General features: G+C 35.3%; 3 protein-coding genes across 7 annotated transcripts; 2 read left to right on the top strand and 1 right to left on the bottom strand.

Moving 5' to 3' along the window:
* Positions 1 to 44,521: 44,521 nt before the first annotated feature.
* Positions 44,522 to 54,411, top strand: LOC131146465 (probable protein phosphatase 2C 75). 2 transcript variants are annotated; one of them, XM_058096088.1, is made up of 5 exons: positions 44,522 to 45,149; positions 45,354 to 45,710; positions 48,165 to 48,270; positions 53,424 to 53,783; positions 54,045 to 54,411. In XM_058096088.1, exons 1-4 carry the CDS (start codon positions 44,694 to 44,696, stop codon positions 53,741 to 53,743), a joined length of 1,239 nt encoding a protein of 412 aa, XP_057952071.1. In that variant the 5' UTR covers positions 44,522 to 44,693; the 3' UTR covers positions 53,744 to 53,783; positions 54,045 to 54,411. The 2 variants fall into 2 exon arrangements, with proteins under 2 accessions (XP_057952071.1, XP_057952072.1); XM_058096089.1 differs by lacking the exons at positions 53,424 to 53,783; positions 54,045 to 54,411 and adding an exon at positions 49,813 to 50,128 and having other exon boundaries at positions 44,547 to 45,149.
* A 524-nt stretch (positions 54,412 to 54,935) lies between these two features.
* Positions 54,936 to 61,125, bottom strand: LOC131146466 (uncharacterized). 3 transcript variants are annotated; one of them, XR_009134373.1, is made up of 4 exons: positions 60,763 to 61,111; positions 60,356 to 60,484; positions 55,393 to 58,151; positions 54,936 to 55,315 (listed from the first exon to the last, which is right to left on the bottom strand). XR_009134373.1 is itself a non-coding variant. In XM_058096091.1 (2 exons), exon 2 carries the CDS (start codon positions 59,303 to 59,305, stop codon positions 58,790 to 58,792), a length of 516 nt encoding a protein of 171 aa, XP_057952074.1. In that variant the 5' UTR covers positions 59,306 to 60,484; positions 60,763 to 61,111; the 3' UTR covers positions 57,914 to 58,789. The 3 variants fall into 3 exon arrangements, 1 of the variants encoding a protein (XP_057952074.1); XR_009134374.1 differs by having other exon boundaries at positions 55,393 to 60,484; positions 60,763 to 61,125; XM_058096091.1 differs by lacking the exon at positions 54,936 to 55,315 and having other exon boundaries at positions 57,914 to 60,484.
* A 365-nt stretch (positions 61,126 to 61,490) lies between these two features.
* Positions 61,491 to 71,655, top strand: LOC131145980 (probable protein phosphatase 2C 75). Of its 2 annotated transcripts, none has more exons than XM_058095184.1 (4): positions 61,491 to 62,350; positions 69,063 to 69,512; positions 69,953 to 70,058; positions 71,036 to 71,655. In XM_058095184.1, the coding sequence occupies exons 1-4, from the start codon at positions 61,838 to 61,840 to the stop codon at positions 71,380 to 71,382; spliced, it is 1,416 nt and encodes a 471-aa protein (XP_057951167.1). In that variant the 5' UTR covers positions 61,491 to 61,837; the 3' UTR covers positions 71,383 to 71,655. The 2 variants fall into 2 exon arrangements, with proteins under 2 accessions (XP_057951167.1, XP_057951166.1); XM_058095183.1 differs by having other exon boundaries at positions 71,033 to 71,655.
* Positions 71,656 to 72,089: the final 434 nt, after the last annotated feature.

Genomic DNA, 72,089 nt, shown 5'->3' with positions numbered 1-72,089 from the left:
AATGAATAACAAATAAAGAAGTTTAAGGGCAAGCAAACCCAAAGTCAAAAGTGATCCTCAAAAGGCTGAAGGAGGCTGAAGGATTTAAGAAGACCATAATTAGAAGAACTGTTGTAAGTACTTCAAAACCAAATGTCATTTAGATATGTGAAACTCTTATAAAATCAAAAGAAACTAAAAAACACTTTATTTTAAAGAGTTTAAAACATGTTTTTGAAATTAAAGTAACAAAGGTCTTAAAGGAAGGAAAGTGTTCAAAATAAAAGGTGAGTTTCTGATAGGCAGTGCACCTGACAGATGACTGTCTGTCTATGGACAAACGACTGGCAAGTTAAAGGGTTTAATAAAAGTATTCTGAGTTTAAATTTTAACTATGACAGATGACTACCATGTCATGGCAGACGACTGCCACATGGAGCAAATTTTAGATCTCAAAGGGAAGCTTCTTTTAAAATTTTGAATTTCAAAATTTAATTAATAATTTAATATTTTTTCAAAGTTTACCTAATTTGATATGGACAACATCTTTCAAAATTTTGAATTTCAAAATTTAATCAACAATTTAATGTTTTTTCAAAGTTTACCTAATTTGATATGGACAACATCTTTCAAAATTTTGAATTTCAAAATTTTGTCAACAATTTTAATGTTTTTTCAAAGTTTACCTAATTTGATGTGAATGTTGATCTTTCAAAATTTTGAAATTCAAAATTTAGTCAACAAATTAAATGTTTTTTCAAAGTTTACTTAATTTGATGTGAAAGTTGATCTTTTAAATTGCCTATAAATACCTCTTTGGGTAATGAAAAAACACAATACTTGAAAACACAAGAAAAGAGAGAAATCAGACAAAATTTGAAATTCATCTTGTGCTGAAATTCTTCTGAAATTCTTCTTTGCTCACATCTTTTGTTGGAGAGGAATTCTACAATTCTGGTAGATTGAAAATATCAAAGTTCGGTTCCGGGTTACAATTCCATTTCTCTTTTAAACGAACCATTGGTGACTTCTAAAAACTTTAGAGCTTCATATATTCTATTTTGCTTTGGTTTTTTGAAGTACAATTTACATTTCAATTTGTACAACCTGCTCTAAATTTTGGGAGTATTTTTTTGTATGCAGAATTTATATTATATTCTTGTAGGTTGTGACGATTCCAGGTTTGCTGGATCGTTGGCTAGGCGAGGGATTATCGCTTAGAGAGGTGCTGCTCTGGCCTTCTGAAGGAGTGTATAAAGGTATTGTTCCACCCGATAAAGGAATAGGTTTAGTGAATCCTTTGGTGGTTTCTCCAAAGGCGAGGACGTAGGCTGTGTTGAAGCCGAACCTCGTAAAATCCTGTGTCTCACTCTCTCTTTCCCTTACTCTTTATTTTCAGCATATTTATATTGCGTGGATGGTTTAAATTTGAAATCATATACACTACGTTTATTTGGAAATCAAACAAACTTAAAGTTTAATTTTGATTTGGGTTACGGAAACCGAAAGGGAGTGTGTTGGTTAAACCATACTTTGCGAAAACCATACGGGAGTACGTTACTTGGTTAAAACACCTAAAGAAAATTAACTAAGAGTTTATTTGAATTTTGAATTTTGGGAAGAGTGTGGATGTGTGGTTGTAAATCATATAAAAGAAGCAAATTTATTTTAACAAACATATCATTCAACTACAAGGCTTGATTCATATTTGTAAGACATACATAAACAAACAACCATCCTAATTTCTTACTACTGTATATCTTAATTTTGGTTTGGTTGTTTGCCTTCAAATTGTGTTTGGTTAGTTTGGATAGTGTGGTTAATTGAAAGGTTGATTGGTGATTTAGTTGTTTAAGTGCTTGTGTTGTTGTTTGTATAAAAGAAACCAAGTTATTGTGTGTTTGACAAATTAAACAAACAAGTAAAAGAATTAGATAAACAATAAAAGAAGTTAAGTATTCTTAAAAAGAATTAAAAAGAAAGTTTTTAAATTCCCAATTCACCCCCCTCTTGGGAAGCTATCCTAATTTCATAGGACTTGGAGCCTCTTGTGGAGAAGATTAGAAAGAAAATTGTAGGATAGAAATCTAAGTTGCTCTCACAAAGTAGAAGATTGATTTTATTAAGACATGTGTTGTTTAGTATGCCTATTCATTTGATGTCTGTTATTAAGATTTCGCAGGTCATATATTCTCGCATTAACTCTCTTCATTCAAATTTTTTAAGGGGAGAGTTGAAAGATAAAAAGAAGATTCAATGGCATTCTTGGGGAAAAATTTGTAAACCTACCTCAGAAGGGGGTCTGGGCCTGAGAGATCTTAAGAAAGTTCAAAAATCTCTTCTCATGAAATTTGCCTTCAGATTGCTCACTTCTAACAATCTATGGAAAGATTTTTTCAAAGCTAAATATTGCAGAAATGATCATTTATTAATAAGGAAGGGGAGACCAAATGACTCTTAGTTTTGGAAATCAATTATGGCCACCATTCCAGAAGTTATGGATAATGTTAAAATTTTGGTAAGAGGTGGGAACTCTTCTTTTTGGTTCGACAGGTGATTGTCATCAGGCCCGTTATCTGTGAGCACTGAGAATATTTTGAACAAGAAATTGTGTCTTAAGGATTGCTGGCTAAATAATATTTGGAACTCTGATTTAGTACGGGAATTGGTTGGTGCTGATAAAACAAGAGAAATTTTGCAACAGGTGCCGGCGAGTAAAAGTGGGTAGGACATTTTTGTTTGGAAGCCTGCCTCGGACGTTAATTTTTCTACAAAAACGACTTGGGAGGCAATGAGGAGCAGAAGTGATAATTTTTTGTGGAATGACTGGTTTTGACATTCTTTATTGCCTAGAAGAATTTCAATGTGTTTATGAAGAGCCTGATTTAGATGCTTGGCTGTAGATGATAGAATTTAGACCAAAAGAATATCGATGGCTTCGACTTGTGATTGTTGCGTTCAGAGAAGTCAAGAAAACATTGATCGTATTCTTTCTTTAGGAGAGGTGGCTTCAGAGGTTTGGCATCAGGCTAGTGTGGCATTGGGGATTCCTTTCCAACGATCTCTTCCTTGGAAAAATAAAATGGCAAATTGGTTCCACTATGTAAAAAAATTGTCTATTAAAGGTATTTTAATAGGGCTGATTCCATGTTTGATTACGTGGTGCCTTTGGAATCGAAGATGTAAAGCGAAAATGGAAGGAGTTTATCAAAGTGCAGATCAGATGTGGAGAAGTGTTCGATTTTAGGTTAGTTTTATTGCTGAGAGCACCATTTCTTTTCAAAAGTTGAAGAAGTCTGACATTAAGATTTTGAATAAGTTTCAAATTAAGTATTAGGGAGTTTGTGATAGGCTTAGAAAAATTATTTCATGGGTTAAACCTCCAGTATGGTAGATAAAACTTAATTGTGATGGGAGTTGTAGGGGCAATCCGGGTACTTCAGGAGGTGGAGGAATTATTCGGGATTGCCATGGCCTGGTAAAAGCAGTTTTTTCAAGTTATTTTGGCAATGGTACGAATAATAGTGCAGAATTAAAAGCAATTAGGGAAGAAATTCGTTTGTGTAAATGTTTGCATTATGTTAATGTGATTATTGAAAATAACTCGCGAATTATAGTTGATTGGCTTCGGAAAGATAGATGTACTTTGTGGTATCTTTGAGAATTTTGAGAGGAGCTCGTGATAGAATTAGAAAGAGTGAATGTCATGGTGATGCTTCAATATAGGGAAGGCAATAGTGCAACTGATTTTCTTGTTAAAGAATGAGAAATGAGAAATAATGTAATTTACGAAAAACAACACCTTCTATCACGTTGTCTGAAAGGTATCATTCGGATGGATAGGTAAGGTCTTGTTTCCATTCATTATTAGTTCATCTCTAGAGTTTCGTTTGGTGTATTTTTCGTTTTGTTTTTGGATGTTTTTATGTTTTTATCTCCTTTGTTAGTTATGTTTAATTTTGTTTGTCCTAATTTGGTTGGTTGGTTGGTTTTAACTTGTAACCACGGTATTCTTTCGCCAAAAGTGAGGGTTTATTAATAAATAAATTGAGGTGCCACCCTCTTTTAGCAAAAAAAAAATCCTCAAATGGGGTGTTAATTTTTTTTTTTCTTTCAAGCTCCATTTAGAACATAAAAGGAAAAAAAAAAGGAAAATATTTAAATTATTTTTTAATTAAAATAAGAATACGAATACGATATCCAGTAAATTTAGAATGAATATATATATACTGCATATCATTAACCTTTGATTTTACTTACTTTACATTTATGTTTAAATAAAATTTCAAGCAGATAAGAGAACCACACACATTTTGCTTTCTTTATAATGGGGGATTTGTAAATTGTTCTATGAACTTCGAGACATGGAGCCAACATAAGGCATTATTTAGAAGTCCGAGAAAAAGTAAGGAAAGAAAAATGAAGTGGAAATTATTTTCTTATTTAAATATTAAAAAAAAAAGGAGAAAGTAATACTTGGAAAGGTCTTAAATTCTAATTTGTATTGGATTCGAGTAAATTGTAATATAAAATTGTATTAAAATTTATTCAAATTCATTCAAATCTAATATAAGGTCCAAAATCTATACTATCAAACACAACTTTAGTATAAACCGAAACTAATTCCAAATTGTTTTTGAATAGAAAGTAGAAACACAGATCCCATCTCTATTAAAAAGTCAAAGATGAGATTTGCCATTGCCGGCTGGATCATTCATGATAGACGTGGTTAAAAATATATATCAATTTGCAATCTTCTTAGATTGGGCCTGGGCTCGCAAATGGGCCCATACAAGAAAATGCCAATTTTAGGGCCAGGTGCAAACTCTACACTCTTAGAGGTTCAAGATTTCAGCCCAGGGTGTTCTTTTGAGTGACAACGTCGAAGTGGGGCCTACACCTGGGTTGAGTTTGGGCTGAAATTGGATGGGCCATAATTTAGTTAAAATTGAATTACTCGAATTAATAGCGTAAATTCAATCAGTTCGGTTTAATTAAAAATTTATTTAGTTCGATTTAATTTTTATTTTCATTGAATTTTAATTTTTGATTTTTGGTTCAATTTTGGGATTTAGTTAATTTGGTTATCTATTAAATATATATATATATATATATATATATATTAAAATAGTCAATTAGTTAATTGATCTAACCAAAATTCTCAAAATTTGATTCGATTAGTTTTGAATTTAGTTATAGTGAAATTTGAGTTGATTTAGTTCAGTTAAGGAAATTTTTAATCGATGTTTTTTTATTAAATTTGATTAATTAATTAAATTAATTGAACTGAATTGAATGTTCACCCCTAGTCCTCCTTCGCAGTGTCATTTTGTATCATGAATAAATAAAACTACTTCTAAAAAGTATAAAAGAAAGAAAATGCCAAATTTATCCTTCATAAAAATTAAAATTCCACATATGTGCCTACCTTTCCATCTCCACCCCCATATCTGTACGATCCCCACCTGTTCAGATTCATCCATGCTTCTTCTTTCCTCCAATCTTCTTCTAATTCTTGAAAACTTTTTATGAAAAACTTAAAATCCCTCCCTCCTTTCTTGTCTTCCAATGCACAACCACCCCTAGGGCTTTCCCCTTCCGCACACCCTGCTGCCAACCGCCAATCGCCACCGCCACGCTGTGCATTGCCATGCTGCTATTCTCGCTTGGTGAGTTCATTCTCTTTCTTCCATTTGGTTTCGACAGAGAAGGCTGCATAAAAAAAAAAAAAATGAAATTATGGCTTGACAATATGGGATCATTATTGAATTTAACTGCAAATTGGAGTGCCAAGATGATCGGATCTTTAGTGATTGAACTTATCACTGCACTTTGGGTGCCAAGATGATTGGACCATATTGGATCTTTTGTCCTTTTATTTATTTTTTTTTTTCTTTTTCATAAAATGCTCAATTTGAGTGCCAAGATGATTGATAGATATTTTTAATATCTTTTTAATTACATTCACTGATTGGGTACCAGCTTGGCTGTTTGCATCCAATGTGCTATAGGACCTGTGGGGCATAGGCAGGTCTGTTAATCTTTTTGAAGTTAGGGTAGCTGTACTATCCGTGCATTTTTTATTTTATTTTATTTTAAATTTTTTGTTGTTTTGTTTTGTTTTGTTTTGTATTTGGGTGCAATAAAAGATTTTCTATTTGTTGCATACACAAGTACTAATGTTAATATTGATCTAATTATGCTGCTTTGTAATTTGTGAGTACTCCGAAAAACATCTGTGCTACCATCATAGCAATTTTTTTTTAGAAAGGTAAGTCAATCATTTCTGCTATGTTTCTTAATTCTTTTCGTATTTGCTTTCTCAAATTAGTTGTCTATGCTTTTCTATTATAATGGGTTTGAATACATACTTTTGTTTAACCAGGAGCTTGCCATTTTGATTTTTCGTGTGCAACAATATAAACCTGAACTGGCTGACAAACATAGGAGACAATGGTAGAGATCACTTAAAACTGGATAAATGAATACAATATATTAGATGAGCATAAAATTATATTGAGTAATTCACACAACCTAAAAAGAAATAATTTATCTAGATGTTTTTAGGGTATATAATTTTTGTAATAATCATTTTTGATAAAATGTCCACAAGTTGATGTATCCAACTGTTCTCCAAACTACACTGCAACTATTATCTATGTCTGTGTCAAGGATTTGAGGGGTAGCCTCACTTGCTAACAGTATAATGTTGCTGTTAGCCAAACTCATGTGCAGATATGCTGAGCATTAATAATTATAACTTCTCTAATGCTGGTGAGGATGGAATTTAAGCAAAGATACATATGCACATAGAGAACATGCAAGGCCCCATGGTGAGATTTGATTTATTTTATTTATTTTAATCTTGAAGCGATAAGGTTATGTATTGATTATTGAGAATTGTTGTGAATGTATTTTCTATTTGCTCTAAATTTTTTGACAGAAAAGTGACACTTGTAGTTTTAGGAATCTTATCTATGTTGCAAGATTTGACCTTATGCTCCATTATTTATGCAATCACTTGTTATGCTCCATTATTCCATTATTTATACAATCAAACTGCAAGACATTTCTTTTATATGATTATTATGTCTTTTTTTACTCTAAACTGCTGTTAGGACTTTGGACCTACTCATTTACGGAAACTTAGATTGGTATGTTTTTTATTCTATAAATTTTTTTTTCTCTGAAAGAAACCATTTGATGAAATTTCTTTGCGTATTTGGTCATTCTTTTCTCCAGGTATCATAAAGAAGGTACTAATAACACTACATTTATAAAATCTAATGGAGCTATGCTTTGTTTAAACATGATTAGAAAACATCTGACTGTTTGGTGCGTTTAAGGACATGTAAGTTCTTTTCTTTTAGTTGTCTCCTTTATTGTGTTACTATTGTCACCACTGATGTTTGATATATTGAATTGTTGGTTAAATATTTATATTTAGAACTATATTTTAAATGTAACTTTCTTAGTATGCTATATAGTTTTATTTATTTTTCTTTCTTTAAATCATATTTAAAACATAAAATTTAAAAGGCTATCAGTTCAACTTTTCATTTGTTGTACTTGGAAAGAAGAGTGAGAATGTTGGAATTGCTTTTTAGTTTTGTTAAATACTGGAGATTTTTTATATGGTTGAACTTGAATGATATGAAATGGTACAATAGTTTCAATGAGAACATATGGTCACAATGTTTAATGTTGAGTTGCTCCTGATCATGTGGTGCAGCCTATCTGGTTTTAAATTCAAGAAAAAAGAAAGTCTTGAAAAATGAAGAAACCTACAATCATTCAACGTAACTCATAATTATATTATATTATATTATTTTGTATTGAATTTCTCTTCTCTATTATATTAAACTACTTCTAAAGGCATAAAAGGGGGATATTTGGTAGTCCTTGAGTGATGACATTTGAATTTCCAAAATTACTTTTCATCTGCTATTCATACAAAATTAATTGCCTTTTATCCTCAAAAGCGAAAATTGGATTGGCCATTCTGTTCGCTATTGTGTGATCCATCCCCTTGGTTTCCTCTTCAATTTTCCGCTTTTGTTCATCCATTATGCGATCTATCTCCTTGGCTGCCCCTTTAGCTTTCACCTTCCGTTATGCACATGTTGTTGGGAAGTGATCTACGAGCAACAATCGCACAAGAAAAATTACACAAGACCAAATTTACGTGGTTCGGTCCACTATGACCTACGTCCACGGAAGCACTCACAATCTACTATAACCGAGAGAATTACAAGGAGGAGGAGGCTACTGCCCTCAACTCCACGTTCTCTCTCTCTCTCAACAAAGATTTACTCTGTCTCACACAACACTCTGTTCCTCGCACAACACACCACACCTCACTAAACTGCACACCTCTCTACAACAACACAACTCTCAAAACACACACACACAGAGCTCTCTGCTGCACACACACACAGCCACACAACTCACCCACTTGCCACACACAATTACACACACACACACACATATATATATACACACACACATATATATATATACACACACACACATATGGGATGGGGAAAGTCAAACACAGTAGCTGCAAATTCAACATGGCAAGCAGCTATTTGGTGGCCGTCGATTTCCATCGTCAACTATTACTGCTGGGTGGTGCGGCTGTCGACTCCAACACAAGCCACACCCTAACAATCTCCACCTTGGCAAGTATTAACTCTCAAGTTCACAGCTCCATCTTGATATGAACTCGATCAAGGCAAATCTTCATAGCTTGGTTCAAATGTCTGAACCATGCAAAGAGTACCGCCTTCTTCATTGGCAACCCGAACTCGTTTGTTCATTTCTGATGACGTGCAGTTGTCATCATCCGAGGTCAACCCACCAACCATTGTGGTTCCCATCAACTGATACAACCCACAAGACTCCTTCCTAGTAAATATCATTGAGTTACGTCGGGTCACCTCCATAGCTCCACATGTAGTAGAGATTTAGCAACCCTTAGAATCCAACCGACCAAGGAAGATCAAATTTCTTTGCATCCTTGGAACAAAGTTTATGTCATCCAAAATACGAATCGCTCCAATAGGCGTCTTCATCTTTACATATCCAATTCCTCTGACATCGCATAAAGACCCATCATCAAGTGATACCGTACCGCGAACTTCTTTGAAAGAATGGAAAAATTCTTTCTTAAAACAAACATGAACTGAACTCCCAGAATTCAAAACCCATCCATCATCGTTTGAACTGTTATGAGCATTCATGTTCTTTCTCATCAATTTTCGACACTCCTTCTTCATATGGCTGTACTTCTTGCAATATCGATACTGCACATTACTTTGATTGATTTGTCGATGTAAGATGCTCGCCATTACAAGGACCTCATCATTACCATGTCATGTGGCATGTTCCGATACATTGACACCATCCCATGTCTTCTTTTCTTCTTCGTATAGTTTTTGATCTTCACAGTCCCTTTTGAAGTGCCCCTTTTTATCACACCAGTAGCATACAACCTCGCTCATATCTCGTCCTCTTGATTTTGAACGTCATTGTTTACTTTCGAGCTTTCGATCTTTGCTTCTTCCTTGTCTCTCACTATTAGCCACCAAAGTTTGCTCATGAGAAGTCACAATCGGATTTCTTAACGTTTTAGAGTCTCGAAGTGATGCCATCACATCATCCAACTTCAAGGTATCGTTCCTCACGAGTAATGCAGTTACTAGACCATCAAATGAAGCTGGTAGAGACGACAAAAGTATAAGCGCCTTATCCTCTTCATCAATTTTTATGTTGAGGCTCAATAACTGGGTCAAAATCTTGTTGTAATCATTTATGTGATCAAAAAGACTACTTTCCTTGTTCATTCGGAGTTGATAAAGTTTCTTCTTCAGAAAAAAACTTATTGGTATGGGACTTGGACATATATCTTTGCTCCAATTTCTTCCAGAGTTCCATCGGTGAAGTTTCGTCTAACTTCGAATAATTGACTTCATTTTCCAGACACAATCGGATTGTGCTGACCATCTTCATCTCTAATTCAATCCAATCATCATCTTTGATATAATCTGGCTTCTTCCCGATCAATGGCATAATCAAGCCTTGTTGAACCAAAATATCCTTCATCGTGCTCTACCACAAACAGAAGTTGTTTCGCCCATCAAACTTTTCCACCTCAAATTTTAAAGTGCCAACACCTACCATTCTTCTCCGAATCTCACAAAACGGACAACGCCAATGGCTCCAAAATGGCCAAAAACCTTAGAAATGGTTCAAACCGATCGAAAAATTGACCCGAAATGGCTCCGAAAAGCCCGGTCAAACCAGTCAAACACAGTCAACTCTCCATCAAAACTAACAAAATATTCCCTCCTTTAACGGAATATTCCTGACGCCGTTAATGGTCACTAACGCCATTTGCTTACGTGGCCCACCTCCTGTGGGGCCCACTTGCTAACGTGGTACTGGGCCCACTTGCTGATGTGGCACTAGGCCCACCTAGTGACGTGTCCTGTGTGACCCCACCTCCTGATGTGGAAGATGACGTGGCATAGTCCCGACTGCTGAAGTGGCATGGGTCCCTTGCTGACGTGGCTGCTGATTGTGTAGCTGACTTAGCGCTGAGGTGGCGCTACGTGGCCGTGGACCCGTTGACTTAGTGCTGACGTGGCGCTAACGTCAGCGTCTTCAACCTCCGAATGCTCTCTGTACGTGCGTCGTCGCGTGGGAGCGGGTGATCCCACCCTTCGATATCCTTCCAATGCGTGAGGGCGCATGAGAATGCGTGGCGACGCGGTCTTTCCGTTGTTGGCGCGTGCAGCTTTGTCTGAGCTGCGTTCGAACTCTGGTGACCGCTGTTGGCTTCGTATCGACAAGAAGAACGTTGTGGTTGTCTCAAAAAAGACTTTGGAGCTACTGGGCAGAGGCGCCAATCCGGGAATTTCACTCTGATCTGACGATTTTGCTCCAACCTCACTTTGATGCCATTTGTGGGGAGTGATCTACGAGTAGCAATCGCAAAAGCAAAAGCAAAATTACGCAAACACAATACAAGACCAGATTTACGTGGTTCGGTCCATTGTGACCTACGTCCACGGAAGCACTCGGAATCTACTATAACTGGGAGAATTACAAGGAGGAGGAGGAGACTATTGCCCTCAACTGCACTCTCTCTCTCTCTCAACAAAGATTCACTCAGCCTCACACAACACTCTGTTCCTCGCACAACACACCACACCTCACTACACTACACACCTCTCTACAACACAACTCTCAGCACGCGCACACACAGCTCTTTGCTGCACACACACAAAGCTACGCAACTCACCCACTTGCCACACACAATTACACACATATATATACACATAAGGGAGGGGGAAAGTCAAACACGGTGGCTGCAAATTCAACATGGTAGGCAGTTGTTTGGTGGCCGTCGGTTTCCAGCGTCAACTATGCTGCTGGGTGGTGCAGCTGCCGACTCCAATACGAGTTGCACCCTAACACATGTTGTGTCTTTGCCAGAGCCGTAGCGTTGGAATCCTCTGTTATGGCCAACATCCTTTGGTTGACAATCCTTATTCTCTATATTTCCCTATAAATCCACTTAGATGAATCAATATTTAGAATCTGATAATATTTGGTTCTGGCTTGTGGCAAGTTGCATTCCTCTTACTTTTTGTGTTTGTGTGTGTGTGTGTGTGCGTGTGTGTTTTTTTTTTTTTTAATGATAATGTGGCAGGGAGTGCTCATGATCTGTTTGATGCATTCCGTCATTGGTTTTCTTATCCAATGGTTAATTGTTTCATTCCTCACAGACTATTTTGGTGGATTTCATTGTGTTTAATTATTTAAGATTCATTTTCCCCCAACATAGTCAAGTTTTTCTTGGATCTGCCACTTTCAAATTTCAATATTATTACCATTGATAATATCTTTTAAAGAAGTGACTTAGGGCCAATTAGCATCTCATAGTCGAATTAGACCTAAAGTAAATTTGGATGACATACATACAGGCACAAAAAGAGGTACAAGCAAGTAGAAATTGAAGCTGGAAAAAAAAAAGGCTTTGATAGATCCTACATGGTCTAGCTTGCCTGCATAGTCGTGACGTACCCCCAAATTATACACGAGACCTCAAGTGTGGTAACATAATTGTCAATGGCCATTTTCATCAAGTCCAAATTGGTGATCTGGGTTCAGCCAATCCTGTTCTTCTCAAGGTCTTAAATTTCGATTTCGACGCAAATTTCAAAACTCCAAAAGTACGGAAATTTCGACGGAAATTTCAATTTCGATTTCGATTTGAAAAAATAACGGAAACTAGTAGTAAAGCATGGAATTTTTGTGAAACTTTAGAAATGGTTAAAAACATAAAAATATAAGTTTTAAGACTAATATATTACAAATTAAATACATCTATGTTTTGTATGAGGTGGAAAAGTTGTAAAATAGTAAGTTTATCAAACATGTTTGTAAGATAATGTACATTAAGCATATTCAGTTAATGCAAAAGAAATTCATAAATCATTTAAATATTATTGATTATACAAATATTGATAATTTAGACATGAATGGTTAAATAAAATATTACTATAAGTTTATTTTTTCATATAATTTCAAAAGCACTTGTGATAACCTTTTGTTTTAATAAAATAAATTAAAAGAGAAATTTTACTTCACTCTCAAGGTTTCATTAAATTTCGACAAATTTTGCTAAAATTTCGAGGTTTTGATAAATTTTGAATGATTCGTTGTGATTTCGACAGAAATTATGCAAGACGGAAATCAACTGCCATTTCGGTTTCGAAGGTGACGGAAATTGAAAATTTCGACAATTTCGTGGAAATTTAAGACCATGGTTCTTCTAGCCTCTTAACATGCCCACAACATCATAGGTGTGTTCGTCTTTTAAAATATTAACTCTTTATCTTTTAGAAGTTTGAAGTTTTGAACAAATAGTTAAAATTAAAGTTAGTTTTTAAAATTTCAAAATCTCATTTACCAAATACATAGCATTCAATTATTTTATTTTATTTTATTTTTTCAAATCTCATTTTCCATAACTCATATGCATGATTGCACACTTAATGGTTGAAAACTTTTGACTTTAGGATGCTGGTACTCAATCATTATAGCTATGTATAATGTACTCCATATTCATTACAATGGAAGATCTTTGATTCTCAAGTTATATATGCTACATGCTCTTGATATATATATATATATATATATATATATATCTTTGTCCGTGTAATTAAAAGTATAATCCCTACTATTATATTTTTTTACATGTAAAGGTACACTAGAGTTCATGGCACCTGAAATGTATGAAGAAAAATACAATGAATGGTTATTGAATATTTCTTTTTATATTTTTTGCTGTCGAAGCTAATTCCATTCAAATCCTACTTTTTCCCCTCATGTTTAAAGTGATGATCATTTTTGCTTTTCTAGTCTCTTCTTTGACAAAGCTTAACCACTAAATTCTGCTGTATACTCATATAGATATGAATGTTAGCAAAAAATATTATGCTCATTGATCATTTTTTCTTTTGCTCCATTGATTATGGATTGATTCTTTTGCTCCTGAGAAGAGCCCATAAAATGGTAAGAAAAGCTAAAACCTAGAATGCCTTAATTCCACTTTGACCATGGTATTAATTTGGCACGAAGTACTTTGGTTATTTTCCAATATATATATATCCCTTTTGGAGAGGCACTTCATGACCATGTCATAATAAAAGAAAATATATTTACATGATGATGAGTGAGGAAAAATAAAATTACACCTGATCAGTTAAAAAATATAAGATAAAGTTCATATAATACTGTCAATTTGCTATTCCTTGGAATAAATAACTTTTCTACAGGCTACTAACCATCAAAATCGCAACTTGAATGAACAATGAACATTTTATTCTTCTAGATCTTTATTTTATTAAATTACTTTTAAAAGCATAAAAGGAAATTTTTTGATAGTCCTCAGTTGACAAAGATTAAAATATCAAATTTACCTCTCGTGTGTCGTTGGAACTCATATTTAATTACTTCCATATCCTAAAACCCAATATCCTCTTCTTCCTTTCCTGTTCAGCGACCTATTTTCTTGCTGGGTGTTCCATGTTCCCCCAATGTTCCATCATCCGGCCATTCAGGAGGAAGTATATATTTGGAACATATCTTTCACTAGGAATGTCCCGAACATATCTTTCACCAGGAATATCCCAGAGGCTATGAACAGACCTGCACTCTCAATCTTCTTAACAACATTAACTTCAGTCGAGTAAATCTGACCAACATGTACAGATGTCATTTATAGTGATAGCCCCAGTAAGGCTTCCAACATAACCCAAGGAAGATTTAGAGGAGAGAGGCTAAAAGACCAAATTGATTGAGCAGATGGGCAATGCATGAAGAGTTGGTTGGGAGTTTCCTCATTTGAAAGGCAAATGGGCATCCATTAGCCAACAACCAGCCTATTCTTTTCAAATTGCCATGAGTAAGTTTCTTACTAAGTGTGCTCGCCCCCAAATTAGAAAGCTAACTTTGGTAGGAAGAAAGAAGACTTAAATGGTTTTAAGTAGAAAATTGTGTCTAATAAGTCCTTGAATACAACCCTCGATCATATAAATAAGAATTAATAAAAGCCATTTATAGTAAAGAATTCATAATTAAAGAATGTGTTTCTTTTAGCACCATTAATTTACATTTTGATTTATAGTGGTTAAGAAGTCATTAGACCAAAATAGAAAGCTGATGAAAATTTTTCAGTGCATGTAGGAAATATATTCATGTCTTCCTTGAGGATATGAACTTTCTGTCTGTAAGGATCTTTTTAACTTCACATCTATTAGGTTGCACTATCTTCAACTCTACTCTGTTAGACTGACTTCTGCTCAGGTCATTGGTGTCGGTGTTGAATGGCTTGAGGTAGCTGACATGAAACTGCGGTCTTCTCCCCTAATCCGCCCACTTCTTCATCTGCTTAGAAGCTTTCTTGAGATAGGCTTGGGAAACTCTGCGTTCTTTCTCCATTCTCTGGTGAAGATGTACGCCCTGGGACTCTTTCATCTGTATGACTCGTCCACTGTATGAGGTAACGACGGCTGCTGGCTTGTAACAAGCTCAAAAGGGCTCTTTTTGGTTGTCGAGCTCTTTTGACCATTGCCACAAAATGGAGCCACATCAAGTAGTTGCACCTCATTCTTCTAGTTGTCATTGACAAAATGACGCAAGTACTCATCTAGCAGCTCTCTGAAACTTTTTATCTGTCTGTTTGTCTGTCAGTGGTAACTTGAAGAGATGTCAAGGTGTGACCTGAATATCCTGAAAAATTTTGTCAAGAAGTTGTCAGTGAACATTAAGTCTCGGTCACAAACAATAACTTGGGGAACAACCCAATATTTCATAATAGTCACTAGAAACAATTGTGTCGTCTCCTTTGTCAAATAGTACTTTGGTTCGTCTATGAACATACCAAACTTCCCCCTCTCCCCCTTGTCTTGTTGGCAAATGAGACAAGTCTAGGTATAATCAACCACATCATCATGCATGTGTGGCCAATAATGCCTCCCCAGTAGACCTGCCATTGGAGTCATTCTCCGCGAATACCCCTCAACAAATTTCCTGTAATATCTAGTAAGGCCAAGAAAGGAACGTAACTCCTTCATTATCGTGGGGATCTTCTGTTCTTAAATCATCCTTACCTTCTCCATACCCCTTCGGATATGACCTTGTTCAACCATATGACCAAGGAATTTGTTGTTCTGCTGAGCGAAAGAGAACTTCCCTTTCTTCACATACATACTGTTTCCTCTCAGCCCGTCGAACACCTTCTGTAGATGCTCTTCATGTTTCCTCTGAATCAAGACCAATGCTCCCAACAATGCTTTGGAAGGGCGAATACATCCCCTTTCCAATTCATCAAGTTGTTTCCTCAACTCTACTATCTCTAGAGGCGCCATCTAACATTATCTTTTAGCAAGTGGTTTCACTCTTGATAACAACTCGATCTCATGCTTGACAGTCCGTCGTGAAGGCAAATTGTGAGGCAGTTTATCTGGCAACACCTCCTTGTACTCATCCAACACCACTTGGATGGTCGTAGGCTCCAGCTCTTGGCCTACTTCTTTGTCTACCACTACCGTGACTAGACGTATTCGCTCACCCTGACCTAATCTCTCATTGAGTTTTATGGCTAAAAGTGACTTCCCCTCCTCTCCTTTCATCGCAACGACCTGTACCATGCACGAGTGATCTCCCGTCAGACATAGGGAACTAGCCGAAGGCATCAACACTGCCCTCGTCCCCCTTAGGAACTTCATTCCTAGAATGACTAGAAAGTCATTCAATGGCACCGCTGTGAAATTCGCATGACCTTCCTACTGTGCAAGCTTCACAAACAATTGTTTGGCTACTCCCAGAATAGGCTGGGCTACAAAATTAATTGCTTTCATGCGTCTTGTATCCTTCTCTAAGGATAAGTTGAGTCTCCATGCTTCCAACTGCGAAACAAAATTATGAATAGCCTCCACCACAGCGCGGGTACTCTTCCCATTGATCCTCAAGTCCACAAACATTAACCTTGCTTGTGTAACTTTCAGTGCTTTTGCCTGCTTTTCCAATGCGCTTACTAGCCTCACTGAACCTACCCTCGGGGCATCATCCTCCTCGCTTTCCATCACTTGTCCCGAAGTGGAAGCTTGTAAGGCATTGAGTAATCCCTTGTGTTAACACTCACTCACTCTGTGAGATCCTCCACACAAGTAACACGGAATTTTATTCTTCCCCTTTCCATTGGGTGTGTTGATTCCTTGAGACGACGAAGCTTCCTTTGAGGTTGATGATTTAGAGTCGGCTCCCCCACTCTTGGGTTTTCCTTTCTTAAAAGACTTTCACTATTTCCCTCTTTGCCAAACCGTTTGAACGCAACGGTATCGTCACCAGCATAGTCAGTCAAGCGTTCCGCAGTAGCTTGTGTGGTAGACAAGTCTTGAACTCTTTGCCTATGAAGTTCAGTTCTTGCCCATGGTTTCATCCCCTCTAGAAAATAGAACAACTTGTCTTTTTCCGACATATCCTGAATATCCAACATCAAAGTAGAAAATTGTTTCACATATTCCCTTATCGACCCCGTATGCTTGAGATCTCTCAGTTTTCTCCTTGCATTATACTGAACATTCTCAGGAAAGAATTGGACCTCGACCTTTCTCTTCAAGTCTACCCAGCTATCGATTACACAACTTCCATTTTCAATATGTTTGTACTTGGTACGCCACCACAGTTTGGCATCACCAACCAAGTAGATGGTCGCAGTATCCACCTTTGCCTGCTCTGAGGCCATCCTCACAGCGTGAACGTACTGCTCCACATCAAACATGAAGTTTTCTAACTCCTTGGCATTCCGGGCACCCCCATACATCCTGGATTCTGGTACCTTGGTCTTGCTAACTTCTAAAGTGTTGGAGTTCCCCATAGTAAGAACCATCAGATTCAACTTTGCATCTAGATCCACCATCCGAGATTGCAAAGTTTCCAATGTATCAGGAAAGTCCTCTGACATCTCACCTAGCAAACTTGCTTGATGCTTTTGTGATCTCATCACTTCATTAACAAGTTCTCTCATCTGGGCCACCTCCGCGGCCACAGTATTGGTTGTTGCCTCAACCTGTGTTTCCAGCACGCTGATCCTCTCAGCATTATTTGGTGCCATGGTCACTTACCAAAGCTATCCAAATCCCACAACGAAGGCAATTGAATTCTCATAGCAATTGAGCCTTGGCTCTGATACCAAGTGTCATGGTCCGACTATTTTCACACCATTGTGAAAGGGCCGTGCGGCGCTAGCTAAAGCACTCTTGTTTAACTAGCCAGCCTATCGTTTACCAACATTCATCCACGAAACACTTTCATTAGCATTCAATCAAATGGCATCGGAAATAGTAAACATTCATGAAAGCAGTGACAAGTAAGCAGTAAACATTGAATCTATGCAATTTATTAACAACACCTCCATTGACATTGTGTGTTTAGCAAGGGAGGCAAGTAGGCTAAACACGTTGACAATAGCTAGCGAGTTTTACAATGACTGATAAACACTCATCCTCCCCTAAAGAGCTTTCTAGGTCATTACTACTCTAGTAATAGGAAACATCAAAGTGACCAATGAGTCATACTGTCTTATTTGGTATACAAAGATACTACTAACAGAAAATAACTCTACACTAGTATTTACATGATGAAAACTCATCTCAAGCACACGAGACAAGCGGTCACAGGCAAGCATAATGCCCTGAACAAGTTTAGCTCGTGACACATGTGCATCACACTTGTTTTATAAAAAAAAAAAAAAAAATTATAAGGAAAAGTAAAAAGAAAACTATGTACATGGATGAAGTCTCTAGTCTTAACATAATAGTATTACTAAAAAATTTTAAATGATGCTAGATAAATATGGCATGCATGTGTCATTTGACATTAATTAAATAAAAATATGATTTTAGTGAAAATAAAGGGAATTAGATTCTATAAGACAATGATTTTTTATCTTTGTCTTTTACTTAACTTAAAGGCACATGCATTGCATATGGACTTATATTTTATTTGCTAGAAAAAATAATAATACGAATAATTTAAAATTTAATTACTCTAGATTGTACCTCACTCCCTATAGAGTCTTAACCTAGTGAGTATATGTAGGTATGTATAAAAAGAACATATTTCATTTAGCCCCCTTATGCCTACTATAATTAGTTATTTCGGTTTTCTACTAGCGGCTTTAATTATAACTTCAATTCTATTTATTGGTCTGAGCAAGATACGACTTATTTGAAATGGGCAATTCATAAAAAATAAATCTTTCGGTGGGATTCTGTGTATTCTATAGTTCCTTATCCTGTCAATTGCCAATTCTTGGTCATTGAGATTTATGGGCAATTCAGATTAATATTTAGGGATAGATATTACCTCACCTAATATCTGAGTGGATCAAGGATCCTCACACAATTAATTTTATTCAAATGAAGTTTGACATCTTTGGTTTCCTTGCCAATAAAGGAGTATTTCCAATAGAAACTGCAAAATTCAAATCCATCTTATTGGATTTCGCAAGTAGGCCTATAACAAAAGTTATAATCCTCTTTCTGTGACTCAATAAGGGAAACTCATTGTTGACTTTTTGAGTTCAATTTCTGTTTTGATGCTTATGAAACATAGTGAATTTATGTGTATATTTAGCATGTGAACAGGTCCATAATTAAGATCACACATAAGAGATATGGAAAATAGAGACCAAGATGAATAATACACATACACTTGGCATACTCCATAAAGTGAACAACAATGAGACTGAAGACATTTGGTTTAATTGTAATTGCTTTTAGTTTCTGGGTCTATAATATTTGCATGTCATGCATGATAGGGTGTATATGCTCAAGAGGCCTTAGAATGACCATAAGAATCATCACCTATATAACCTAAAATGTCTTATGCTTAATTACACTGGGTTGATGAAATATTGAGACCAAAACAGGACTTAAATGCACATTTTAAGTGGTCTCGGTCGACCAAACTTATCAGAGTCACCATTTTAACTTCACGGTCGACCGTTATGAAATGAACGTGCCTGCCACGGTCGATCAAACTGACACGTGGCTAACCCCCAACTACTTGGTCGACCGAACCTAGTAGTTCAAATTGACCTTGGTCAACCAAACCTCATGAATGGTCAACCAAACCCTGCCTTGGTCAGCCGAACCTAGAAGAATGGTCAACCGACCTTGTCTTGGTTGATCGAACCCATGAAGGGGTTCAAAATGGCCTTGAGACGGTCGACCAAATTTTTAGTTCAAATGTGCCATGGTCAACCGAACTCAACAATACGGTTGACCGAACCTTTAATACGGTCGACTGAACCTCTCGGGTTGGTCAGATTTTTACCACAGTTAAATAGGATTATTTCTCATTAAACATGATTAAATATTTTCAAAAATACCTAGTGTGTCCCCAACGGTCATATTTTCACCCAACTCTATATATACCCCCTCATAACTCCTGATTAGGAAGTTGATTAGCCCAAAAAACTCTCTCAAATTTTATTCTCAATTTTTACTCTCTTTATTATTTCTTTGATAAATCTTTCAAAGAGAGCATAGTTTTAAACATCCTTTGGGCATTTGTTTTTTACAAATCTAAATCATTTTTTTTTTTTTCACTCTCATCTTGCATATATTTTCATATCTTATTTTGAGAGTATTACTTTGGTTTCTCCCACATATTTCATTTGATAAATATTCTTGGGAGCTAATATTATTTGCTTGTGAATTTTGCACATCAATTACAAGATTCAAAGGCTCATTGGCTGGTGATTGCGAAAATATTTTTTGAGTTATAAACCCTAGATTCTCCGGCACTTTATTTTGAGAAATATTTTTGGATAAATTTCTTATTTGGGCATAAAATCTTTGAGCACTCATCATACACATATTTATTCAAAGATTACTTTTGTGAAAATCACATTCTCACATTGAGTTTATTTGCATATCATACGTGAGTGTATTTGCACTAATTATTGTACACATCTAGTTGTAATAAACGTATTTCCTTGTACACAAAATTATTTGAATATATGTTGCTTTCCCAACGAGTTGTCGGAAGAGGGAGACTAGCCCTGTGAATAGTCCCAAACTTGCTCAGACTCGATTAGGAGAGCACCGGACTAGTTCAAAGCCAGTTAAGAGAACTAGGTGCACCATCTTGGTAAGGTGTTATATTAGGTGTCGCTCCACCCGTTAAGCGAGCCATAGTGGAATCCTCTTACTTGTGAACTTGAGGCGGGGATGTAGACAGTATTGGCCGAACCCTGATAACATATTTTGTGTCGGCCCTCTATTTTATTTCCGCACTTTAAATTTTAGCACATGTATGTTTTATGTTTGATTCAATATATGGTGTACATGTGTTTAATTATTTGATTATTTGATTGAGTTTATGATTACATAGAAAGAACCTAGATTTGTGTAATACTGTTTGTGGAATTTGATCTGATCTAAGAGAAAATTTTTAAATACCCAATTCACCCCCCCTCATGGGAATACACTAATTCCAACACTCATAAACTCATAATTTTTTTCTTTAGATTTTTTTTTTAAAAAAAAATATGGTTGCAATAATTGAGTGCAATAAATAAAAAATCACACAAAATTATTTTGATAAGACAATACATATGAGTTTACCAAAAGTGGTGAGGGGTAATATCACATATTCTCACATTTGTTATTTCTTTGTCATAGTTTACTTGAAATGGTGAGGTGTACAAATGTTACATATTCTCACTTTTGTTATGTTTTTTCAAATTAAAAAAAAAATAATACAAATAATAGGAGACGAGATTTCCATGATTAGAGTTTTCAAATGATATATAATTTAGAATGATAGAAGATCTAACCTTATGGATCCCCAATTTTGTAGCCAAATCATTGCTCTCCAAGCTTATTCAGGTCATCAATTAATCATCCGCATCAAATCTCTACATTTTGGAAAATTTATAAACAAGAGCTAATTTGCTTGTAGGATAAGTGTTTTACCCAAGCTATACAAATTCCTTTTTTACTCCTCTCTCCAATAGGAACAAAAAAAGAAGACAATAATAGGAATATTCTCACCTTTTTCGCTATCCTTTCTAGATAAAATATCTTAAAGATAAATAATGACATAAAACATAAGTATTATTGTCCAGTTAATATCGCACTTAGCTAATAATGAATTTATCACAAAATAATTTTAAAAATATGACAAAGAACAATTTTAAAACAAATTAAAATGTAATTGCAAGTTTTTTTATATATGAATCATGATAAATAATCAAAAAAATATAGTTTGCTCATCCTTAGAACTAGTGGCAACACCTTGATGAGACTCTTGTTCATATATATTCTATAGCTTAGAAGAATTGACAAATGTCTTTATCATATTTAATAAATTGTCCTCATGTGTTTGAATGCTTTCCGGTCTATTATTGTTGAGAATTGCAAGTATCAAGGTAAGTACCCAAAATCATACAACAACAACAATAATAAAAACAAAATCAAACCTTTGTCCCATTAGGTGGGGTCGATTATATGAATTCTTTTCGGCCAATTATATTCAGTAAGAATTCATATCATAGTGATGTGACAAATTTTACACCAACTGTCAGAAGTACTCAAAATCATGTGGTACTAAAATTTCAATTAAGGGACTCTTGCAAACTAGTAGTTGTAAATGATAATACATAAATTATTTTACCTAGGGTATCATAGGACTTGTGATAGAACTGAGCAGCAAGCATAAAGATAATATCCAACCCAAGAATTTTGCCATAATTAAGCAAATATCATGTAATCTTTATCCCAGAAATAATAGGGAAAATATCCTACACATAGAGCGTACATTCGCAACTCACCAGCAACACTGGATCAGAAGAAGAATGCCAATGGTGGGGAAAACAAGGTAGAGAAATTTATGCATATATATATATATATTTATTTATTTATATTTTAAAAGGAAGTGCAGAGGAAACTGCAATACGAACATAATAGAACAGTAGTTTTAGGGAATTACAATGGGAATGCCTTGATGTGATCTTTAATGAGCCGAAAATAAAATTTGATTTTAATCTCCCTATATTCTAAGTCAGTCAACAATGTCTTCCTTTTCTTGTTTTGGTCTCCCTGAATCAAGCCTTTCCAACCCCTAAATGGGAAGAAATCAGATGTGACAAATCTCTCTAACAAGGCAAAGGATTCATAAAACATATTTTAAAGTCTGCCAAAGTCAAATCCATTACTCTAATAACTCATTCCTATGGCAATTCTACAAATTAAATCAACAAGGGCTATGGAAGATGATGACTATGCGATTAAATTAATCGCAAGGCAATCTCTTCTTATCTAATGAATCAAAATGAATAGACATTTTTTTTGAGTTTGGAGCTCCAGAAGGCAGATCTCCCGCATCTATTTCCAGTAATCGTTGTGTAGTGAGAAAGCAATACCTAGGTAATTGTATGAAAACCTTCTAGTTCCTTCTAAGGGAGGTCTGCTATCAGGATGATGAATTTTTAAAAACTCCTTTGCTACTTAAGGGAGATTATAACCTTGTTTTGTGTAATTAAATATGGGCAGAAGAGATATGGTGAAACTCTTATTTATCACTTGTGATATGAGATTAATTCAAAAATTAGATAATCCTGTATTTGTAGATACCATATTCAAGTTGTATATTATTGGTATTATTTTGCTATGTTGCCCAATATGTATATTAAAAGGAAAAATGCTAATGTATAATTGTATATCAAGTTTTTTCCCGTGAAGCTCTATTGATAACTATTCTTCGAACTATCAAATGATCAAATACCAACTACACCGAGCTTTTAAGAACATACAGAATAGCAGTTTTGAATATGTCCGTAAGTACAAAAAATAAAAATAAAAAATTTATGTTTCACCTGGTTTGAAGAAATAGATATTCCAAAGGCAATGTTTTAATGGTGAATCTTCTTCATGGTTAATAAGAAGAAAGTTTGCGAGTTTGAGCTAGGTCTCAATGCATGACTCTAAGTAGAATGACAAGCTTCTACAACCCCAACTACAATCCTAGTCACTTGGCCACTTCTCTTTTTGTGTAATAACCATGTTGAGCAATCTGATAAAAGAGCTCACCTCCTTCACATAACTCCAACACAACATGAATTGCAATGACATCATTATAACCTCTTCGATGGATATTTGGGTGCGCTGCGCCCAAGTGGTGCAAGAATTGTTTTGCACGACTTGAATGACAAGAACATTCCATATTATGCACAACCTCTAACCAGACATTAGGGAGATCAACTTTGGAAGCAACAATTACTTCTAAGTTTGGTAAAAATTATAGAACTTGATGACATTGAGAAATGTATGGCAGTGAATCTTCTTTTATAGGTAGTGAATTTTCACCATGTAGAAGTTCCTCCAAATTTGCCGTTCAAATCTGATGAGAACATGCTTGGGGAAGATATACTATTGGCATAACCATCAGGTTAAAGTAATCAGAACTTGATCAATGAGACATAGATAGTAGCGAGAATGAGCTCAAGAGATGTCAAAAAGATACTACACAAAAAAGGTCAATGTTGGAACTGCCAAAAGCTAATGTATTATTAGTACTAGGGGATTTAGCGGATGATTTTGTCATGATTTTAATATTAATATCAATAATATTTTAAAAGGTGAAGGTGTAAGGTGAGACATTTTAACCCTTAAAAGGTGAGACATAAATCTTTGAGAATTTTATTTTCATATAAAAATATGTAAATAAATGGCACATATTAAAAAAAAAAAAAAAAAAAGGAAAAATGAAAAGTTTCGTTAGTGGGGAAAAAAAGGTAAAGAAATTTATGCATTTTTCATTAAAATGCAAAATCTCTTGTTGGTAAAAAAAAAAAACACACACACACACACACACACACACAAAGCTAGTGGGATATGACACAAATAATGGAATTAATATTCAGACAGATCATAGCAAAAAATAAAACTCCTAATTTCAAAAGTTATTTATATAACAAACAAAATATAAATTAAAGGTGCTTAAAGGTGAAGAGGAATTGTGGGCTTGCTAAATCCATGCTTCAATTGCTAATAAGGTAAGCTGCAAGATAAGGTAATGGTATGAAGAAGAATGACATTTAGTTTACAAAGCAAGGAAGCGTTAATACTTTGCTTGAATGCCCAAATGATTTTAAAAAGCATAATGCTTGATAAGAAATTGGATCAAACTAAATGTTGACTTAAAATAGTTCATATAGATAATTTTAAGTGACTCACTCCTAAATATTGGTGCACAATCGTGGTAAGCACCATTACACATGCTTTTGGCATGAAGAAAATCAAACCAAACATCTTTTTTAGAAATGGATTAATTTCCCTTTGACAACATTTCTCAAATTTTAAATTCAAAATGTAGGATGATATATTGGTTGTAATTGGATAAGCTTTTTAAGATAAGATATCTTACAAAATGCTGCAAATTATTACTAGTAAAAATGATAATTTTAATCCTAGTTCATCAAATTTTACAGCTATATTAAAATTGCATGTTATAGGGAGAGAGATCTTATCAGAGTCTAATCTGTGGAACGTGGAATGCTATCAATTATGAGATTGGTTGCTAGAAGAAAAAACTTTAGGCTTGTTACTTTTGTAGGAAAGGTGGTAGAGTTGCAGAGTAGAATCAAACTAAGGAAAGCAAATTTTGTCATTTGCTCGTGAACAAAAATCAATAGAAAATATAAAAATCAAAATCTATTTTTGCCTTTTGTTTTCTTTTACACTTTCTCAACAACCAAACACATGTTATGCATTTTCCCAATCCTATGCAATTGTTTACCATGGATGACTATCTACTTTTAAAACAGAAACTCAATCAGACGGATCTAGTCAAAAGAAAATATGACATTGAAAAAATTGTTGAGCTTCATTCAACTTTTTTTTGTTTAAAACATTTGTTAAAAAGAAAGGATACAATAATACACCCAAGAAAAGAATAACAACAAAAGATTCATCACTGCCTTCATTTAATGTGTATGTACCCAAACAGAATAATAAAATAAAGAATAAATCTAAGAAAACATTTCCGCTAAATTTAAGATGAGTTGTTTTGCAACATAAATTAAAAATGACAAAACAAAGAATGAAGAAATGTAAAAGGGGGGCGGACAATGGGTAATAAGAAAAGAAAAGGCAAATTTAAAAATTTATTTATCCAAGGAATAAGGAATGTTCATTATGATGCAAGGGCAACCCATCCTACAGCTAAAAGAAACCGTCCCTACGGCATGGCGCGGTGGAAAAGCATCAGTAAGTAATAAAGAGCATGAGGGGTTCAATTCTAGGTAGATATACTCACGGAGTCGGCGATACTTGTGGATGGTGAGAGTTTACTCTATGAGCTAACAAGGACCGAGGATGATGAGAGTTCTTTGTGAGCCAACAGGGACAGTGGATGGTAATAGAGATGTGTCCCAAAAGTCGAGTTGGCCGAACGACCAACTAATGCACAGAAGTCGTGTTCGTATCCGAACTTTATCTTGATCAATGAGACCTGGGGGCGGAGGACGCTGATCCATAGGTTTGGTGCCGCACTAGAAGGTTCGAAGGACTTGTTGGTGGCTGGAGTTCCTATGTAATAATAATAAAAAAGAAACCAAAAAGGGAAAAAATTTGAATTTTGACCTTATCATGTTCCTTATAGACAAACTAAACATAGAATCAATAGCTAATCAAATACTAAGCAGACAAAAAAATTATGTTGCACACAATACAAAATGCTAATTGTCATATGTATAAATCAAATGTAGAAATAGAAAATATAAAGGATGAAAATAATAAGATAAGCTACTCACAATCATAGAAATCTTCACAATCATCTATAAAAGTCAAGCTAGATGGAAACTCACAAACTATGAGCAGTTATCAAATCTAAAATTGAGTTAACAGAAAAATAATGGTTGCAAATCTATTGACAGAAAAATGATAATGAATTAATGGGCATGATAATTGTGTAAATCGAATCAAGCGTATCACAAATTACTTGTGAATTAGCTTCAAAAATTCTACGGACAAACTCTCTGTTTGAAAGTTTATACAAGAATTGGTAAGTTTGGTAATGGAAGAATATTAGAAGTTATTTCAATGCATATGAAATTAACATGCATATGTTCTATAAATGCTAGGTGTAAATAGTACCCCAAAAAGAGAAAGAGGTATGCATTTACTCAAGGCTTTGAAGTTAAAGAAGCCAACATAGAAAATCATGGTAAATGGAAGTTGAAATAAAGAAAGAAGAGAAAACTAACTAGAGAAGAAGAATTGAGGATAGTATCATCTAAGCAAATGAATATCTATTTGATCTTCAATATATGGAAACATGTGTGATCTTTAGCATCTAGAGAGAGAGAGAGAGAGAGAGAGAGAGCAAGAAGTGGAATTCAAGCTGAAAATGATGAGGGCACATTTGTAATTTCAAAGAATCCACATTCCATTTTCAGCTTGGGAGTTTTTGGTATCCAAGTTTCAAAAAGAAGTACTTGCCTATAAATTTTTCATGGCTTCTTTAAGTATTACTTCCCTTAAATAGTCTGTCTTTAATGTCTTTTGTATGATATTTATGATTCATGATCAACTATTCCATATGAACATGCCTAATAGGCATGTCTCACCCATGCTTGCACAATACAAATTTGTTGCCAATTTTTTTAAATGAATATGTTATTCTCACTTTTTTTTCTTGTTTTATTTATTTTTATGTGACTTGACTTAATAATAAGAGTGTAGATCCCAACTTGGAGGTAAGTGTTTTGAATCACTTAAATGTAAGTGATTCAAATCAAAGAAAGTTTTGAAGCTAAAATATTCGTCTACAACCACATTAGCTTGGACAGATTCGTGCGAAAATATATTTCAGATTTGTCATAAAATAAGAAAATTATAAATATCATGCAAAAATGCTGAGGAATTTTGAATTCTTAATAACAATGGATTATCTAGTTATAGAGCCTTAAATTTACATGATGATGATACACATAAAGGGAAATAGCTAAGCTATATATTGAGTTTTATTTATTTCTTTATTTGGTTTACTGGAAGTTATTAAGGTGCTGATTAAAGAGTCGATGACAATGATGATAAATAAAAGGCCAAATAATTTTATATATATATATATATATATATATATATATATATATATATATGAATTCGTATGTTCGGTCGCTTGGGGCTTAATTTGAACTAAATCATTTGGTAGCCCGAGTTGATGAAAAGTCCTTTTTAGGTGGTTAGGGTGCCCGAGGGCAATGCATTCATTCTGGTTCAGTAGCCCGAACCAAGGTCAAACTGTTGACTTTTCAACAGTTCGGGCGCCCTAGGTGATTTGTTCACCTGGGGTTCGGTCGCTCGACCTCACTCATTTTATGCCTATTAAGTTCATTTTCATTTCAATTAATTCTCCTGATATATTAATTGATTATGAGGACTTTGTGCACAGTGTGTAGGAACCTAGGGTCTTTTCAAGTACGCCCAAAAACCTAGCGTCGGTCAACCTTCGATCGACCGAAGGGTGTCCTAAAGTCATTCGGTCCCTATGATCATTTTGAGCTTACACATACCTACATGCATGACATGCAGAGATTATTACAGACCGATATAAATGAAATTATTACAGACACATTAAAATTACAACAAATAATAAATGTGTCAGGGTCTTCACTTCACTTCAAGTTGCCGCATGCCATTATGAAAACCTGCACACAAACTTGACAACCATTAAATACCCTCCTGGGCTCATTTTCGCCCTTGAACTCCTGAATTTACTCTCCCTTTGGAATTGTGGGGTCAACTTCAAGGGACGCAGGATTAGTCACGTGGACCATAAAACAGACACGTGGATACTCGGTGCATAATCCAAAACAATAAGAAAATTTGACAAATTATAGATGTCATAAAACAACAAAATTATAGATGTCATAAAACAACAAAATTATAGATGTCATACACACATGGATAAATTTGAATTCATGTTAACAATAGCTTATCTTGCTATATATAGCTCTTCATATTAAATAACTAAACTATATAAAGTTTTATTTATTTATTTATTTATATGGTTTATAGGAAGCTACTGAGATGATGATCTAAAGGTCCATGACAATGGTTATAAATAAAAGGCCAACCAATCAGAAAAAATATCTTTTAGCATATATGAAATCCATTACCACAAACAACCAAGTCCACAAAGTAAATTGGTGGATCAAATCAAAATAACAACTTATCTAAACTCCCTATCTAAAAAGCACAACTCAAATTTAGATTTGCAATTACAAATTCAATATAGGACTATTGTTTATGTAATGCTTGAAATATGCACTTGTAAATATGTCTTAATATTTACGTAATGCTTGAAGTAGTGGATTCAGCAGCGATAAGACATTTTTAAGACGGTGAAATAAATTTCTCTCGATAATGATAAGACCAATTTCACCAAATCAAAGTTCAACTATAGTTATTTCCATAACAATAGTAGGGAGTATCCTCAATAGCTAATTTGATGCAATTTATGGACTTTTAATTAAACCAGAATAATAAGTATGCAACTTTGCTATTAGTTACAAAAACATATTTACATTCAGCTTCTAGCAAATGACACGGGGTGAGGATCAAGCAAATACATATGAGTGCTAGTATTTGTCCAACCTACACTCGCGACAAAGTTGAGGACAAGTAAACTCCAAGCAATGAGAATGTCATCACATCTATAGGACAAAGAACTTAACTAATAGCATATATATATATATATGTATATTTCATTATTAAGAGGGGTTTAACCCTACAAAAGTTCATCCATTATAGAACTATAGGGGCTATTCAAGAAGTGTTGTGATGAAATTTAATAAAGATTGGCATGCAAGTGAGGGTAAAGGATTTAGTCTTTATGCTTGGGTTCCCATGCTAATGACTACAATTTTACAGGGATTATTGGAGATCATCTATGGAATACCATTGTGATGACCCATATATAAATATATATATATATATATATATATATATATACGCACACACGAGTAAAATATAGTAATATAATATATGTAGACATTAGTCAGTTATTTATTTTCACGCACTATCTTGGTATAATAATAAAATAATAAAGTTAGTCATTAAGTTAGTGTTCATACGGAGGTGTTTCTTTGTTAGAATCTTTGATTCTATGTTTGATACTTAAGAAAGACCTTATCTAAGCAAGTGCTCAAAGACCATTGCGATTCAGTCACTCCCTAGAAATCGGACTGGTCAAAGTGGAATTTCATAGGATAAATAGAGTAGACATAGAGAATGTAATGATTTAAAAAAAATAAATAAATGATAACTAAAAATAAATAAATAAAAATTAAAAGATGGTTTCGGCAGAAGCTACCAACCACCCCCTTCATTTTAATTCCACTCATTCAAAGCAAAAAATAAAAATAATTAATTAATTAATAATTAATAAATAAAAATGGGTGTCGGCAGCTGACAACACTCCAATTGCAATACTATTTCTCCACACTTTTGAAAATTCAATTTTTCTCTCCAAAATTTTCCTATAAATAGGAAACTTTTAACCTTCATTTTCACAAAAAAAAAAAAAAAAGGAAGAGAATGATTAGTGAGTGAATGAATTAGTGGTAGAGGGAGAATTTTTGTTATACTTAAAATTCTCACTCATTTACTCTTTCCAATCTCACTTTGATAGAGATAAAAATTTAGTGTGACCGCTTCACAGGAATAAGTCATTGTAAGTAAATTTGATTATGTTAGTTCTTTTTAATAAAATATAACCGAGTTTATAAGTAAGTTAAATTATGTTAGTTATTTTTACAATATTGCTCAATTATTTTTAATGCATTATGATATTCTGTTAACAATAAATAAATATTTTTAGCACGAAAATCGTATGGCATGAGCTTATTTTTATTAAGTTACACTGCATGTTTTATGAGATAATTTGAAATGGTAAAATGGTTATGATGTCATTTTATTGCATAAAATATATGTAAAATTTTTATGATATTATTCATTTTATTGCATAAATTATATATTAAATTTTTATGATATTGTTCAAAGTATATATATTAAATTTTTATGATGTTGTTCAATGTATATATTAAATTTTCATGATGTTGTTAAAAGTATATATACAATTTTTATGATGTTGTTCAATTTATTGTGTAAATTATATATAAAATTTTTATGATATAAATTATATAGTAGTATGTTTTTAAAACCCCTTATGACTCAAAAATAACAAAATTACATATGCTCGGTACTGTAACTTACAAATTACAGTTTATAGAGTGCACCCACACTGTTTATAGAGTGGTTTTATAGAGCAGTGGATTTCTCCTGAGTGCACGTCTAGTTCCAAACCAGGACTTAATAGAAAAAATCTCACTTACAATTTACAATTTGAATTAGTTTGGTCGGCCAGCCAGTTACGTCCAATCTTCGGTGTAATGTCCTATTAGAATTGGTGTGATCCCAAGAGGGGGGGTAAATTGGGTTTTAAAATATTTTTCGCTAATTTAAACAATTATGTCAATTCACCACAGTTCATATCTCATTCAATATTAAAAACGTGTACGTACAACGATTAAATTTTCAGTGTGTGCGTACATACACGTGTGTAGCATATCTCATTTAAATTATTCTGTGTGTATGCAAGATTGTTATAACAAAACATGAACAAACATACACATACTGAAATTTAAATACAGGAATTTAAATAAAATAGAGAGAGATTGATACATAGATTTGTTAACGAGGTTCGGCTAATACTGCCTACGTCCCCGCCTTGAGCATACCCCTCAAGGATTCCACTAACCCTACTCATTTAAATGGGTAGAGTAGAAGCCTTTTACATCCTCTCCTTACGGGATGAGGAAAACCTCAACTTAATTATTAGGCTGAGCCGAACTAGTCTCACTTACGGGGCTGAGACTCCCCAGTTTAATTTTCAGACTGAACTGAATCAGTATCACTTACGGGGCTGAGACTCCCCAGTTCACTTCCGAGCTGAACCCAACCATTACAATAAAAATATTTTTGTACATATGAAAAAGCTTCTAAATACAAGCATGAATGTACACATTAAGCTCATAAAAATACACATTCCAATGATATGAAATAATGCTCAGGGAGTAAGGGTGTTTATCTAAATAATTTGCACAAATAAAATACTTGAATATAAAAATGATTATTATAATTCTCCAACAAAGATTTTTTCAAATAAAAGTATTTGGAGAATCTGGAATTTATGTTCAAGGAAATATTTGTGCAATAAATAATTTTCTCCTAAAAAATATTTATCAAAGAAATAATATGGGAGAAAACCAAAGTTATACTCTCGAGAAAATGATTTTCAAAAACGAGTAATATGTGAGAGTGTAAGCATGTATATATAAAAATAAATGCCCAATATGGATATGCTCTCTTCCAAAATGATTTTGAAATAAGTAAATGGAAGGAGAGTTGGAGAATTTGAAACAAGATAAGTGTTCTCTTTGAAAAATTATTTTTCAAACATAGATAGCGAAAGAGAGTATGAGAGATTAAAAACATTTTATCCCAAAGAAAGATTTTTGCAATGATAAATTAGTTTAGGGGAACTTTGATAAAAATTAGCCCAAAAGATTAGAAAAAGAAAATTGGCTAATTAAAGTTTCTAATCAAAGCAAATGAGGGGATATTTATAGACTTTCTAAAAATTATGACCCTTAGGGACATATTAATCATTTTAGGAAAAGTTTAAGTGAGGTTAGTAAAAATAAAAACGTTTTCAACTTCGGTAAAATTCGCCAACCTGAGAGAGTCAGTCGATCGAGAGTATTTTGAATTAGAAAGATGGTCGACTGGACTTGAGGGTTCAAAGGTGATTTTCCAAATCCTGCGCAGTTCGGTCGACCAGGCAATTGGGGCTTCTCCCGAGGATGTTCAGTCGACCAAAGCGTTGGGGTTCATTTTCTAGTCGGTCAACGAAAGAGTCAATTGTTGACCCTAGGGAGGTTCGATCGACCAGGGCTTACCTATATACTTATGGTTGGTTGACCAAGCGGTCAACCTGTTGACTCGGTGGCGGTTTGGTCGATCGAATATCTCAGTGTAACTGAATTCGGTCGACCGAACATGTCATCCTTAGGCATTTCGGTCTTTTTCCCTCTAAATTGATGTCCCTAATTATATGATGTTTATTTTCAAAACTATGGGGGACATTTTTATACAATATTCAAGGTCCTAAGGTAAGTCTAAGGCCTTTGAGAAATAACTTTAAAAATTCGGCGTCGGTCGACCAAAGGGTGCCCTATGGTCATTCGGTCCCTATGGTCATTCTACAGTCATCTGAGCATATAATTCATATCATGCATATGCATGCATTATTACAGACCAAAGATATGAAAATAAATGCAATATAAATAAAACACAAATGTCTTGTTCTTTCTTTTTTACTCTTTAACTCTATGGAATACGCCATATATGAGCTTTGAGTCTTGTCATGGCTTCCATGTCCTCTTGATCTTATATGTGACCTGAATAATACCTGTTCACGCACTTAAAAGCACATATAAGAACTGCTTGTATTTGTCAGTATCAAAACGGAGATCGGACTCAAAAAGCCAACATGCCCCAAACTCGGCAGGGTCTAAGGTGTTACTTTCTACAAATAATTTAGAATAGAAGTAAATAAACCTCAAATATTTTTATTACGTACCAGAGCACTAATTAGTTTCATTACAAATGTATATCCAATATTTAAAATTAACATTCTTAAAAATTCTAAAATACGCAAAGATAATCCAAATGGTAATACTAAATTTTATTCTAATCTGGTCTTTCTATTTCCGCTCATACACTTGTTATGCCAGATTTCTAATATGCTCTCCAAAATTATTTATAATATTTGAGGTGGGACGACGCTCAGTAAGTAAATGAGGTTATGTTAGTGTGTGTCTAAGATGAGTTTGAATGCACCATGATCTCATACTAATAAACTTTCAATTTTTATAACTTTAACATGTATTTGAAAAAAAATCATAAAGAAAACATCTATAAATCTTTACAGTTGCATCTGTAACTGTAAGTATAAACGGTAACCATACTGTAAATATAAATACATCAGTTTTTATAGCTATAACTCTAACTGTTAGTATAAATGGTTAACATACTGTAAATATAGATATGTATATGTATATATATATATGGGTGTATATATATATACTTTCCTTTATGTCTTTCTCATAAATCATCATTCAGACCCTTTTAAATACGGTCTTGTTCCTATAAATATACACATATATTTTCTTTACTTTATAAAAATATTCCTTATGTCTGTTAACTGTAAGTCATGTTTACCCTCATGACAAGGTTGTGCAGTCCGAAAACTAGACTTAGCTGGTTGACCTACCAAACTAAATCAAACTGTAATCTATAAGTGAGATTTTCCTTATTAAGTCCTAACCCGGGACCAGGTGTGCACTCAAGAGAAATCCATTGTTCTGTAAATCACTCTGTAAACAGTGTGGGTGCACTTTGATTCCTTTAAACTTTAAATTACGGTACTGAACATTTGTAACTTTGAACTTTTTTAGGCATAAGGATTTTTAAAACATACTACTCTATAATTGATATAATCTAGTACATATCAAAGCACTCACTGAGATTGAAGTGTTACGTATCGTCGTCCCCCAATTCAATAAGCTCTCAGGCTAAAGTCTAGAATATTGAAGCGTTACATATCGCCACCCCCCTTTGCTTTGATACCACCAAATTTAATTTGAAAACATCCTTGTATATATACGTTATGCAATTAAAACAATATTATAAAAAAATTGTATATATAATTTATGCAATAAAATAAACAACATCATAAAAAAATTTACCATATCATGCAAAGTAATTTAACAAACTCATGTAACACGATTTTTGTGTTAAAAATATTTTCTTGAATAAAAAATAATAATATTGTAAACTACCCGAGGGAATTAGAACATTTTTTTACCTAAAAATAAATGCAAGTATATTAAAAAAAACTTATATGTATAAATAAACTCAGGTAAAATTTAATAAAAACTTAACATAATCAAATTTACATACCCTTATTTAACGTTGAGAAATAGTTACAACAAACTTTTAACTCTTAAAATGAGATTAGAAAGAATGGAGAAGTGAGAATTTTAAGTGTAAAAATTATCTTTGTACAACTAATTCTTTCATTCACTTTTTCTTCTCTTTCTCTAAAAATATTTTTCACGTAGAAGTTGGAGATTTTAATATAGAAAACTTCTCTATTTATAGGCAGTATGTAACAACCCAAAAATTACACCATTTTTTTCTATTTAAAATATAAATTACTCTACTACCCCTATTATACCTGCTATAACATCTTAAGCCTCAAATGGGCACTGAGGTATTTCTGTACATAAATTGACACACCTATGCAGCGGAAAATATAAAGTCATACACTCATATTTACAATACCAGAACTCAGTATTTCCAAACCATATATACATATTTACACATTACCCCAGTACCATTTGCTCAAAAACATAATCTCCTGAATGCACTGACCCTATAAGCAGGACAAAATAGAAGATTTCTCTCTATCTGCGAGCCTGATCTACTCGCCTAGTTGGATCACCTGAAAAATGTTAAACCACTGGGATAAGACTACGCTCAGTAAGAGGAAATATGCTATTACTAGTGTGTGGCGACCAAGTTGCATAAATATTATAATGACAATATCTAAAACTGTACAAACTGGTAAATCAATATAAAGTATAACTCACATTTATCATAATTTAAAGTATAACTGCATTATCTAGGTTTTCTACTTTTCATACTTCTAGTATCATACTATATTTGCTGAAAATTCTATAAATCTGTATACATACTGAGATTTTATCCTAGAAAACTGTATGTTATGATTTAACCTATCATGACAGGGTTATGCGGCTCGTAAGCGGGACTTAATCCTTATTGGCCTACCAGGTAAGTCAACTATACTCTACCAATCCTTAGCTCGACCAAACTACGTCCTCTCCTAGGCACGGAACTGGTAACTACCTTGTCAAATCGCCCCCCCCCCCCTTTAACCCTGAGTACTAGAGAGACTGCAAACTCTCTAGGCATGGTTGACGGAATCCACATACTATCTAAGACATGTAGTTGCACTCTGATATGAAAATAGTAATGGTACCGTGCTTTGCTGTCTGAATCTGACTGAATATTTCCTCAGGGTGTGATACTATTTAGTACTGATATATATAATTATCTTACTGTTTTTACCATGATTTTAAAATAACCATAACATCTTCAAACTAATCTACATAATCTAAATTTCTAACTGAATAACTGAATAACTGAGTGTTATGGTTCTGAAGTCATGACATTCTGAATAGTACTATAAATCATATTTTCTAAAAACTGCATATCAATATGTTCTACTAATAAACTGTAAAACATGATATTTGTAAAATTGTATAAATACTATACCAAACTGTAATAAACTCATGCCACACAATTGAGTAATTAAATTTCATACTCTAAAATTTGATTCTCCTGATATAATAATAAAATTCTGGAAAACTAAACAATAATATTGATATATATATATGTAATTTTTTGGTAAACTTTCTAAAATTCCCAGCATAACATATTTCCCTTACCTAACTAGCTGAAAGGCTCGCCTCTAGCTTAATCCTCACGCATATGGCGTATTATCCCCAAAAGCCTAAAATAATACTCATATGCATATTTCTAGTAAATCAACTATATTACCCCAATCCTACATACTCGTAAATTTTCTGGATTATAATTTACCTAGACATCCTGAAAATATTCATTGGGGTCCTCAACCCATGTTTGTAGGGTTCCAAAACACCCTATTCCTGAAAATATAATACTCAAATTTTATTTCACAAAACTCTAGTATATTCGCATATAATACTAAATCTAACCTCAAATTAACTAGGTAATACTGAAAATGCTCAAATAATCCACTCACCCTAGTTTTGGGATGGTTCCCAAACTTCTCAAATCGACATTTCACTCCAGCTATGTTGTAGAGAATCTACCCAGGATCACCGTGGTAGCTTCTGATCGTCGAATCGGGGAGAGACGAAGTTGAAAACTTAGAGAGAAGTGAGAGAATCCCGTTTTTAGAGAGAGAGAGTAAGTGAGAGAGAGAGAAATAATTCCTTCGCTGAAACTCGTTTCCTGCATATTTATTGATGTCTTGACACGTGGCCTCGTCGACGAGCCACGTCACCTCGTCAGCGAGTCCAAGAGGAGTTTTGTCGACAAACCCTCTTAAAATTCTCCTTTACTTCCTCCTTTCTTTTATTATTTAATTACCATAATTCTACGGGTCTCTACATTCTCCATTCCTTATGAAATTTTGTCCTAAAAATTTACTATTTATATTGAACAACACTCTTAACATAAACGAGCTACTTATTTTATTACTAACCCTCACTTACGGCGGAAGAATACTGTGGTTACATAAGCAGTTCTAAGAGATTACAAATATACTCATAAAAGAAAATTCTCCCAAAAAAAAAAAAAACTTACCTATCATATACCCTATATTACAATTATACATTCATTACACTATACTAAACAAAATAAAACTGTTATTATTTAACTTACAACTCACTACTGTACTCCACTAATAGATGTGGGTATTTCTGCCTGATTTCTTCTTCAAGCTCCCAAAAAACTTTCTCTACCGCGTGATCCCCCACATTACCTTTACTAGTGGTATTTTCTTACTGTGCAATTCATGCTCCCTTGTCTAAGATCTAGACTGGAGCTTCCTCATATGCTAGAGTATCACTGAATTCTAATTCTGCATAATTGATGACATGGGAAGGATCTGAGATGTATTTCCCTAACATAGAAACATGAAATACGTCATGTATTCTATACAACGCTGGTGGTAAAGCTAGTCGATAGACAACTGACCCAATCTTTTCAAGTATTTCAAACGGGCCAATAAACCTAGGGCTCAACTTACCCTCCTTCCTAAACCTCATGACTCCCTTCAGTGGTGCTATTTTCAAAAATATATGGTCACCCACTTTAAATTCCAGTTTTCGGTGGCAAATATCTGCGTAACTTTTCTACCGACTTTGTGCTGCACTGATTCTATCTCTAATAAGTTGAACTTTATCGTAAGCTTACTACACTATTTTTGGCCCTAAAACTTGCCTCTCACCTAGCTTATTCCAATATAAAGGAGAATGACACCTCCTACCATAAAGCTCCTCGTAAGGTGTCATGCTTATGTTGGTTTGATAGTTGTTGTTGTAAGCAAACTCAACCAGCGGCAAATACTGGGTCTAGCTACCCCCAAAACCCAATACACACGCTCGTAGCATATCCTCAAGTACCTAAATCGTTCTCTCTGTCTGACAATCTGTTTGAGGATAGAAAGCGGTGCTGAATGCTAACTGAGACCCCAAAGCCTCCTACAAGCTTTTCCAAAACTGTGATGTAAAGTGTGGGTCACGGTCCGAGACTATAGACACTAATACATCAAACACTATTGCACAAATTTAGCAATCTCTTTTTTCATGTCACTCCACCATAAATACTTTCGTAGATCCCTATACATTTTAGTACTGTCAGGATGAAGTGTGTATAGAGATATGTGAGTCTCCTCTAAAATCGTTCTCATAATATCATCATTTGCAGGCACACACAATCTGGTGTGAAACCTCAGAGCTCCGTCATCAGAGATACTGAACTCCTCTCCCTGACCATCCTGTACTCAGACTATTACTACCTCTGCTAATTTTGAGTCATCACCCTGAGCGGCCTTTATATTTTCATATAGCGTAGGCTGCACAACCAGGCTGGTAATAAATGCCTAAAGATTCTCTACCAACTCTACACCAAGTCTCTTTAGATCCATTAGGATCGGATGCTGAACCTCCATAGCTACCAGTGCTAGTCCCACTAATTTCTTGCTCAGAGCATCTGCTACCCCATTCACTTTCCTTGGGTTGTAACTAATAATACAATCATAATCTTTAATGAGTTTTAGCCACCTTCTTTGCCTCATATTCAAATTTTTTGGGTAAAGAAATACTTTAAACTTTTGTGGTCCGTGAAGATTTCACATTTCCCACTATATAGATAATGCCTTTAGATTTTTAAAGCATAAACCACTGCAGCTAATTCTAAATCATGCATAGGATAGTTCTTCTCATATTATTTAAGCTGTCTAGATGTGTAGGCAATGACTCTTCCATACTGCATTAATACACATTCAAGACTCTTCAAAGATGCATCACTGTATATCAAAAATCCATTCTCCCCTAATGGAATAGCCAATATCAGTGCTGAAACCAACCACTGCTTAAATTCCTAAAAGCTCTGCTCACAATCATTGGTCCAATAAAACTTCATATTTTTTTCTCGTGAGTCGTGTTAGTGGACCCGATAATCTGGAGAAACCATCTACGAAGCGCCAGTAATAGCCTGCCAAACCTGAAAGCTTTTCTAAATAATATTTTTAAAAGCTTTGAACAAAATATATATATATAATGAATATTTCAAAGATTTAACCCAAATGAATATTTCTCCCAAAAATATTTTTCAATGAAATAATCAAAGAAAACTTCAAGCTTACTCTCAAAAATTGTTTTTGAGAAATCAAAGTATATGTGAGAATAAGTGATCTAAAAATAAATGCCCAAAACAAATATGCTCTCTTTCAAAATAATTTTTGAAATGAATAAAAGGAAAGGGAGTTTTGAAGAGTAAAAGATTTGCCCCAAAAAAATAGTTTTTGCTATTAAAAATTAAGTTGGGGGAACTTTGATTAATAAGAGGTTAAAAAAATTTGAGAGAAAATATTTACTAATTAAAGTTACTACTTTTTACAAATGAAGAGGTATTTATAGTTTTTCTAAAAATTATGACCGTTAGGGACCTATTAGGGATTTTGAAAAAGTTTAATTGAATTTTAACCCTAATTACCACAGTTAATTCTGGGCAACCCGAGAGATTCGGTCACTTGGACCTTAGGTTCGGTCGCTCGAACAAACACATACAAAAAATGTGTTTTTCACGGTCAGGTACCCGAGGAAAGGTTCGAGTGGCTGAACCAAGGCGATTTTCCAAACACTCGATGTTCGGTTACCTGATTCTAAGTTTGGTCTACCGAACTTCATAGTTCGGTCACCCAAGGTATTTTTGAACGTAAAGTTCAAGTGCCCTAGGAAGGTGAAAAAGTCAATACTATATGTTTGATCGACCAAGGACACTTAGTTTATTTGGGTTCGTCACCCGACCTAAGTCAACCTTTCTGACTTTTCAACCATTCAGTCTACTGAAGCGTTTTCAACGCACAAGGTTCGGTCGCCTGAAACCCTTTAAAAATTAAGCTTAAATCCTGTTTTTGAGTAAAAGTTATGTGCATGGACTTAGGATCTATCTAAGGTCTAGGCTTTTTAATTAAGCATAAACCTAGCATCGGTCGACCAAGTCAACCCTAAGGTCAGTCTACGGTTCTGTCTAAGCATTCAAAACATATCATGTAGGATGTATGCATTTATTATAAACCAAAATATAAAAACCTAAATGCATATACAAATAAAATAAAAATGTCTTCTTCTTGATCTTCTTTACTCTTTAATCTTCATGGAAAACCCTTGATCATATGAGTTTTATGTGTCTTTATCTTACATTGTCAGTCCCCTTATGTGTGTGTTGAATTATAACTTGTTCAATCACTAAATACACATATAAGTAACTTGCGATTTGTCATTATCAAAACTAGAGATCAGACTCAAAAAACCAACAATTAGTTTTCAACCTAAGCATTAATCGAAATCTCAAGATATCGGGCTTGTGTAGCAATTAGATTATCTTATTTTCTTAGGTAAACTCAAGAGTTAAATGCATTATGCATTTTATGCCTAGTATAATAATCAAAATCTCCATAATAGCGTCATGTAAACCGTTAGACTATTTTATTTGTTTAGTTAAAGTCAACAATTAAATGTGTTACATATCTTTGTATCTAATATAAGAAGCCCTTGACGGATGACCATGCAATGCATATGAGACAATTTTTTAACATTGCATGCACGACTAGCATCTGCGACTTAAAGCAATTAGTTAAGTTGAAAATACTTATATTATAGATGTTACTCCAAATTACCATTTATTGATAAATATGGAAAAAGAATAAATAATTTTTTTAATTAGATAATATACAACTGGATAATATGCTTATTTCATAATAAAGTAAGCGTCTTAATTACATGATAATTTTTCAATTCATGTTTACTTTTTGCATTATGTAATTTTTCAATTACATGATGCAATGCCTAATCAACAATAAACAAAGTCTTAATCTAACGATAAAGATGTCATGTTAAAATCTTATGATCTTATAGTTTGATGCACAATTCTCATAGAGTGTGAACTCTTATACCGGTTTCTATGTTTCTTAACAATACTTTTCTTAACAACACTTCACGTGAGTTATTGTTTGATTATATGTTGCGTCGAAGCATAAATATTTATCTATGTTTTATTGTTTTTTACTAGTTCAACGTATTCTTTAATTAAATATTTTCTTAAGCATTCTTCTAGCAATGTTATTTGACTTTCGGTTATTATTTAAATAATGACAAAAAATTTAATTTGAAAATTAATTATATTCTAATCATTGTATAAAAAATTTGTGTTTGAATTTTCCTTGAAAATATTTAACTTAAATCATGCTTTTCAACTTTAGGAAAATAAATTCAAATCAATCAAAGTCGAAGTAAACTAATTACTTAATACAATACACTGAATCAGGCTTAGAAAGCAAAACAAATGGAATTAAATAAATCCAGTGCATCAAACCATTCACACTAATCAAGAGAAACATGTTTAGGAAATAATTAAATAGAAATTAATTTTAAAAAAAACTACAGTAGAAAACCAGTGTAAAAAAAAAAAAAAAAGTGAGTCAATTAATAGCAAACCATATATATAGACACACACACTTATTTGGGTTAAGTACTAATGTAACATATATAATGTAAATTGTGAGTTTCAATCTTACATGGAGAAAACGAACTTTTCCTAGTCTCTCTATGAAAACTATATAAGCAAAAGACGTTAACTTCTTTTGAGATTTGACAAAAAGATAATAACATCTCCTGAGATTTCAAAAATTTTAAGGATCTCCCTTGAGGTTTAAAGAATTCCTAAGACCTTCCTGAAATTTTTCAAAAAAACACAAACTTCTCATTGTATTTTATAAAAAGATAAGCTTTTTAAGAGAAGATCTGTATTTTTTTTTTGTAAATTTTGAATGAAGTATGTAGCATTTTTAAGATCTCAGAAAATGTCTACAATGTTTTTGAAACCTCAAAAAAAGTATATGTATTTTTACCAAACATTAAAAAAGTGAATAATTTTTTGCCCAAGCTTTATTTATTTGTATTGTTCATTAATGGTTCAAAAACTTACTTAAATATATAGGATAATCGTTCTTTCATATTTTGTTTTTAACTTGACACTTGTAACTTGAAAGGTTTAACTTTAAAGCAATATTTCATTTGGACTTGCTATTTTATATTGTTCACACCTAATGAGAAATATTTACATTTAATTAATACAACTAATGTTAATTTATTAATTAAATAATATGCATTCAACTAGTAATTCACATAACTTAGTAAATTACTATTATGTAATTTAATGTTTTGACCAATTTCTTTCATAATATGGCTATGTTATAAATGGGCAAAGTTGAGCCAAAATTTTTGAGCATTTGAACTCAACTCGATAAAAAAACTATGGATTGGATCGAAGCTCAAACTTGATCATTTTCTCAAGCTCGAACTCAATTTAAAGCTATAATTTTAGTTAAGAAATGACGATAAAATTTGAATTGAGTTTGAATTCTACTTTAAGTATATCAAGCTTAATTGATATAATAAATTATTTTGAATCATATAAAAAATTATTTTTTTATACTCAAATACATTCTAACATAATAGAAGTTTACATTACTCGTGAAAATTTTTTATAATAATTTTCTTGTGATTAACTGCTTGATAAAAAATCAATTATCTTTTAATGGATGGTATGGATTTATATCGGTAAATGATGGATTGAGTGTAAATGTACTCGTCATATGAACTTTCATCAAAAGTGTATTAATAACAATAGAATCATAAAAGTCGAAGAATGAGAGAGAAAATATGAAGGTAAAAAAGTTACGTGTAATAACTATTACACGCATTTATATCCTTATGAGGTTAAACCTATATTAATTTTACGATTGCAAACGTAAAATCAAAATAATAAATTCTAATAAGAAAAAAAATTATAAAATATTTAAAACCTAATCATAAATTAGGATTGTTTTATAAAATTAAAGGTTCAAATTATTATAATCGACATACTTCCCAATACTTATATATCTTGTTGCTAATGATGACCGACTTTTCTTGATGAGTTAAGTCACCTTCATTGCCAAATAATTTTAGATAAATTTGGAATGATGACATATATGACCATCTTATCAATCCCTAGTACTTTCCGAGAAATTGTAAAAGGATGACGCAATTAAATTGTATGGTTGTGCCTAAGGCGTGACAACTAAGAGTTGATTTTTTAAAAATTTAAAAATGCTTTTCGCTAGATGAATTATATTTATTTTTTATTTTTTAGAAAAAAAGAAGTTAAGGAAAAGTTTTTGTATGTGCTAACAATAAAAGTAATAAATGGACTTGAATGTTTGGTTTTTTCTTTTTTTTTAATCTTATATTGTCATTTTCATTAAGATATCAGGAATACATATTCCAAAGTTTGATTTCAAATTTGTGTGATTTAAAAAATATATATATATATTTATATAATTTTATTTTATATTTTATCTAAATTTATATATAATTAGATTTTAATTTTAATGAGATGAGGTAATTTTAATTTTTAGAAATATATTTTTTTATAATTGAGGAACTTCAATCACCATCATGCCACTTTAGACACTATCGTACGATGCCGAACTCCAGGGTAAAAGTCACCTACCCATTGAAACATTTCTGATGATTCACCGAGATAAACTCTCAAGAGAGAATTCAACCAGTGACCTTGAGGTCATTAAATCACAAGTCATCTTTACGACTTGAATCAATCTGATTGGACAAGTTATTTTAATTTTTTTTTAAATTAATTTTGATTACCACCCAAACATTAATAATTAATTATACACAATTGTGGTCGGTAAATCTAAACCACAGAAAGATTTTAAAAAAGGAAATTCCTTTGACGGTGAACGTGCCGATTGAGTAACTCCTTCATTTAAATTTACAATAATAATTTAATCGTAAATTAAATTAAACCTCATAAATCCAAGCTCAAATTGTATTGTTGACGGAAAAATCGATGAGCCTGCATTTAAACCATGTGCTCCGCACTAAGGTAGCTAAGCTGGCGGCGACAGACGAACACCTGACTGTTACACTAGTACCGCTCCTTAGACAGCTTTCTTAGCTGTCAACGTTGGACGGTACACGTCAGTGACGTCACCCATGTCGCGCTGGTTTCACTGGAATCCGCCACGTACGCTATTTCGAAAAATTTCTGTGATGTATTAAATGTAGGGCCACCTTGCTCCTTTTGATTTCTCCACGTATACTTCTATCATTGCTCCATTTGTGTCTCCTTCTATGGCCCAGACCCCATCTGTTCCAATTGGCTCGACACGTGTCCCCTACTATTATATCGCGAGACAATATCTCGCCGTGAAACGCGAGATTGACTAGAGAAGAAAAGAAAGCTGTTCGAAGACGTTTCCGTAAACTAGAGCGTCGTAGCGGACACGTGTCCAAAGCGGAGCACGAGATGGTCAATGAATGGGCAGTTCGTGTAGCTGCCCGCTAGGGTGGCTGCCGCAGCTGCGTACACGAGAAATACATAGAACGTACCACGTGGCCTCTTTCTCTCTCTCTCTCTTTCTCTCTCCACGAAATGACATCTTCTCTCTCTCATTTTCTAAACTTTCACTTTCAAAAATCAAAATGCAATAGAATAATCGCCGGTGATGATTGACGCGGGCGATGTGACTCAGCCGGAGGTCGGATTCATCTTCCGTGAACGGACACCGCGTGCTCATCGATGACAGACGTTTACCGGAGAATGAAAAAAGACGAAAATGACGATTCCCCAGCGAAATGCCGTGACCGCCGCCGCCGGAGAATCGAGATGAGGCGGCTAGCGGCTGTCGCCGGAGACGCTTCGTTGCCGCCGTCGAACCATAGCCGCGTAGACAACAATCATCTCCAGACGTCCGACTGTGTTCCGGAGGCAAAGCGCGTTCGCAGCGCGGAGATGAAGGATTTTCCGACGCCACCGTCCTCGGCGTCTTCCAGCGATGCGGCGGAGGCGGCTCCACCGGAGGCGACAGCGCCAGCGACCCTCGCCGAGCCCGTTTTCGGGACAATGTCGTTGTCGGGGCGTTCACGGGAGATGGAAGACGCGGTGGCCGTACGGATGAGACTTTGCTTGCCGGAGATATGCCGGTGGCAACCGGTGCACTTCTTTGCTGTGTACGACGGTCATGGAGGGTCTCACGTAAAAACTTCTCTCTTTCTTGAATCTAGTTTAAGCGAGCCCACCTTGGAGCGAAAGGACAGACAAAACCCTAATCGATGAATTGATTATGGGCTCGAAAGGACAGACAAAACCCTAATCGATGAATTGATTAAGCAGTCATTGGAGGGGCAGTTGTGTCATTTGCGGTTGAAGCGCTCACATCACTTTTCATATTTCATGCAGGTTGCCGAGTTGTGCAGGGAGAGGATGCACGTGTACGTGGAAGAAGAGCTCATGCGCGTGTGCGACAAGCAAGGGAGTGAGACTTGCGGTGGCGGGAGCTCGTCGGAGGAAGAAGAGTGGTGGCGGACGGCGTTGAAGAGATGCTTCAACAGAATGGACGAAACGGCGCTTAACACGTGTCCGTGTGGTAGCGCGGGTTACCAATGCGGGTGCCATCCAATGGAGGCGGCGCTGGCGGGGTCCACAGCGGTGGTGGCGATTCTAACGCCTGAGGACATCATTGTGGCGAACTGCGGCGACTCACGCGCCGTCCTCAGCCGCGGCGGCAGGGCCGTCCCGCTCTCTTCCGATCACAAGGTGTGCGTCTCCCCTCCACGCTCCGCTGTGTTAGCATATAATGTGCGTCGCAATGGATGTTTCATTTTGCATGTGCTTTGTGTTTTGTAAAGAGGACGGGCCATTAAATAAATACTAACTATACGAAAGACTAAGAAAATGCTAATCATAAAATCAATGTTGCGAACAGAATAGAGCTCCGCAAACAGTTTTAAATTTTGGTGAAATTGCCCTAGAAATTGGGGGTCCAAATTATTTTACTATATATATATATATATATATATATATATTCATAATTTGGGCAATTAGGGTGACAACCTGTCAATCTTTCCACGTACGATGGCCTTCCTGTATTGCCATTTTAATGATATTGTTGTATTTAATATAATGTTTGAATTTGTGCTTGGAATATAGTGGTTGGAGATTTGGAATGGGTCCCAAAACTTTAGGTAATGAGTGTAATATTGGACAAAGATTCTCTTTCAGGCAGAGTTTGAATGTAAGGATCAATCACTCTTTTAGGCAAGGAAGGATCAATCATCTTTTGCATGCAATCATGGTCAATAGGGATATTCAAATTATTTTTTTATAATTTGTTCATGATAAATATGTGTCACAAGAATATATATATATATATATATATATATATATATATATATATGTGCTAGGGCATATATTAAGGGGACTAGCGGAGGTGGGGGGGTAGCCCCCAAAATTTGCCAATCGACTTTTATGTAATAGTAATTGCGAAAAGTTAAGAATTGAAGTAGTGTTTGGGAGTAACGATTTTAGGGTTTGGATTTGGATCAAATTCAATAAAATTTTGTATTATATTGTATTCAATTTTCGAAATCCATGCTTTTAAATGTAAGATAAGAGTAATTTTCTTTAGCTTTTTCTTAACTTGTCTCTGGTTTTATTTTATTATAAAAAAAATAAAATTTTACATAGTTGCCCCCCTCCCAAACACCCACACTCCAACAAATTCTACCTTCCAATTTATACTTTTGTGCAACTTTTGATGTGATATATGTTATGCCTTGCGCCGCCCGCGATGAGTACATAGCGCAAGAGAATCTTAAAGCCATTTGTGAGATGGTCAATTGTAAAATTACAAGGAGTTTGATACGAGACCTCTTATAATTTTGAATTTAAAAAAAAAATACAATAATAGAGGATAGGTGTTAGAGATCGGTTTACTCGAAACGTGAATTATGAATCTCTGATACTCACGGCGGTTCATTTTGGGAATTAATATTAGGTGACTGGAATTAAAGCTCGGGAATCTTACATGACGGGCACCAACAAATTCGCTGGAGGCTATCGTGCCTAAAAAATATTTCTATATATTTTTTTGCTAATCCCAATTCACATAGGAATGGCATAGCGTTAATTGCCTTATATTCTTAGACATAAGGATTCCATGTGTGTTTACTGTGCATGTTGTTTCAGTTGTGTTGATTTATCTAGAATGAGAAGATGAGAAGAAGTGTTACTGCTGCCGATTCATCTTACGCTGTGAAGATCACTGCAATGAGTGAAGACTTTTATAGAAGCAGCTGGCAATGGACTTCAAGACGTGTATATTTTACCCATGTTTACTTTTGGACTAGCACTGTCGCCTAATTCTTTTGCTTGATTTTGTTGTATTGGTAGGAATAGGATGGGCTTGTTACCACACAAGCTTCCCCATTTAAGGTGTTGGGGTGTACTGGCAAAGTTGCTAATTACATGTACATATTAACATACTAAATTAACAAAAAGTAAATAAATTTACGCCATTTTTGTTTACTATTGACATGGTACATAGCCCAACAGTTGCCCAATGTGGTACGGGTGAGCTCCGGGGTGAGCCTCAACTCCGATGTCTTGACAACGATTTGTTGTAGGAACAAATCCACGGTGCTCCGGAGTTAGTTGTAGGGCCAAGGCCCTAGATTTTAAAAGAGGTAACTTTGATATTATTGCTCCATATAAAAGTAAAGTGACACGGGTCATTGCGATCAGAATTATTTTAATGCTTTCATACATATTTTTTACCAACTTCATCCATGTGCCTTTTATTGGAGCAAACATGCAAAATTATACAAAATGCCATGTGTATTAATTGAGATTGCTCAGATTGCTATGTAGCTAAGCTAATTCTGGCACATTGTGGCTCACAGTGCATGTTACGATGATAATGGGATGCGCTAATTTGTGCATAATGTCAGTGTTTTCGGTGTCATTTCGTGTTTTACTTTTTTTCTTTGTAAGGCTAATCTCATGTCAAGGCATGTTTAGTTTACCTTTCACTCTAACTATTAACAAAATGATTGTGTCTGCTCTGGCACGTGATTCTCTAGAGGGATCACAAATAATTATTTCTTTTTAGGCATTCAAACATAGAAAAGGTAGTTAGTTCTCTTTTAAAAATCTAAACATTGCTTTTGATGTGAATTAAAAGTTGGATGGCATTCTCATGTTTGGCTGCAGCCAGACCGATCAGATGAACTTGCAAGGATTAAGTCAGCTGGGGGCCGTGTCATTTTTGTGAATGGAGCACGGGTTGAAGGAATTCTCGCCATGTCTCGAGCAATAGGTAATCTCTTTTAAAAATTAGATTCAGTTAAAGTTCCACCATGCTAGTTTATTCTTGTCAAAAATCAAAATTGACAATTAGAATAAGAGCATATGACTCACGAGTGATGCTTGACACTTGTTGACGGTTCTTGTTTGTTGAACGAGAATAAGGTTGTGATTCGGCATATGCTTGAAAATGTGGTTCAGTTGAGTTTTCTTTGGTAAAAGATGAGTAATAATTATTAAAAAGACAATTATCATTCAACAAATTTGCCCTATATACGAAATATTGAATTAAAACTTTGGACAGCTAGGTTTAGTGTTCTAGGGCCAAAATGTACCATGTCTTGGTTTCATTGGTACCACAAAAAATCGCCTGCATTATGAAAATGACGTGGTGTTCAAATGTTAACTTTCGTTTGTTTGGGCATATGTAGTATGTATTAACTATTTATGAATGTGAATACATATATAGCCCCCACAGTCAAAGATTTCTATATCTGCCACTCTACTAATCTACACAATTTCCTACTGGGATTTTTTTATTTCTTATGTCATGTCACAGAAGAATGGGAGATAAAATCATTGCTGACATTGAACAAAAGGCCTTTCTTTTCTTTTTCCCCATCCTAAGACAAATGTACTTTGTTTCTGCTCTCGAACGTGTTGTCCTGCACTGTCAAGCGCAAACATACAGAAGATTTGAGTCTCGAGGTATTCACTTAATGCAAAAATTGCCATCGTTAAGGCTATATCCATTATCCAACCCACCTCTTCTAAATCCCACTTGGTGGGGTCCTAAGTGGTAAATGGCCTCATAGTTGTTTTTGTTCTTGATGCAACTGAGCTTCTTAATATCCTTCCCATTTGACACTTGTTATCCTTATTTGATTCTTCTTTTCTCAATTTTCATATGATCAATTTGCATCAAATGGAATATAATTTTACCTTTTTTTGTTTCTAAAATAATGCTAACAATAAAATGGATCGTTATCGGGATCTCTCCCAATTTTCTAGAGATATCATTGGTTCTCTTCAAATTTTCAAATGGACTTGCGTTATCCAAGCCTTGAGATGGTGCCGCTGTTTGGCTTTGCTCCATCTGCATATCAAACTCAATAGTGTACAGCAAATGACCTAAGAAGCAAATTTGAGAAATTTTCCCTTTGTTATTACTGACCTTGAAGATTGATGCTAACATCATCCACTGCCAGGTTTTTTTTTCCCCGGCTTTAACATTTACTAGTATCTAATCATGCGAGCGCTTAAACAATTACGCTACAACACAAACAATGACAATCAAGTTCTGATATTTTACTAGATGCAGTTGGTTATATGAATCTCCCCCAGTGCCCCTTCTGCACAAGTTTGGGCAATATCATCAAAAAGTCAAAGTGCCCCCAAATCCTTATTTATTATTTCAGTCCGGGCACACTATTCTGTCCCTACCATTTCCAATCAGCCAAATATTAACTAAATTACTCTCTCATTGGAGCATTATTTGCTCTGCATTGAAAGTATCCAAACCATTGTTATTGACATTTCCTTACCTTTTATATAGGTAGGTACTATGCCTAAGTTACCTTATCTCTTTGGCTCGAGTGGAATACCAGAACCTTCAAGAGCCGAACTAAGCTTGTTACGGGATAAAGTGATGTTTTTGGTGTCTTGTGGGCGCTTTCTTTTGGTTTTTTCTAGGGGCTGTCTCTGTCTAGTCTTCAAATTAAGAGATTAGAGGGCAGCTCTAGCATAGTTTGTTTGTATTGTTTAAACTTTTCTTCTTTTTTTTTGGAGTTCATCTTGTCCTCCTTGTGTTGTAATTGCATTCTGTTTTGTTAATAAATTTTTCTCTTATCCAAAAAAAGAAAAGTTACCTTGGATGTTCATTCTTTAATTAATCTTATAGAGTTATTTAGCTTATCCATCTTTTTATTCTCATCTATGTCACTTCTACTTTTTGATACGTTGTTTTGTCATTTCCAAAACATTCTAATCAATATTACAAATTTACACAAAGGTTCCCATATTCATCTAAAGAAACTTTTCTTTTAATTTTAAAGGTATTCTACAAGGTGCATTTTTCCCAATTCACGTTATCTCTCTATCATAATCTCTTGTATAAGTTACATAATAGATCCAAGATACCAGAATCTACTATTAAAAATTTCTTGGTTATCAAAATGCCCCTAGAGTAACTAAAATAATATTTTATGTATTTTGTGTTCTACGTTAGAAGCTTGCAGATTTTCAACCAACTGTTCATAACTTCAACATGGATCTTACTCCACCCATAATATATAAAGACCATCTCATCTACAAACAACATATATGTGTCTAGTAAGTTCATCTTTATCTAAAGCAAAAAATAAGGACTCAAAGCACCTTGATGTATGCCAATTGTGATGAAATTTTTTTATATTCTTTTCCTACACTCCTCATACCAGTCATTACCCCACTATCTCCATTCTCTTACAGAACCTACCGTGTAACTTCTCTGGGTACCCTATCAAGGTTCCCCACATGCAAAGCCATCTTCTATTTTTGAAACCTTCTCTTTTTAATTAATCTCCTTAATAATTGTGTAGCCATGGAAAAAAGCTGCATTGATTGTTTTTATCCTTCAAACTTTAGTCTTTGTTCAATTTCTCTTTCTTAAAATACCGTTGTGTAACTCGTAAGTTTTAACCCTATAATATTTTTTTAATTGTAAGTATCTCCTTTATTTTTATTTATAAGTGATCTTATTTTCCTTCTATTCATCTAGCATTTTCATAGTCCTTATATTTTACTAAATATATTAGTCAAACATATCACCTCGTTATCTCCTACGAAGTTCCAACTTCTCCATCTAATCCTATAGCATTTTTATTTTTCATCCTCATCTTTGTCTAGTGCATGCCTAATTTCATGCATCCTAACTTTTGTGGATGTATCTTAAATTATTTTAGGTTTCTCATTTGTTAATTCTAATTTTAGGCATTTCTTATTAGTTTTCATTGAACAATTTATTGAAATGCGCTCACTATCTTTGTGTAACCATCCTTTTTAACTAAACCGCCAACATTGTCACTTTTAACACACTTGATATAATCTATTCTTCCATTCTCCAGCCATGGCGAGTTAGTATATGTCATTTTTCTATTTTCATGTCTGGTCTTGTATACAATTTACCGTATATTCTTAACTTTCACTATGCTAGCGACTTTTTTCACTTTGCATCCTCTCTTTCCTCTTTAGTATATACCTTCAAAGTCTCTATTTGTTGTTGCTACGCATTAAATCATATTCTTTTTATTTCGAATGCATTTTGGACCTCGTCATCTCTCCAACTGTCCTCTTCATTTGGATTCACCTAGAATCTCCTTCCATATATTCCTAGCATACTATTTCAATGAGTGTTTGTATCAACACTAACTTGTATTGTAGTGGTGTTTTCTTTTATCATTTTGCCTTAAATTGATTACATTTTCTCCCTTTAGGTTCCCACCCACTTCTTTTATAGCGATTATTTTCCCATTTCTCTTCCACTTTCTCCTACACTTTTATTTTGATTGCATTTAATTTCTATATGACTTTCTTTTGGGATAAGTTTTATTTGTATGGGTTCTATGTCCCAAGTTGCTAACCTAGTCCTAATCACTTGGATTAGCTTCTTCACCCTTCCATCTCCAATATGGTGAGAATCCATGCATGTTTGATACCATAATTGCATGTTGATTCACTTGCGTCGCTTATGGTTGATGAAATAGCCCACCCTTGCCTATTTCTCGTTATGCCTAAGTGGTGGAAGTGCAATGTGCCCCTTGTAGGCGATGCCTAGTTAATAATTATTAACTATTAATCTCAAAAGTTTTAAGCAGTTGGCTGCCTAATGCAACCAATTCTCTCCTTCACTTGAGCTTGGACTAATGTTATATGAAAAGAGTTATAAACACTAAGCGCTAACATAGCAGAGGGTAGCTCCTTAAAATTTTTAAGTGATAATAGACCACATTATAGGAAAACTTCATGGTAGGTAGTAGGTACATTAACCTTTTGGGATGCATCTGTTTGTAGAGAATCATTGCGCAGTCAGTGGCAAAGCGCAACTTTTGTTCAGAGCAGGCTTTCTTGGTGAATTGTCCAGGTCACATTGCCTGGAGGAGGAGCAAGAATAGAAAGGAAGTAGAAGAAATGACAAGAAAGATGAGGAGAAAGAGAATAGAAAGGAAGAAAAAGAAAGTGGGAAGAAAATTTGATGAGTGGAGGAACTGAGAAACAGAAAACACAGAAAAAGGAGAAAAGAGAACGAGTAGGGGGAGATGATGTAAATCATAGAAGGGGCATACGTGTGAGGCAGTTGTCTTAGACCTAATCCAGTCCTAAAATATACAATAAAACATTGGAAGATAATGATACAATTGCAACTAAGTGCCCCATGATCTTTTTTTCCTGAATTGGTTTCTTGTCGACTAATTCGTTGCGGCTTTTGATGCTTTGGTTGACCAAATATTTTGTGAATTACCTTAAACCCAGTTCAGTCAATCCTTAAGATATGAGCTATTTGATTTGTTGCATCACCCTGAACCCTTTTCACACCATTTATTCAAATCTCTGCTTTAAGTGATCTTCCTCACTTCACTGATACTCAGGAGCCTCACTCAACCACTTGTCAATGTGTTTTTAACCTTTAGAGGAACCTAGCTGAGCAAACATATGTCCAATCATTTGTATTCTTTATATGATAAAATATGTTCCTTGATCATTTTTTTAAACAAAATTTAACATAACCTAGTTGGTTCTACTCAATCAAGTAACCCTGCTGGTTCATTTGTTTGTATAATATTTAACATATTTCTGTGTTTTCAAGAGTTTCGAAGAAAATTCTTTTCTTGTTTGAACATTAACATTGTTTTGATTGAAATTGTGTTGTGTTCAAGGTCAGACTGATTTGGATGGTATAATGCTGTGTGAAATGTGGCTTGATTACAAGATGTACCTATCTTGGTGAAAAATTGAAGACTGAACAATGCTCTATATGTTCAATTAGTCTTTTAACACATTAACTTATACCAGACAACAAATTGAAAGACAAATAACATTAACTGCTTGAAACCCATTAAGAATGGACATCTTTGTGAATGTTTCAACTTTGGTATCTTAAGGCCCTACCCTTTTTGCTTCTTGGAGCAGGAGACAAGTACCTAAAACCAATTGTGACATCGGAGCCTGAGGTTTCCTTTACAAAAAGAGACAAAGATGATGAGTGTTTAATCCTTGCGAGTGATGGCTTGTGGGATGTCGTGTCAAGTGACTTGGCTTGTGAGGTAGCATGCAAGTGTCTTCGAGAAGGGCGTTCTTCTGATGGACCTCGGATGGAAGATGATGAGGCTGGAGCATTGTACCCATCTCACAGTGCATTAGCAGCTGCACTGCTCACCCGCCTTGCTTTAGGACGGAGAAGCTCCGATAATATCAGTGTCATAGTCATTGATCTGAAGAGAGGGGGCTAGTTGGGGGGACTTAAGGATCAATGGAGCCGAAAGCAAAAAGGTAATCTTGATCTGTTTGTATGAACTTTGTATAGGTTTTTCATGGTGTAAAGAACATGCTCTATGCATAGAACATTAGTACCACCATGGAAAGAGTTAATTTTTGCATCCAATCATGAACCATCATATCATTAATGAATCCATGTTATGATTTTTGCAAGCTGATTAATCATTATCAGAAGCACTTGATTCATGGGGTTTTATGATTGGATGAAGCGGCATATTTTCTGTGTGTATTGAAGAATTATTCTATGCTATGCAGGAAAAGCAGGCTTTAAGATTGGAACACAGTGTTGGCACAGGTTAAATTGAAATGGTAAATAACTCAAATGCTTGTTTTGATTCGAAATAAGATCACAAGAGGCAACGGTGAAGGTGTGACAAACTGTGGTATTGAAAATTGACTTGGTTTTTGCAGCATAAATATGTCGTCAAAGTTGTAATGTGCTTTGATAAATTTCATTTGAGAGTCCAGTTGGTTGCTTCAATTTGAAAAACACAAATAAGATACTAGCTACATCTTAAATCTTCTTTAGAAAACTTTTGAGAAGTTGGCAAACTGCCATGGGAAATCAAAACATTATCAACATATGCATGTTCAAATCAACATGTGGATTTCTCCGAGGTAAGTTTTCTTTGTTTAATTCGTTTCGATTATTTGTCGTGCAGTTTTATTTCTGATCTGTGATTTTCTGGATGACTGAAACAAGAGTGCTTAGGGCAAGTGGATGCCTAAGCTAAATCAGCTTAAGCCCAGAATTTAGAAATGGCCTCTGCCAGAATTCAAATGGGCTATACTAATGAACTGAAATTCTTGGTTCAAGTGGCACAGGGGTTTCTTAGAATAGAATTTTACCAAAAAAACTTTGTTTTTCAAAAGGTAATATTCTAATGTCGAAATATATTAGAATTCTTGACTTGTTTAAGTTCTAGTTTCATTAAAATGTGACACCAAACTTTTAAAAAATGAAATTATGAAAAATTTCAGATTTGAATGTTTTAAATTACATTGAACTGTGGTAAATTTGGAATTCTTAAAATTAAATTACCAAGTCAATTCTCCCTCTTTATGTGGATGATCAAAAATTTATCAACATGAATTTTTGAGGAATGAATAGATTAACTCCAACTAATCAAAATTCAATATAAGATATGAAAACAGAATATAATTTCTGTATTTTTTGAATGAATTTGTACAATTCAATTTACAATATATAATACAATCGGAAGTTCTAACTAAGGAAACAATATCCTAACATCACCCTCACCAATGTACAATCTTCTATATTTACACACTTTCTTAATTTACTCAAGATACATAAAGATACTCAGTATTTCTACACTCTCCCTCAAGTTGGATTATAAATATTAATCATATCTAACTTGCCAATAAAGTCATCGAAGCTCCGTCGGACTAACCATTTAGTAAAGATGTCTACAGTTTGTTCCTTGGTAGGTACATAAGTCATACAGATGGTTCATTCTTCAACCTTCTCTTTGATAAAATGTCGGTCCACCTCTACATGTTTAGTCCTGTCATTTTGAATTGGATTGAGAGAGATAGTGATGATTGCTTTGTTGTCACAATAGAGTTAGATAGGAAATTTTACCTGGATTTGTAATTCTTCTAAGAATTTTTGTAACCACGGTTCTTCACATATCCCTTGTGTAATTGCCATGAATTTAGCTCCAGCAATGCTTCGAGTCACTACATTTTGTTTTTTGCTCCTCCAAGTTATCAAATTTTCCTATACAAAAGTGCAATACCCGGTGGTAGACCTTCTATCTTCTGCTGATTCTGCCCAATCTGCATCTGTGAAGATTTCTACTTCCTTGCTTTCACATTTCTTGAAAAAGAGTCCTTTATCCAAAAAACCCTTGAGGTACCTGAGGATCTTATACACAACATCTAAGTGAGTCTTTTTCGGTGAATGCATGTGTTAACGTACCACACTTACTGCAAATGCAATGTCAGGCCTCGTATGCGATAGATAAATTAGTACCAACCAATTTCTGATACCTTTCCTTTTCAATTGTTATTCCGCAGTCTTTAACCCTTTTTATGGCTTCAATCGAGGTTTCACTAGGTTTGCATCCAAGCATGCTAGGTTCGATTGGGAGATCAAGGATATATTTTCGCTGAGAGACACTGATACCTTTCTTTGATCTAACAACTTCCATTCCCAAGAAGTATCACATTTGTCCTAGGTCTTTAATTTCAAACTCAATAGTTAGGACTTTCTTTAATCTTTCCATCTCCACTGTATCATCTCCAGTTAGGATTATATCATCAACATACACTATCAGAATTATTTTCTTACCACTTTTAGACTATTGGAAGAACATAGTGTGATCTAATTGCCTTTATCGATATCCCTGATTCTTTATCACTTTCACAAATCTGTCAAACCATGCTCTAGGAGATTGCTTGAGTCCGTACAAGGACTTCTTGAGTTTACGTACTTTGTCTTCTTCACCTCTCGTACTAAAACCTGGTGGTATAGTCATATAAACTTCTTCTTCTTCTAACTCGTCATTTAGAAAAACATTCTTAATGTCGAGTTGCTCTAGTGGCCAATCTAAGTAGCTGCCAAGGACAAGAAGACCCGAACTATGTTCAATTTCGCTACTGGTGCAAATGTCTCCGTGTAGTCAATGTCATTGGTCTGTGTAAACCCTTTTGCAACAAGTCTAGATTTATATCTTTCAACTGTCCCATCAGCTTTATATTTCACTGTGAAGACTCATTTGCAACCTATTGGCTTCTTTCCTCTCGGCAAATTCATAACGTCTCAAGTTCCATTTTTTTTTCAAAGCCCACATTTCTTCCATGACAGCTTCCCTCCATTCAAGGATTTCCAGGGCTTCTGGAATATTCTTTGGAATTTTTATCCTATCAAGGTTAGAGGTAAAAGCACGATACCCTATAGACAGGGTTTTATAAGACATGTATTTTGACCAGGGATATAGAGTACATGACCTAATTTATTTTCTGACTGTAATAGGTAAATTGATGTCATCAGGTGCAGACTTATCAGACGAAAGCTCATAGCCATTTATTACCTGACCGGGACTAGGCGTGGACTCATGGTTGCTCAGAGCTATTACCGGTTCTAACTCTTTTGGTACCTCGGGTGTGAGATTCTCCATGTTCTTTGTTTTTGGCTTTCTTGAGTAAACAAGTGTTTCCTTATTAATTTTTTTTTAGCATCTCCCCTAGAGTTTAAGTGATCATGTGCATGTAACAGGTCAGGAAATGATGCAATGGGAGACTTAGTAGATGGCTTAGATTTAGTAGTATGGAAATCAAAGAACTAATCTTCACTTCACTTCTCCCCCTAAAGAGAGGGCTTTTGGAAATAAGGAGTGGTTTCAAAAAACGTGACATCAACGCTAGCAAACATTCATTTTGAGACAGGATCATAACATTTGTAACCTTTCTGAGTAGGAGAGTAACCAATAAAGACGCATTTAATGGTACAAGGTTCCAATTTATCCCTATTGTGAGCATGAATATGAACAAAGGCAGTACAACTAAAGATTTTCAGAGAGAGAGGTTGGAGTGGAGTCGAGAGTTGGGGAAATATTCTTGGAATTTCTGGAGAGGAGTGGAAAAAGAAAGAACTGGACTTGACATTTGATTAATGAGATGTATAGCTGTTAAAATGGCATTACCCCAAAAATAGTTCTTTATGTTTGTAGTGAACATCAACGCCCGAGCTACTTCAAGTATATGTCTGTTTTTACGTTCAGCAATCTCATTTTGTTGAAGGGTATCCACACATGAACTTTGATGTACAATTTCATTTTCTTGAAGATAATGTCCCAAGATAGTGTTGAAATATTCTGTACCACTATCAATACGTAAAATTTGGATGTGAGTGTGGAATTGTGTTTGAATCATTGAGTGAAAATTGACGAAAATAGAATGGACTTCAGTTTTATCTTTCAACAAGTAAGCCCAACAAATACGAGTATGATCATTAATAAAAGTGACAAACCATTTCGTATGAGTGCAATTAAGATAGCGTGAAGGCCCCTATATATCACTGTGAATCATAGTAAATGGGCAGGATGGTTTATATGTGGACTTTGGGAAGGAATTACGTTGGTGTTTTGCAAGCTCAAAAATTTCACATTGAAAATCAGAAGACGTTTTATTAGAACAAATGGAAGGAAATAAACGTCTTAAATATTGAAAATTTGGATGACCCATCCTAAAATGTCATAACAAAATTTCACTATCTCTAGAAATAGATGCAGAATCACAAATTGCAGCATTACATTGTTCACTCGTATTTCCCTCCTCAAAGTAGTAGAGTCCCTCACACGCCTTAACACTGCCAATCGTATTCCCCGATGATAGGTCCTGGAAAACATAGTGAGATGAAACATATTTAGTAGAGCAATTGGAATCTTTTGTCAATTGGCTAACGGATAACAAATTGTAAGACAACTTAGGGACATGTAGGAAAGATTTTAAAGTTATAGAATCGAATATTTGAATACTTCCTTTGCCTGCAACATAGGAGAGAGATCTATCTGCAACTCTCAAATTTCCAGCACACGTTGAATAAGATGAGAACGGATGATAAGAATCAGTCATATGATCAGAGGCACTCGAGTCAATTATCCATGGTGATTTATAATGGGATGTAGTATTTAGGGCTGACAGAAAATTACCTCAGTGGGCTAAAGAACTAGTGGAAGACTGACCCAATGTTTGAATGGAGGAGAACATTTTATATAGCTGGTCCAACTGCTCTGGACTGAATATGCCACTAGGAGTGGTATTGTTATTTTTCTTGCCTTGTGACTTCTCAGTTGAATTATCAGTAGTTGCCTGATAGCCACGATTTTTTTTCTTATTTTGCCTCGGCTTCCAATCTGCAGGCTTTCCATGAATTTCCAAGCAAGTATCTTTTGAATGACTTGGCTTGCGATAGTGCTCACACCATAATCTCCCTTTATGTGGCTTTTGCCCATATCCCGTAGGGCCTTTTGAAATTAGGGTCGAAACTTCAGGCCCATTTGGTTCGCTTTTAGGGCTGATATTTCAAGCCCAATATGGCTCATAGGTGTCTTCAGCATCACTTTCCATCTGCTCTCCTCACGCCTCATCTCTGCGAATACTTCTCGGATCGATGGAAGGGGTTGTCGGCCAAGTATCCTTCCTCGCACATCATTCAGTTCACTGTTGAGGCCAGCCAAGAACTCAAAGACCCTTTCGTTCTCAAGTCGTTTCTTGTACCGGGTGCTGTCGCCGGAGCACTCCCACTCCTCCTCGATGCTCAGGTCGAGCTCTTGCCAGAGGTGTGTCATCTCCATGAAGTACTTGGTGACATCTCTCTCACCTTGCCTCATCTTCCACAATCGAGTCTTCATCTCGAAGATCTGAGAGTAACTCTCGACATTGGAGTACATCTCACGAACAGGGTCCAAAACGTCCTTCATCGTTGGTAAGAACAGATAGATCTTTCCAATTGAAGGCTTCATTGAGTTTACGAGCCACGCGGTTACCATGGAATTGAGGCGGGCTTCTTCCTCTCGCCAGTAAGATAACCTAACCTCCCTTTGCCTTTGCTCACAAGTTTGATGGATTGAACCCACTCACAGAAATTTTTTCCATTCAATTTCTCCACCGAGAGTGGAAACGCTGAGTTGTCTAACCCATTCGAACCCATGATGGATGTGGCTTCAAAGTCACCATCGAGATTTTCAGAGGAACTCGACCCTCTGCTGTTGACGGTGTCGACGGCCAATGTTAGCTAAGGTTTAGAAACCCTAGCTTTGATACCATGAAAAAAAAATATAATTTCTATTTTTTTTGAATGAATTTGTACAGCCCAATTTACAATATATAATACAATCGGAAGTTCTAACTATGGAAACAATCTCCTAACAGAATCACCCTCAACAATATACAATCTTCTATATTTACACTTTCCTAATTTACTCAAGATACATGAAAATACTCAGGATTTCTACAAGATCAATAAGTAAAAAGGTATAATATGATCGTAAAATGGCATAATATGCTTAGGATATTGTTTTTTTTTTTAGAAAGGTTTATTGAGATCAAAAGAATGCACAAAGAGAAAACAAGGATTTTCAAACTTTTATATGATAGTAAAGACGTTAGTACTAAAATGACATGCATGAATGGAAAGAATGAGAAAGATTATTATGCTTGGATAATAATACGGAATGAGTCTTTCAATGAAATGGAATATTTTAAAGTAAAATTCTTATTTTTAATTTTATTTTATATCTTGAAAAATTTTATGAAAAATTTATTATTTAAAAAAATTTAAATTGTTGAAGATAACGGAGCTTGTGGTAATAATAGGACTCTCATAATAAAACTCATTGTTAGAGAGATTGGAGTTTGTCGGAGAAAAGCAATTTTCAAAGAGAGAAAGAGAGAGAGTAAAGCTACATTGATTATGGTAATAATAGAACTCATCACTAGAGAGATTGGAGTTTGTTGTCAAAGAAAAACAATTTCCAAAGAGAGAAAGAGAGAGAGAGAGAGTAAAGCTACATTGACTATGGTGGGGGATGAACACTAACCACTTATGATGTCGTATTTTGCTCACGATTTGCGGCTCCATAGCTCTTGATTGGAGAAGTTCATCACCAGTGAAGCAAATTCTTGCATCGCCATCCTTGAGCAGCCATGATTTCCTATGATGGCAACACCTACAAGGTGCCAAAGGTTCATGAAGGGGAGGGGATGGATAAGGGTATTATGGGAAATGGGAGTGATTATATTAGAGGAGAATCCGGTGGAGGAGAAATGGGAGTGATTCTCCTCTACCGATTCTCCTCTAATAGATTCCATTGAATGAGTAAGGAATTGGAAACTACAACTCTATTGCTCGCAAGAATCACGATTCATTCATAATCAAATTAAGAATTCTATTTTGAAAACAATGTATGAATGGAAATTAAGGCTTGAATTTTAATTTTACTCATACCTTGATTATACGAATGAAAAGAGGGGTAATTGTTGCGATATAGACCTTTTTCCCAATCTTAAAATTTCTTTAGAAGGTGCGATGAGAAAATTAGACCACTTGAAAACCTCGCTCGAAGGTGGGTTGCCCCTCTAGAGTACGTTTTTGGAATAAACTCCAACATTGAAAAAACCCCTGCAACAAGATTCGTACTTGATGTGAAAAAAACTTTGTCACGACATTAATCTTTCCAAATTTACTAATTTAGTGTTGTAGGAAAAGCATTAAAATGACGACTCTAGCCATCCTCCTTTTGCTAGATTAATCATCAAGGAAATATAAGTTCTTCTGATTTCTTAATCGTCAAGGAAATATAAGTTCCTCATTTTGCTAGATTAATCCTTCATGCATTTATGCATGAAGACACAAGGAACTATTATTATGTTCATCGGGTAAATTCTCTCTTTTTCTTATTAATTTGTGTGAGAAAAAAATCATATTTCAAGGGAATTAAAAAGATGAAACTATTTTATTAAAAAAAAAAACCTCTTCCCCTTAATCTTGTTCACAACTTAATTGTATTAACTCTTCACCGACTTCTCTTTAAAATATTACTAATTACATTAACTTAATTAATAGAGATAGACTAATTTTTAATCTCTCAGTAATTTAAATATAAAAATATACAATTTAATTTAATTATTACTTAATATGGCTTTGATGTCATCTTAAATGCATGAATAAAGTAAATGTAAACTTAATTAATTAACCATATTCTGGATTTTCAAATTTGCAAAGGGGAATAACCCACGTGCAAAGTCACGTGCTCGATACACTCTCTTAAAAACCTTGAACCAGGTGGCAGCCATGCAGACTCAGTCTCTCTTTCTGTGGTCCTCCAATTCTGTCCTGCAAAATCAGCAAATGTAACCGTTTTCTCACGAGCCAGCAATATACCAGCACACCAAAGCGCAGCTTAGTAGTTTAGGGTCCTGTGGGGGCTCCTGCTTTCGCCACGTACCGGTTGTAACTATATAATTAGCATCAGTCGCACATGATCCTCGACGCTTCCGTCCGCTAGCCGGTCCATGCATGCATGGCCGTCCCGTGGCGTTTTGCCAGCCAGTTCTTCCACGGGTCGTCAATAAACCCAAACCCTCTCTCTCTCTTTCTCTCTATCTCAAGAGTCAAGATGATACCGCAGATGATTAGTGACGACTCAGAGAGCGACTCGCCAGGGAAATGCCGGGAGCGCCGACGCCGGAGGATCGAGAAGCGGCGGCTAAAATCTGGAGTACTCAGGTTATTAGGTCCGCCGCAGAGTCCGAACAGAGAAGAGAGCGGATCCGATAACTCGGACCCGTTTGGGGATAAGAAGCTGATGAGTTGCAGTGAGGAGGTGGGCGGTTCGGGGGAGTCGCCGCTAGCGTTGGAGCCGAGGGCTCTGGGTTCGAACCCGATGCCGGTTTACGGGTCTATACTGATACCAGGGCAGCCGGGTGGGGCGGGCGATACGGTGATGGTGAAGCCGGACTTTTGCCGGACGGGGATTCTTGACAGGCAGCCTCTGCATTTCTTTGCCGTGTGCGATGGTCATGGAGGTCCACATGTAACTACTTCTCTCTCTCTCTCTCTACACCAATGGACCCACAGGTTAGTGGGCCTTATGAAGGGCCCCACAAGTGGGACCCATAATTTGTACCTGCATTGGAATGTCTAAAATATACTTTTAAGTTTTGGGAACACCTTTTAAATTTTGGATTTAAACAAAATTTAATACAACATAAATATTATATTTTATTTAAATATATAGAAATTCAAATATAAAGCATCTCTCCCTTAGAAGATAATAAAATATTAAAAAAAATAAGTATTAATTTTCTAGTACCAATCATTTTTTTGCTAATATCTTTGTGCATATATTGAATATATATAGGAAAAATAAATATTTTTTTAAGAAGAATTTTTTAAGAATATTCCACAAGATATACATATTGTGCAATATAGAGCATGGATGCATGCTCTATGCCTAGACATAGGTCACTTTGTATCTTTTGTTGAAATAGTAAACTTGACGGTGGACGATGATAGCAATGGTTGACGACGGCTGCCGACCAGCCGCTTCTATTGAACCACGGTCACCAACCTCACCTACCAGCTGCATTTGTTGATTATTGTGGTTTTGTATCCGCTATAAATAGTTATGTGTGTGTAATGTAATATGGTGTGTTGAGAGTGTAAAACTAGTGAGCGAGAGAGAGAGAATTGTTCTTTGAAATTCCTTTGTATTTTTCTAGATTGAAATACATTGTTATTCCATTTATTCTCACTGAGTTTCAGTCACAACCAGTGACTAAGCGTTCCTCTCCACCCATCAATGGTATCAGAGCGTCTAAGTACGCCGGAATCCGCCAAACAGAGGCGAACAGAGGAGAAATTCAATTTTCTTCCCATATTAGAAGTTACTCAAAATCTAAAATTGAGCCTACCATTGTGAAATTCGCGTCAAGACGATTCCAACGGTGAACACCACATCTCAAATGGACTTCAGGAAGCGCCGCACATGCCTCCAACGTTGTCAGCGCCTTTCCCACGTGCCGCACGCGCCGACGTAGACTCCGACAGCCAGCGACACGCCCTCCACGCGCCACGCACGTGTCTTCCTCGCCCGATTGGTGAGACCCAACTCAGCCACCCTATCTGCAACCCGGCTCAGCGACCCGCGACCCGTAACCGGCTCCGTCCAAGCTACCCGACCGGCCTTCCGACCCCATGTCCAGCCACTGACACGCGGCATGCACAGAAGCTGCCACAGGGCCCTAAGGTGATAATTAACGTCGTTAACACGGCCGTTAGTTAAACTGACTTGTTTAAAAACCACCTAAAATTCCTGTAGTTGGTTCATTGATTTTTGGACCGGTTCTTTGCAATCCAAAATCGATTCTTAAGGTTTTTCGACCTTATGAACGCATTGGTGGCATTAGATTTTCCAAAATCAACCCCCATCTCTTTGCTTTTATATATTAAACTCAATGGCGAACGTTGCTACCCAAGCGGTCATTCCAAAATTGACTCAGGAGAATTATGACAACTGGTTGATTCAAATGAGAGCCCTTCTAGGTGCTCAGGATGTTATGGACATCGATGAAGATGGGTACAAAGAAAGCCCATCAAAAGAAGCCGAAGCAGTTATGTCCGATGCTTAAAGAACGACCTTACGAGCCAATTGAAAAAAGGATTGCAAGGCAAAGTCCATAATCTACCAAAGCCTTGATGAGGCCACGTTTGAAATCATTGCCTCCGCCAAGACATCCAAAGAAGTTTGGGACTCTCTTCAGCGAACACACAAAGGTGCAAACAAAGTAAAGAAAATTCGTCTTCAAACATTGCGAGGTGATTTCGAATCTCTAAAAATGAAATCTACTGAATCTATTGTTGACTACTATACATGAGTTATGGTACTATCAAGTCAATTGAGAAGAAATGGAGAGACTCTCAATGACGAGAAAATTTGTGAGAAAATTTTGCGATCTCTAAATCCAAAATATGATTATATAGTTGTGACCCTGGAAGAAACAAAAGATTTGGAAACCATGTCCGTAAAAGAACTTGTGGGCTCACTCCAAGCCCATGAGCAGAAAGTCAATAGAAGAAGTGATGATAAAGCACTGGAGCAAGTCCTCCAAATGAAGTTGTCCTTCACTGCAGATAGATACAACAAAGAGGGGACATCATAGCAAGGAAGAGGACGAGGCTGAGGATCCCGTGGAAGAAATTACAGAAATTTTGACTCCAGAGGAGGTGGCAAAGGCTGAAGAGGTCCCACTAGAGAATGATGCAATCAACATAACTATGTCCCACGAGGCAGAGGATAAGGAAGAAGAGGGGGATACAATAACCGCTTGAATGTAGACAAAAGAAACATTAAGTGGTACAACTGTCATAAGTACGGACACTATAGCAATGAGTGTTGGGGACGAAAACAAGAAAAGGTTAGCGAGGAGGCTAACCTTTCCGAAACTGAACATGCAAATGGAGATTTGTTAATGCTGATGGCACACGATTCAACTCCTTAGGATCAAAGTGTCAGGTACCTTGATTCTGGAGCCAGCAATCATATGATTGGAAGAAAGAACATATTCTTTGAACTTGATGAGAAAGTTCAAGGGGAGATCTCTTTTGGCGATAATTCTAAAATCCCAGTCTAAGAGAGAGGAGATGTTTTAATCGAACAGAAGTCCGGAGATCATGCTTACATCTCCAATGTCTATTACGTGCCAGATATGACAACCAACATTTTGATTCTTGGACAGCTCGTGGAGAGAGGCTACCGAATTAGCCTTAGTGTTAAGCAGATGGTGATAATAGACACTCGAGGAAAGCTTGTTACTCGAGTTCAAATGGAAAAGAATCGAATGTTTCCACTCACCATCCAACATGATACGCCAAGGTGTTTAAGTGCTATTATTAGAGACAAAGACTGGCTATGACATTTAAGGTATAGACATCTAAATTTTGAAAGTTTGAAACAGTTGGGAAGTAAGAAGATGGTGAAAGGCTTACCCAACATCCACCACCCAAATGTGATATGTGAAAGTTATGTTTTGAGCAAGCAACACAAAAACAGCTTTGGAAAGCAAGCCAACTGGAGATCTACCATACCGCTCTAACTAGTACATGCAGACGTGTGGTCCATTGAGACCATTTTCAAATGGACAAAATCGATACTTCCTCACCTTCATCGATGATTACAGCAGGAAGACTTGAGTCTACTTCCTGAAAAGGAAGTCAGAGGCGTTCGACAAGTTCAAAGAGTTTAAAGCGCTTGTGGAGAAATAGAGTGGCTACCGCATCAAGTCACTCCGGCCAGACCAAGGAGGAGAATACAGAGACGAAACTTTCCTGGAATTCCTTAGGAATAAAGGGATTCAAATACAGTTCCCACTAACCTACAATCCCCAGTTGAATGGTGTAACTAAAAGGAAGAACCGCACAATCCTTAACATGACCAGAAGCATATTAAAGGATAAGGATGTGCCCAAGAGTTTTTGGGTAGAAGCAGTGTCATGTGCAGTCTATCTACTTAATCGGTGTCCTACGAAGAGTCTTGATACAAAGACACCACATGAAGCCTGGAGTGCTCATAAGCCCAGTGTGAGTCATCTTAAGGTGTTTGGCTCCATAGCCTACGCCAAGATCCCAGAAGCAGTAAGGACAAAACTGGATGATAAAGGAGAGAAGTGTATCCTTGTTGGATACGATGATAGCACCATGGGATATCGATTCTACATTCGCATTAAAAAGAAAGTCATTCACAATCAGGATGTCATTTTTGAAGAAAATGAATCCTGGAAATGGGACCAAGCGGAATGTTCCAAAGATGCAAAATTGACACTTGAAGGAGAAGAATCTACACAAACAAGAGAAGTGGCTATCGAGTCACAAGTTCCCGAGCTACAAACACCTCCACATGGTTCACCACAGAGGAATGAAGCTCTATCACCAATAGAGCGTGAAATCTCAGACATGAGACCTAGAGGAGCTTGAAATCTAACTGACCTGTATGGAACTACATAACCAATAGAAGAGTATGTTACTCTATACTGTCTATTGTTGACCAGCGACCCGGTTAGCTTCGAGGAAGCTAACGAAGAAGACAAATGGAGAAAAATGATGAATGAGGAGATTCAATCCATAGATAAGAACAAGAGTTTGGAGTTGACAAATCTCCCGAAGGGTTGCAAAACTATTGGTGTAAAATGGGTCTACAAGACCAAGAAGAATGCTCAAGGAGAAGTTCAGAGATACAAAGTAAGACTTGTCGCCAAAGGCTACAAGCAGAAAGAAGGGATTGATTATGGAGAAATCTTTGCCCCGGTTACCAGGCTTGAAACCATCAGATTACTAATTTCACTATCAGCACAAAATGGATGGAAGATTTACCAGCTGGATGTGAAATCAGCATTTCTAAATGGTTTTTTAGAAGAAGGGATCTATTTCGATCAACCACCTGGATATGTGAAGAAAGGAAAAGAAGATAAAGTGTACAAGTTGAAGAAAACACTCTATGGCTTGAAGCAGAAACCTCGTGCGTGGAACATGAGGATTGATGACTACTTCCGAAAGAATGAATTTGAGAAGTGTCCCTACGAGCATACGCTATACAAGAAGATGGAGAAAAATGGAAGCATGCTAATTGTCTGCCTATATGTTGATGATTTGATCTTCACCGACAACAATCTAGAGATGTTTGCTGCTTTCAAGAGGAGCATGGTCAAAGAATTAGAAATGACGGATATTGGCCAAATGACTCACTTCCTTGGCATAGAAGTCGTGCAAAGCAAGAAGGGAATCTTCATCTCCCAAAGTCACTATGCAAAAGAAGTACTAAAAAAGTTTGGGATTGACAAATGCAACCTTGTGACAACTCCAGTTGAAACGGGATTGGAATTGAGAAAGAATGAGGAAGGAGATGTTGACCCCACATATTTCAAGAGTTTGGTTGGAAGCTTGAGGTATTTGACGTGCACCAGACCAGACATACTCTATGGAGTTGGACTTGTCAGCAGGTACATGGAGACTCCTGACCAGTCCCATCTGAATGCAGCGAAAAGGATACTCCGATATGTCAAGGGTACCATCATCGATGGTATGTTCTATTCATCAAGAGGTGATTGCAAACTTATTAGCTTTTCAGATAGCGATTGGGGAAGAGATCTTGATGAAAGAAAAAGCACGACGGGATTCACATTTTTCATAGGAGATACAGCGTTTACATGGTTTTCAAAGAAGCAACCCATCGTAACTTTGTCATCATGTGAAGCTGAGTATGTTGCTGCCAGTTCAGCTGTTTGTCATGGTATATGGATTACGAATGTACTGAAATATTTAGGATTTCTTCAAGATAACCCCACAGAAGTTTACATCAACAACCAATCAGCGATTGCACTTGCGAAAAATTTAGTCTACCATGAAAGAAGCAAACATATTGAAACTCGGTATCATTTTATCAGGGAGCATGTTAAGAATAAAAAAGTGGAGTTGATATCTTGCAGAATGTATGATCAGATTGCTGATATTTTCACGAAACCACCCAGGCATGATATTTTTTCAAGACTAAAGACAATGTTCGGAATGAAAAAGTTAGGAGAGTCAAGTTTAAGGGGGGATGTTGAAATAGTAAACTTGACGGTGGACGGTGGCAGCAATGGTTGACGACGGCTGCCGATGGCTGCCGACCAGCCGCTTCTGTTGAACGACGGTCACCAACCTCACCTACCAGTTGCATTTGTTGATTATTGTGGTTTTGTATCTGCTATAAATAGTTATGTGTGTGTGCAATGTAATATGGTGTGTTGAGAGTATAAAACCAAAGAGCGAGAGAGAGAGAGAGAGAGAGAGAGAGAGAGAGAGAGAGAGAGAGAGAGAGAGAGAGAGAGAGCTGTTCTTTGAAATTCCTCTGTATTTTTTCAAATTGAAATACATTGTTATTGCATTTATTCTCATTGAGTTTCAGTCACAACCAGTGACTGAGCGTTCCTCTCCACCCATCATCTTTTAGATATACTCTTGAAAGAAATTGTTAGAAAGCCTAATTAGTATAAACCTTAATTAGAATTTAGATTCATTTATTTCGCCTAAATTAAAATTTTGGCAGCACTTGGTCCTCAGTAAATTAAATATACGCATATATATACCATGTTGAAAGATGCATTACCTAATATTTCTCGTCCAAAATACTTTAAATAGTTTTATTAGTTTATTGAGTTAGCGTGATTGTGCTAGAAAAGGTTTTTTTTTTTAATAGAAAGAGGTCTCAAAGAAAAGATGAAAATTCATGTGTATACTAGGTAAGATTATGTTTCATTAATTAGAGTATAAATTTCAAAATTTTAATTTAAACCTTATTAATACTGCTTGTTAAATTTTGAAATCATCAAGAATGATCAGGAATATTCGTGTTAGTATGTGCTCTCTTTGCTATATGTGTGATGCATACAATATTTTAATATTTTAATATCGAGTTCCAAAATTACTATTAATTTTTTAAATTTCAAAATTATACCAATTGAATTTGAATTGTTTGCATGTAAGAAAAAATAAATTATAAGTAAATTAAAGAAAAATAGTTTTCTCTTCATAAGAGTATGAAATCAAAACAATTTTGAATGTTCACACATAATTTATCTTTTAAAAAAATGGATAAGTGATATACTGAACATATAAATGATGAGTTCCTCACAATTAGTGTTTCTCTTCAAGGAGTATAATATATATATATATATATATATATATATATATATATATATGCATGCATGCAGGTGTCTGCACTCTGCAGGGATTTGCTGCATTTGTTCATAGAGCAAGAGTTGAATCAGTTGATGCACTTGGGTGGGAATACTGTAAATACTGCTGCTACTGTTCATAGTGGTGGTGGCGGCGGCGGAGGCGGCGACAATTGCATCGGCGGGATGTTGGGGCAGGAAGAAGAGAAGCTTAATACTTGTGTTGAAGATGCAGGGTGGGAGGAGAAGCTAAGAGGGGCCATGAAGGGGAGCTTCCACAGAATGGACCAGCTGGTCCTAAGCACCTGCACCTGTGGCAAGGTGGGTTATGAGTGTGGTTGCCAACCCATGGACCTCGCCTTTGCTGGTTCCACTGTCGTCATGGCCATCGTTGCGCCTTCTCATCTGCTTGTGGCTAACTGCGGCGACTCCCACGCCCTGCTTTGCCGTGCAGGGCAGCCCCTCCCTCTATCCACTGTTCACAAGGTTTGAACGCTTGCATCCTCATACTACATGTATTGCTTGCCTAACTAAATATATAGTGGTACTGTTGTTATGATTGAAATGCATTGCCTAATTGTATTGCGTGTGTTATATGTAGAAATGTGGCAATAGAATGAGGTGATAAAACTTTCTTTTTGTTTTTTAAAGAATGTCCTAATTAATAAAATATCAAGACCCTTTTATTAATATCACTCTCCATCAACTAATAGAATGACATATGTATTATGGAGTAAAAAATGAGCTCATATAACATTGCTATTTTTCTAATTTGTTCAACAAAGGCATAAAAAGAGTTAATTTAATAAAGACTATTTAATTGAAATTTTGGACCCAAATTCATGCCATTTGATTTCTGTAACTCCACATGCCATGTTGAGACTTCATGTTAATTTTCAAAATGTCAATTTTAATTTTACTTGTAGCTTGATAGACCAGAAGAGCAAGCGAGTATTCAAGTTGCAAGTGGTAAAGTTGTTTATCGAGATGGAGTTCAAGCTAGCGGACTTCTTAATTTGTCTCGATCTTTAGGTATTTTTTTCATTTCCAAAACCTTATATATGATATGTACATTTGATTTAGAACATTAAAAATGGAATTTGATGAACAACAATACATCACGTTTGCTTTGCAAAATACATGCAATGGGATGAGAATGGAATGAAATGAAATTTCAATGAAAAACATGAAGAATTGGAAATGAGTGACATATTTGATTCCATTCTGCCCAATACCATTCTATGCATTCCTAATAGTCAAAGAATGTGAAATTTTTGGTTACTTACGTCCTTTGAAGATGATCGATGTAAGATTTCTATGTGAACAAGACGTCATTGTTATTATAGTAGACATTGTCATAGGAAAAAAATATTATGGAATATGATCAAGATAAGATTTCCAAACCAATCAGATGAGGATATAAAGCATATAAATTAAGGTAATCATTTGATCACTCCTTTAAGATTTAATTTCCTAAACCAATTGCCTTCTTAAACAGTGGTAGAGTTCATTGCTTACCTCACCAACATTGTTGATTAAGAACGTCTTGTTCTCCTATTGCAAGATTAATGCATTTCGCTCTTTCGCTTTTTTTTTCTTTCCTTATGTATTCTTCTTTATATATATATATATAAATTATTTACTTTACCCTTAATAGAAAGAGAAAGACTTATAATGAATGATTCCTCCACCTAAGATTTGGAATCTAACTACTAATGGTAGAGTGTCACACATTAGCGCTTGAACCTATATACAAATGAGGGATTTAATTTATTGTGGCGCAGCATACTAGTAATGTAGGTTGCATAACACTTTACTAGTTAGGACTAAATATTAATAAAACATGTTTTGAATAGTGGGTTTCAAATTTTAGATAGAGGAACCATTTCTTTACAAGTATTTCTCTAATGAAAAATGATGATTTAAATCTTATTGCACTCTGCTCACATTAACTATCATGCATGAACTCTAGCAAACTTAACATGCATGTATTTGTGTAAATTTAGTAGGAGACAACTTCCTAAAATCAATAGTGGCATCAGAGCCTGAGATATACATTACAAAGAGAGACCCAAGCGATGAATGCTTGATTCTGGCCAGCAATGGGCTGTGGGATGTGTTGTCCGAAGATATGGCTTGCAATGTCGCCTGCACATGCCTGCAAGAAGGAAGCGCCGCCACTGCACCCAGAAATCGCCATTACTCTGGGAGTTCATATTCGATTGATGAGCAGCAAGCAGAAGTGTTGTTCCCATCACAAAGTGCCCTAGCTGTTGCGTTGCTTGGTCGCCTTGCACTCGCACGGGGGAGCTGCGACGACATTAGTATCATAGTTGTTGACTTGAAGAGACACTAATGTATATTGAAGACTGATGTGGGCAAAACACATGTATATGGAAGCTTAGTTTTTAATCCATAGTTGGAAGTGTATTTCAGAGGTATTGTTGTTTGGGTCTATGCATGGGTCAATTAATTCTATGACGAGCTAAGATGTTGCACGTATGGTTGGCTAGCTAGCTTGCAGATAGCTATATTCCCAATTATGCAGTACTATTTTTAAAGTTATGTCTTGACTTTGGTTAGAATGCAGAGACTGTGTTGTGTGTATATATATGGTTTACATATTAAATGGTTTGCTGGCTCTTGTATACGTATTTATCAAATCTTGGTAAAAGGAATATTTTTACATTGCTTGGCATTGCTTTTAATGCTTATTTTAGTTCCACAGTAACTTTGTAAATGGAACTTTTTGAAAAGGAACTGATTGATGTTGTCCTGAACTATGAAATGGGGAAAAAACTTCATGACTTTTAGTATTTGGTAATTAGAAAATTTGTGTAATGTGTCTGCAAGTATTTAAAATGACTAAGATGGATGTGTGTTTTTAGAAAATGTAATTAATGCACATTAATGATTTTGTAATATAAAAAAGAATTCAGACAAAGGTGGAATGGAAAGTTTTGTGAGGAAAAAAGCTAGCTTTTAGTTTTTAAAAGATTAAAATCCATAAATTTTAAATGTTTGCTAAAAAAATTAAAAGTTGACTTTTTAAAAAGTGAAAAA

The sequence above is a fragment of the Malania oleifera genome, chromosome 13 (assembly GCF_029873635.1).
Source record: "Malania oleifera isolate guangnan ecotype guangnan chromosome 13, ASM2987363v1, whole genome shotgun sequence".
Lineage (NCBI taxonomy): Eukaryota > Viridiplantae > Streptophyta > Magnoliopsida > Santalales > Ximeniaceae > Malania > Malania oleifera.
This window is presented reverse-complemented; position numbering and strand designations above follow the sequence as displayed.

What these genes read in the sequence shown, in the direction of transcription:
- LOC131146465 (XM_058096088.1), top strand. Translation starts at nt 44,694, where the DNA reads ATGACAGACGTTTACCGGAGAATGAAAAAAGACGAAAATGACGATTCC. An exon ending in ACGGTCATGGAGGGTCTCAC is followed by an intron (nt 45,150 to 45,353) that starts GTAAAAACTTCT and finishes TATTTCATGCAG; the next exon opens with GTTGCCGAGTTGTGCAGGGA. An exon ending in CGCCATGTCTCGAGCAATAG is followed by an intron (nt 48,271 to 53,423) that starts GTAATCTCTTTT and finishes TTCTTGGAGCAG; the next exon opens with GAGACAAGTACCTAAAACCA.
- LOC131146466 (XM_058096091.1), bottom strand. Translation starts at nt 59,305, where the DNA reads ATGGTAACCGCGTGGCTCGTAAACTCAATGAAGCCTTCAATTGGAAAG.
- LOC131145980 (XM_058095183.1), top strand. Translation starts at nt 61,838, where the DNA reads ATGGCCGTCCCGTGGCGTTTTGCCAGCCAGTTCTTCCACGGGTCGTCA. An exon ending in ATGGTCATGGAGGTCCACAT is followed by an intron (nt 62,351 to 69,062) that starts GTAACTACTTCT and finishes GCATGCATGCAG; the next exon opens with GTGTCTGCACTCTGCAGGGA. An exon ending in CTCTATCCACTGTTCACAAG is followed by an intron (nt 69,513 to 69,952) that starts GTTTGAACGCTT and finishes TTTTACTTGTAG; the next exon opens with CTTGATAGACCAGAAGAGCA.